Source organism: Staurois parvus, unplaced genomic scaffold, assembly GCF_062004578.1.
Source record: "Staurois parvus isolate SC_StPar_1 unplaced genomic scaffold, SC_StPar_1.0 ptg000059l, whole genome shotgun sequence".
Taxonomy (NCBI): Eukaryota; Metazoa; Chordata; class Amphibia; order Anura; family Ranidae; genus Staurois; species Staurois parvus.
The window spans coordinates 3,459,433-3,520,380 of NW_028317855.1; the positions used below are offsets into that span (position 1 = coordinate 3,459,433).

A 60,948-nucleotide genomic window follows, 5' to 3' on the forward strand; every position below is an offset into this window, starting at 1 on the left:
GGCTCGCAATAACCCTTCTCTTGCCTTTCCTCCTGCACTCCCGTGCTATTCAGGTGATTCCATACTTATCGCATGTTTTGCTGATTTACTACAGTGGGAATTGGATAAAGCTACTACTAAGTTGGCCTCTGACCTGAAACAGGACTTTCGGGAATTGGGAGATCGCCTCCAGAAGATTGAATCTAAAGTTGATGATACAGTTCACAGAGTGACTCAAAATTCTAGCATGATTGCCGACTTACAAGACCGCTTGGATGAGGCTTACAATAAAATAGATGATCTTGAGAATCATACTAGGCCGTGCAATTTTCGAATTAGAGGGCTGCCTGAAACGGTAAAAGATATTGCTTCTATTGCCCATTCTCTTATACATGCTGCAGTGCCGATGATTGATGAAATTCATCTGGAAATAGATCGTATCCACAGGGCTTTGGTCCCTTTGAAGCCAGATGGCCCTCCTCGGGTCATTATAGTGAAGCTTCGCTGTCAGGAATGGACTTGCCAATAATGGTGGGACTCATCTGCCTTGTGGGCTGCAGTACCAGGGCTGGCCAGCGGGTGCTCTCAGCAATCAGAGACTCACCCCTGCAATCAGCCAAACACCTGAAGCTGATTGCAGGGGTTGTATTTAAGGAATGGCCAGACTCACAGTCAGGGCCTTGGTGTGTGTTTTTCCATGGGCCCCTGTACCTTGTATTCTGTATTCCTGTTCCTGTCTGACTTGTTGCCGACCCTGCCTAATCCTGACCTCTGCTGACTTCTCCTGCTTGATCCCTGGCTTGTGACCCTGACCATTCTCTGCCCGACCCTCTGTACCGCGCTTCCCCTTGAGTTACTGAACCCAGCTTGTGACCCAGACCACTCTCCCGTCTGTTCCTGGTACTCCGTTTGCCCGTTTGCTACTGACCCGGCCTGCCTGACGACTCTTGCATTGTATGTATTGTTATCTGTAGGTGGTTTGGTTTGGTTTGTTTGCACTGTGTTTATGTTTAGTTTTGCACTGCGTTTTGTATTGTTAGTCTTAATAAATCATATTGTTTATACCATATCTGAAGCCTGCGTTTCCCTGTGTCAGTCCACACACCTCTGGTCATACCCGGAGCCCTGACATTACACCAAGGCCCATCCTGACCAGAAGTGGCTGCACAGGGAAGCCATCTTGGCTTATTGTTGCTGGGAAGGATGGATCTTGATGAGGTGGTGTATTTATCTCTACTAGTGTTTGATGACAAAGACTATGCTTATCACACTCTGAAGGAGTATCCCAGGGATCAACTACTAGAGTGTATAAGGATCGCTCATTGCCTAGTAGATCAGGGCACAGAGTTTTCTGAGGTGCAGCCATTGATCCAGGTTTGTGCTGAGTTGGCTCGGTCCTGTACCCCTGAAAGCAGGAATGACTTTTTTCCCCCATTTAGTGTGGATCAAGTGGAATCACTAGTATGGTTGTTGGAGGATGATCCATTTGCCCGTTTGCTACTGACCCGGCCTGCCTGACTACTCTTTGTATTGTATGTATTGTTATCAGTGGGTGGTTTGGTTTGTTTGCAGTGTGTTTATGTTTAGTTTTGCACTGCGTTTTGTATTGTTAGTCTTAATAAATTATATTGTTTATACCATATCTGAAGCCTGCGTTTCCCTGTGTCAGTCCACACACCTCTGGTCATACCAGGAGCCCTGACATTCACTTTGTAGGGTCAAGGAGGTGGTGATGCGTTACTCTAGGGAACATCCAGATTTGGAGGTTGACAGATACCAGATTCAAGTCTTTGCAGGCTTCTCTCAAGCCACCATCCAAAAGAGGAGGACCTTCAAACCGCTACTCTCGCCCTTAATCCAGAGTGATGGAATTATTTGTTTCGCCTACAATTTCTTTATAATGGATAATCCTCCTCCTTTTCCACATTTCTCGAGGGGGAAAGAATCTTGCTGAACTTGGGATTTATCTCCCTTAGCCCCTCCTCCCGGAACCAGCCTATAGTTAATAGACCCCCCACCTCTATGGTCTGCCGCCTCTAGGAAGAAATCCGCAACTGCAACATCACATCGGGTGTCTTGAGGAGTCTGTTTGCTGCTGCTTGAAGATTCCTAACGGAAGCCTTTCAGTGGTCCCATTATGTGGCATTAGCCTCTGTGTGCGTATTGGTTTTTGGAAAAAGGGGAAAGGGAGGAGAGAATTTTTTTTCCCTTCCCTTTCCCTTATAAAACCTTGCATCTTAGTGGTGATAGCCTCTTCTCTTTACTGGTTTCAATTGTTAATCTTTGGTATAATAATTTGGTAGCTTTAAGAGTCTTTTATATATGTTTCATGTGGACCCTGAGATGCCGGTAAGAGTCTATACACTTGCCCTATTCAATAGACTCTCCCCATTGTTTGACTTTGTGGAGACTCCTCTGATCCTTGACCTAGTGTCTAGGATATTGGTATTCTACTGTCTTACGTTGCATATTACTGTTTAGCCTGTAGTTAGATGCGGGCCATTCTTCGGCCTTGGCATCTTTGGTTTCTCTCTATATGCTTCTTTCACTTTTCTAACACTTTTCAGTTTTCTTGTTTGAGGGTCAACCCAGGAATCTCAAACAGCTTCTGGATACTCGATACCCCACAGGGATAGGTGAGTTTGTCCGATAATAGCCATGCCACTTGATTTCCATGTCTACCTTAAAACAACGCACTGCCATGATCCACTTGCTTTCTCATAATGTTCAAGGGTTAGGCTCCTGTCAGGGATGCGGGTGTGACCAGAGATGTGTGTACTGACACAGGGAAACGCAGGCTCCAGATATGGTATAAACAAGACAATTTATTAAGATTAACAATACAAACATAAACGCAGTGCACCAAACCCCAAGCTAACACAAATACATACAACAAGGTGAAACAAACCCAAACCTAAACTGGTATAGATACACAGGTACATACACATACAGTATAGAGCACACCGTAGTCAGGCAGGCCGGGTCGATAACTATCGGGCAGGTAGGTACAGGAGGAGCAGGTGGAGAGAATGGTCAGGGTCACAAGCCAGGGATCAAACAGGAGAAGTCAGCAGAGGTCAGGATCAGGCAGGGTCGGCAACAAGTCAGACAGAAACAGGAACAGGAATGCAGGTTACAAGGTACAGGGGCCCATGGAAAAACACACACCAAGGCACCGACTGCAGGTCTGGCCATCCCTTAAATACACCACCTGCAATCAGCCCCAGGTGATGGCTAATTGCCAAAGTGAACCTCTGGTTGTTGAGAGCACCCGCTGGCCAGCCCTGGTACTGCAGCCCACAAGGCATCGTGAGTCCCACCACTAATGGCAAGTCCATTCCTGACAGCTCCCCTTCTAAGCAATTCAAAATATTTTCTCATTTAAAGTCTTTGGGAGCAGATATTTTTGCTTAGAAGAAACACATTTTGCCCCTTCTTTTACTCCCAGATATATTCACAGGGATTTTCCAATTTGTTTTTTCGCCAATGCCTCTGGAAAAAAGAGAGGGGTGGTGCTCTGTTTTTCCAAACGGCTATCATTCACTGAAACTAAAGTATTAAGGAATAGGGAGGGACGATACCTTCTAGTCAAGAGTCATTTGGAAGGTAATATGGTGTTTTTCATATTTATTATGCCCCTAATACAAACCAGGTGGACTTCTTTCGTTCCCTTTTTAAATCTCTGTTTAAAAATTTGGAAGGAGATGTTATTTTGGCGGGGGACTCAAATCTAGCTTTAGACCATGTGCTCGATAAATCCCATGTAATCATACTTAAATTGTCTCCTAGACAAAGCTGTGATTTTGTGCAACTTTTGCATCTCCATGATCTAATTGATGTGTGGAGAGAGGCTAATCCCATCTCTAGAGAATACTCTTACTTCTCTAGGGCTCATAATCATTATTCTTGTATAGATAATGTCTTTCTCCCCTTGGAAATGATAACTAAGCTACATCCAGCCAAAATTATATCGACACCTTGGTCGGACCACAAACCTGTGATACTGCCGCTTTCTAATTTGACGGTTACAATGGTTAAGCCACACTGGTGACTAAACAAGTCCTTACTATGAGACAAGTCCTGTTGCCTAGAAGTGGGCAAACATTTAAAATCCTGCTTTGCAATTAATAAAGCAGAGGATACGAATCCCTCTATTAATTGGGCAGCCCATAAAGCTTCATTTAGAGACTTTTTATCCAACTGTCCTGCAGAATTAAAAAATCCTGCGAGGAGTTGATTTGTGCAAAATCTAGAGACTATGAATCGTTAGTTGCCCAACGTAAAAGTGCCCCAACCTCTGATCTCTTATCTAAAGTAGAGCAAGCCCGGTTGGAACTTAACCTCTGCTTCACCACAAAAGCAGAAAAGCAATTGCGCTGGATGAATCATAGATTTTTCATGTGGCGGGACAGACCAGGTTCCCTTCTAGCGCATAAGCTTACCCCCAAGTACATTCACTCAGCTCTTCCCAAACTCTGGCTAGCAGGGGGGGTACTATCACACAAGATCCTCAGAAGATCCTTCAGCAATTTCATGATTTTTATGCTTCCCTATATGGTTCACCTCGACCAGTGGAGCCTTCCAACATTCAATCCTTTTTGGAGTCGTTACCTATTCCTTCCCTCACTGAAGCCCATAAAGAGCTTATGGAACAGCCTATTACTTCTGAGGAGCTCCACAAAGTTATTAAATTACTACTGTCACATAAATCCCTGGGCCCCAGTGGTCTTCCCAACAAATACTACAAAACTTTTTCTGATCATCTTCTTCCCCATATGACACTATATTTTAATTAATTGAGAGAGGAGGGAGTAGTTCCCTTAGATGAGAACAAGGCATATATTAGTGTCATTCTGCTGATGTCCACAATTATCGCTCTATTTCATTAATCAATTGTGATCTGAAAATTCTAACGAAACGTCTGGCCGTACACCTTAACTCCTTTTTGTCACAATATATTCATAAAGACCAGTCGGGATTCATATCGGGTCGTCAAACGGACCAGATTCACAGATCGGACCAGATTCACGGACCAGATTCACTCTGATCTCAGCTGCCCATTCTAGTTGGGATGCCCCTCTTTCTAAGGCACTTTTGCTCCTTTCTCTGGACCTTCATAAGGCCTTCGACAGTCTGATGTGAGAATATTTATTTACTACCCTGCAGGCTTTTGGATTTGGCTCCACGTTTCTGTCAAGGTCCTACCTTTCTTCAGAGCTTGTGCATCTCCATGAGCTGGCATCCATCTTGGTTTTCTGCAAAGCATGGTGGGAACCTTTATGCCTTCAGGCTTCTGCGGCTCCTCCTCAGAAGGGTGTGGTTAAGCACATTTAAACCTGCTGTCTGCAAGTGTGCTCTGCACTTGTGTCCTGTATGTTGCCCTGTTGCAAGCTCTTGTGTTGTTCCCATTGCTCTCCTGGTAACCGACTCGGCTTGGACAAGACTACTCTCTGCGTTAACCCTTTACCTGACCTCCCGTTGCTGAACCCGGCCCGTGACCTGAGTATTCTTTGCCTTCCGTCTAGTACTGTCTGCTCCGTTGTTATTGACCCGGCTTGTCTGACTACTCTACTCGTGTTCCCATCTAGCTCCCACCAGCTGTACGCCATTGGCGGCAGTCGTTATCGCAGCTGGGGTCACTCGGGGGCCGCGACCTGGTCTCAGGCTGCGTCAAGTCCATCCCCACCATCAGGGGCCCTGGTGAAGGGTAGCCTTGGGCTTAGACTCCGCGCCCTGAGGGACTCTGGTCTGTGGGTAGTGGCTGTCGTCAGTCGCAGCGTGACCGTACCATAGGCCTGCCTGCCCATTCCAGCGTTCCTGCCCTGACATTACACAAGTGCCATGAATCCTGAGAGGGCAAAGATGGGCTTCCTAATCTCGCTACTCTCTGATAGGGCCTTGGCCTGGGCTAATCCCTTATGGGAAAGGAATGACCCGGTGATTCACGTGTTTACCCGTTTCGTTGCCTCCTTCCGTACGGTATTCGATGTACCCGCTCGCTCCGCTTCTGCTGCCAAATTGCTCATGTCCATGCATCAGGGATCACGAACCGTTGCCGAGTACGCCATCGAATTTCGTACTTTGGCGGCAGAGGTGGGTTGGAACAATGAGGCTTTAGTGGCTGCTTTCTCTCATGGTCTCTCTGATGCGTTGAAGGACGAGATCGCAGCCAAAGAACTGCCTGTGGAGTTAGAGGCACTCATCTCCTTCCTAATCTTGATTGACACCAGGCTCAGAGAGAGGCCTTCATTTAAGGAGCGTCTGCGGAGGCCTCCTAACCGTTTGGCGCCTACGTTTTCTGTCCCACCCGTGCCTCCCTCTCCTCCCACGCTTCCAGGAGATGGTTTGTCTGGTAGTGAGCCCATGCAGCTGGGGTTTGCTCGCCTTTCCGAGGGGGAGCGGGCCTCTCAGCGTCGGGAGGGTCGCTGCCTGTACTGTGGACTCGGGGGGCATTTTCGGCAGTCCTGTCCAGTCTGTCCGGGAAACACTCGCACCTGAGATCCTGTCGGGGGCAGATCTTGGGTGGAGTTTCCTTGTCCCCAGTTTCCCGTAAAGATAAGCCGCTTATCACCGTTGTCCTCTCTTGGGCAGGAGGCTCGGTGACGGCCCAGGCGTTGGTAGACTCTGGGGCTGGCGGTTTGTTTATGGACAGTTCGTTTGCTGCCCAGTACTCCATTCCTCTGCAGGCTCGAGAGACTCCATTGGTTCTCGAGGCAATAGATGGCAGGCCCTTGCAGCCATCGCAGGTTACCCACGAGACCCTGCCGGTGGAGGTAGCTATTGGGGCTGTTCACAGGGAATTGGCCTGTTTCCAGGTAATTTCTTCCCCGCACTACTCCGTGGTTTTGAGCTATCCCTGGCTTCAGAGGCACAATCCGACCTTTGATTGGCGATCGGCCGAGATTCTCTCATGGTCACCACGGTGTGGGGCTGGTTGCATCCGTGGTCCGGTTAAGGTGCTGTGCACCTCCTCGGACTCTGTGCTGCCCACTGAATATGGGGAGTACCTGGACGTGTTTGACAAGGTGCGCGCCGGTGCCCTGCCTCCTCATCGTCCATACGATTGTGCCATAACCTTACATACTGGTGCTACTCCTCCGCGTGGCAGGGTGTATCCTCTTTCGGTGGCAGAGAATCAGGCCATGGAGGAATACGTTGCGGATGCGCTTTCCCGGGGGCACATTCGCAAGTCTACGTCTCCAGCAGGAGCTGGGTTTTTTTTCGTGAAAAAGAAGGGAGGTGAGCTGAGACCCTGCATTGATTTTAGGGGTCTCAATCGGATCACGATTAAAAATGCTTATCCTATTCCGTTGATCACCGAGTTGTTTGACCGCCTCAAGGGAGCAACGGTCTTTACTAAACTCGACCTTAGGGCTGCCTACAACCTCGTACGGATCAAGGAGGGCGACGAGTGGAAGACCGCGTTCAACACCAGAACCGGCCACTATGAATACCTGGTTATGCCCTTTGGGTTGTGTAACGCACCCACGGTCTTTCAGGAGTTTATTAACGATGTCTTACGTGACTTGTTGCAGCAGTGCGTGGTGGTTTACTTGGACGACATCCTGGTTTACTCTGCATCTATGGAGACTCATATCCAGGATGTTAAGCGGGTGCTGCAACGGTTGTGTGAAAACGAGCTTTTCTGTAAGCTCAAGAAGTGTGAATTTCACCAATCCCAGGTTGCCTTTTTGGGCTACATCATTTCCCCGGTGGGTTTTTCTATGGACCCTGAGAAGGTTTCAGCGGTTCTGCAGTGGCCTCGTCCCAGTGGTCTTCGGTCCATTCAGCGCTTTTTGGGATTTGCCAACTATTATCGGAAGTTTATCAGGAACTTTTCCACACTGTCCAAGCCTCTCTCAGATCTGACCAAGAAGGGCAGTAACCCTCACGAGTGGTCACCCGAGGCCATCTCGGCTTTCAAGGCTCTGAAAGCCGCCTTCACTTCGGCCCCAATTCTGTCTCATCCCAATCCTGGGTTGCCTTTTGTTCTCGAGGTTGATGCATCTGAGACAGGAGTAGGCGCCTTCTTGTCCCAGCGTCAGTCACCCGAGGGACCCCTACTTCCTTGCGGGTTCTACTCCAAGAAGCTTTCCTCTGCAGAGTGCAACTACCAGATTGGAGACAGGGAGTTGTTGGCCATTATTCTGTCTCTCAAGGAATGGAGGCACCTGCTTGAGGGTTCTGTGGTCCCGGTCCTAGTTCTCACTGACCACAAGAACCTCACATATCTCTCGGAGGCTAAGAGGTTGACACCCCGTCAGGCCAGGTGGGCTCTGTTTTTGTCACGTTTTAACTATGTGGTCTCTTACTTGCCTGGTTCCAAGAATGTCAGGGCTGATGCCTTGTCACGGCAATACTCTGAGCTGTCCAGGGAGGACACTGAGCCGACCTTGGTCATTCCTCCAAACCAGATCCTGGCTGCCATTCGTACCAACCTGACTTCTCCCCTTGGGGAGCAGATTTTGGCAGCTCAAACTAACGCTCCCCCTGAGAGACCGGCTGGAAGATGTTTTGTACCTGAGGGATTGCGTACCCGCTTGCTACGTACCTACCATAATTCCAAGACTGCCGGTCATCCTGGTAGGAACCAATTGTCCTGGGTCGTTTCTCGGTTATTCTGGTGGCCATCTCTCCGTTCTGACATCGCCTCATATGTAGCAGCTTGTTCGGTCTGTGCCCAGAATAAATCTCCTCGGCACCTTCCATTGGGCCTTCTGCAACCCATTCCCAATGGGGAGCGTCCCTGGTCACACCTGGGTATGGATTTTATTGTGGATCTTCCTGCGTCTCAAGGTCATAGGTCATTCTTATGGTGATCGATCGTTTTTCTAAGATGTGCCATTGCGTTCCGCTCAAGAAATTGCCGACTGCACAAGAACTGGCTACGGTTTTCGCTAAGGAGATCTTTCGCTTGCACGGGTTGCCCAAGGTGATTGTCTCGGACCGTGGGAGCCAGTTTATGTCCAGGTTCTGGCGCGCCTTCTGCTCCCAGTTGGGTATCGAGCTTTCCTTCTCTTCGGCCTACCACCCTCAGTCCAATGGGGCTGCGGAGCGTTCCAACCAGGCCCTGGAACAATTCCTTCGTTGCTATATATCGGATCATCAGGACAACTGGGTCGATCTCCTGCCATGGGCAGAGTTTGCGAGGAACTCGGCTGTCAACTCCTCCTGTGGGATGTCCCCCTTCATGGCCAACTATGGGTTCCAACCCGCTGTATTGCCTGAGTTGTTCTCTCCACAGGACATTCCGGCTGTGGATAACCACCTGGCTGCTCTGCGCTCCTCATGGGGGCAGATTCAGAGGTCCTTGAAGGACTCAGCACACCGCCAGAAGCTCCAGGCTGATCGTAGACGGTTGCCCGCTCCCTCATACCAGGTCGGAGATCGGGTGTGGTTGTCCACTCGCAACCTCAAGCTTCGGGTGCCCGCACCAAAGCTGGCCCCCCGTTTTGTTGGTCCTTTCCGCATTCTTTGCAGGGTGAACCCGGTTGCCTATGCCCTTGCTCTTCCTCCTGGGATGCACATCTCCAACGTCTTCCACGTATCCCTGTTGAAACCTCTGATCTGTAATCGCTTTACTGCCTCTCCGCCTCGGCCTCGTCCTATCAGGGTCGACGGCCATGCGGAGTATGAGGTGAGCCGCATCTTGGATTCTCGGTTGGTCCGCGGTCGGGTACAGTTTCTGGTCCATTGGCGTGGTTATGGTCCCGAGGAACGTTCCTGGGTTCCTTCCGTGGATGTTCATGCTCCTGCCCTCCTCCGCGCTTTTCACGCCCGGTTTCCTCAGAAACCTTTTGTTGAGCCGCGGAGGGGGAGGGGCCCTTGAGGAGGAGGTACTGTCAAGGTCCTACCTTTCTTCAGAGCTTGTGCATCTCCATGAGCTGGCATCCATCTTGGTTTTCTGCAAAGCATGGTGGGAACCTTTATGCCTTCAGGCTTCTGCGGCTCCTCCTCAGAAGGGTGTGGTTGAGCACATTTAAACCTGCTGTCTGCAAGTGTGCTCTGCACTTGTGTCCTGTATGTTGCCCTGTTGCAAGCTCTTGTGTTGTTCCCATTGCTCTCCTGGTAACCGACTCGGCTTGGACAAGACTACTCTCTGCGTTAACCCTTTACCTGACCTCCCGTTGCTGAACCCGGCCCGTGACCTGAGTATTCTTTGCCTTCCGTCTAGTACTGTCTGCTCCGTTGTTATTGACCCGGCTTGTCTGACTACTCTACTCGTGTTCCCATCTAGCTCCCACCAGCTGTACGCCATTGGTGGCAGTCGTTATTGCAGCTGGGGTCACTCGGGGGCCGTGACCTGGTCTCAGGCTGCGTCAAGTCCATCCCCACCATCAGGGGCCCTGGTGAAGGGTAGCCTGGGGCTTAGACTCCGCGCCCTGAGGGACTCTGGTCTGTGGGTAGTGGCTGTCGTCAGACGCAGCGTGACCGTACCATAGGCCTGCCTGCCCATTCCAGCGTTCCTGCCCTGACAGTTTCTTGCTTTGTTGCACTCGTTATATGATACTCCCACTGCTCAGGTTTCCTTTAAAGGCTACAGATCCTCTGTGTTTCCAATCCAAAGAGGCACTTGACAGGGCTGTCCACTTTCCCCACTGCTTTTTGCGCTGGCAATTGAACCCTTAGCTATGGCAATCCACTCCCATCCCCAAATCCGTGGTATCTGTTGCAGACAACAGGAACATAAATGTGCCCTATTTGCCGATGATGTTCTTATGTATATTACTTCCCCTTTGATAACTATCCCTAATTTATTGTCTCTAATATGCCAATTTTCCACTCTTTCCGGGCTTTCCCCAAATTCCCAAAAAACAATAGCCCTTAATGTTTCCTTACCCATTTCTGAAGAACAGCAGGTTAGAATTTCCTATGATTCTCAGTGGGCAAGTAAGTCGTTGCCCTATTTAGGGATACACTTAACTGCCTCAATCGAGACGCTATATCAAGCTAATTACCCTCCCCTCTTTAAAATACTTAAAGACGATCTTCGCCGTTGGGCTGACTATTTCTTATCATGGTTTAGCAGAGTCAACTCGATCAAAATGAAGTTTTTGCCTCTATTGCTATACTATTTCCGGACATTACCGGTTTCAATTCCGAGACGAGAATTGCAGCATCTACAAGCTGAGGTTCTCCACTTTGTTTGGAACAATAGATGACCTTGGATGAACCAAAAGACATGGCATACTTCCAGACTGTGAGGTGGTATTGACCTTCCTAATCTCTATGCGTATTTCCAAGCTGCGCAAATCGCCCAGTTTTTCTTACACCACTGCTGAGGGAAATATTCCCCTCTGAGTTTCTATCGAAGCTCTCTCCTGTCACCCTCTGGCTCTTTGTGCGTTACTTTGGCTTCTTAATTGATTGCGCCCTTCTATATTGTGCCCCACTCTGTCATTTTCTTTGACAGTTTGGGACAGAGTACGCCATCGCAAGTCACTGGCATCTCCGCATACACCGGTTTTTTGCAACCCTGAATTTGTACCTGGACTAGCACCCGCCCCTTTTCAATGGTGGATCAATAAAGGCTTGCTGCAGATAGGAGACTATCTTAACAGTGCTTTCATACATTCTCTACAATATTTTAAAGATAAATATATATACCTGCTACTGAAATCTTCAGATATAACTAGCTTGTCTCGTTTCTCTGCTCAAAGCTTGTTTTATTGGATAAGTCACCTTTGCCCACTGCCTTTGAACTTTCCTGCCAGAATATGGATTTTCCCAGAGGCCGTGTCTCCATAGTATATGCATTCCTCACTGATCCGAATTGTAAACTTCCCTATATGGATCATTGGAAATGGGATCTAGATGTCAATTACGAATTGTCGGATTGGCAGGATCTTGCTCTGGCACTATCCAAAACTTCTATCAATACTACCCTAATACTACTCGGATTGCAAGGATGCATCCGTCTGCTTCTGCAACATGTTTCGGGCATTGTGGCCAAGTGGGGTCTATGTATCACATCTGGTGGCAATGTCTGATTGCAACCAGATTTTGGATTCGCATGTTCAATTTTGTCAATTCAGTGATGGGAGTAAATATTTGCAGATCCTCAGAGACAACGCTCTTTCATAAATTTCCGGATAATAAGAAGTCCCAAAAGTTGATCACCTATATGTTTCTGGCAGCGAGAATTACTACAGTTAGACATTGGAAGCAATCAGTTATTCTGCTTGACTATGTTAAAAAGAAACTGAATTGGAGTATGGTTAATGACAAACTCACCTGTATCCTGCACGATAGTTTGAAAAAACTTTTATGTACTTATATTTATTCCATTAACCGCTTCCCCTCCACCCTATAACAGAAGTACTGCTACAGGGCGGCAAGACTACGCAAAATCACGTAAATATACAGTTAGGTCCATATATATTTGGACATAGGAACAATTTTCATACTTTTGGCTCTGTATGCCACTAGAATAAATTAAAATAAAACAATCCAAATGACTTTGAAGTACAGACTTTCAGCTTTAATTCAAGAAGTTGAACATAAATATCAAGTACAAATTTTAGCAACTGCAACCATTTTTATACACAGTCCCTCCATTTCAGGGGCTCAAATGTAATTGGACAAATGAATATAATCATAAATAAAATGCTAATTTTTTATATTTTGTGGAGAACTCTTTACTGGCAATGACTGGGTTTCCTCCTTTCTGATGCTTTGCCAGGCTCTAACTGCAGCTGTCTTAAGTTGTTCTTTGTTTGTGGGTCTTTCTGCCTTTAGTTTTGCCTTCAGCAAGTTAAATGCATGCTCAATTGGTTTGAGATCAGGTTATTGACTCGCCATTGCAGAATATTCCACTTCTTTTCCTTCAAAAGATCCTGGGTTGCTTTTGCAGTGTGTTTTGGATCTTTGTCTATCTGAACTGTGAAGCGCCGTCCAATCAACTTTGCTGCATTTGGCTGAATCTGGGCTGACAGTATATCTCTAAACACTGTGGAATTCATCCGGTTGCTTCTGTCTTCTGTCACATCATCAATAAACACCAATGACCCACTGCCACTGGAAGCCATACATGCTCATGCCATCACTTTTTTCTTCCCGTCAAAATTCAGACTTTGCCAGACCATTTGCATGGAAACTCATTATGGTTTCCGAATTTATTTATTTTTTTGGCCTTACCCTCAACATGGGCATTACTAAAAAAAATGAATTGCGGTTGTATTGGTCCACAGACCTGATTCATCATATGCCCGTGTTCTCTGCTGCCATGGCCAGGCATAGATATGAGAGTGTAGTGATGTGATAATTTCTTTGCCCATTTTCCAGTGTATACTTCTATTATGCAGTGTTTTTTCCAATATGGCTGCTATGCTCTCTGGGCACTGAGGATGAGGTCATCAGAGTGAGCACTTGTCTCAAGTTTGGGAGAGAAGCCCGTCTGCATATTGACATTCTGTTGCATGTGTCTACTGATGGAGTGGAACATTGAAATCACTACCAGTATGTGGCAAGACTCAAACATAGTTTACAAGAGGCCTATCGAATGGCTGAAGAAATTGCTGCAAAAATAAATGCTGCCAATAAAAGACGCTTTAATGCCAAAGTTCATTACAGAGACTTACAACCTGGTGATAAAGTGCTTCTTCGCAATTTGGGACCCTCAGCCAAACATAAGTTAGCTGATCGCTGGAGAAATGAGTTGTTTGAAGTTATAGAAAAACTGCCTAGAATTCCAGTCTACCGGATTCGAGGACCTGAGGGTGGCATAGGAATCACTTGCTTCCAGTACCACAAGTTGCTACTGCGGATGAGGAGCCACAACCTGATATTGCTACAGATTCTAATGATGTGCCTCGTGCAGACAGTAGAAAACAGTGTGATGACAATGACTGGTTTACACCTCTACCAGAGTCTCCTGTACAGGCTCCTTCACCTATTACTAATGGAAGCCTTCCTCAGAGGGCTGAACCCAACTACTCCTGCTTTTGAACCAACAGCCCAAAACTTTGTGCCTACAGTTCCAGGCATGATTGGAGCACCAGGTTTTCCCATTAGTGCAGTCCCAGATTTATCTGGACTAATATAAAACACCAAAAGTCCATGTGTAGTAAAGATCAAAAATTCCAGAAATTCTTCAAATATAAAGAAAAAAACTTCCACCTTCCACCCGTGCAGAAACCAACATCAAATGCAGTCATCAGAACTTGGAGAGTGAGAAGCCTTTAAGGAATTTTAAAGGGATCCTAAACCCTCTTTAGCATCCACTCCATAGAATTCTTCACCATCCGAATAAGCTCCACCATTCAAGTCCAGGACAGCTCTCTGTGTTCACCAGTCTTTGGCCTCTGCAACACACAGAAGAAACCCGAAAAGACAACAACTACATCAAACAACATAAAACCGGCAACTTCTGCATCCAAAGTTGCCGGTTTTACGTTGTTTGATGTAGTTGTTGTCTTTTCGGGTTTCTCCTGTGTGTTGCAGAGGCCAAAGACCAGTGAACACAGAAAGCTGTCCTGGACTTGAATGGTGGAGCCTATTCGGATGGTGAAGAATTCTATGGAGTGGATGCTAAAGAGGGTTTAGGATCCCTTTAAAATTCCTTAAAGGCTTCTCACTCACCAAGTTCTGGTGAGTGCATTTGATGTTGGTTTCTGCACGGGTGGAAGGTGGAAGATTTTTTTCTTTATATTTGAAGAATTTCTGGAATTTTTGATCTTTACTACACATGGACTTTTGGTGTTTTATAATAATATAATTGAGGATATTCACTATTAATTTATGCACTTTATATAATATTTTTTTATGAGTGGCTTTAGAAATCTATTTTTGCGCTGTTTATTTATATCTCTTATTGTTTGTGTTTTTTTCACAATTTGCACAGCAGCAGTTTAGATTTTGTAGTTTGTGGTGCAGGAATAAGTTTTATTGACTTTATCTGGACTAATGCCTGACGGCTTGAGGAGAGGAGATTGTGTTTGAGGACCTCCACCAATGTTTGCTTATGACACCTTGGGAAGACCCTGCTATGCTCTACAGAACTATGCTGTACAAACTCATGTTCTGTTGGACATGATTACAGCCCATTCTAGACTAGTTAACATAATGCCTATTTGTTACTAACCATGTTTTCTTTGCAGCTAATCTCTGTAATAGATTGCTTCTGGAGAAGTGGTCTGCAGAAGGCGACAACGATGTTAACTTGCTATGTTTTGTTGTTGCTTTATGTGTATATCCTTGCTGGGTCGGAAGGATTTTCAGCTGGGGGAGAATGTAGTGATGAGATAATTTCTTTGCCCATTTTCCAGTGTATACTTCTATTATGCAGTGTTTGTTTTGTCTTTTTCCAATATGGCTGCTGGGCACTGAGGATGAGCTCAACAGAGTGAGCACTTGTGAAAAAAGAAGGAAGTGTAGATTTTTCCTGGGAGAGAGAGCTCAGACTGTAAGTGTTGCAGCCTCCCCTCACTGAGACATGCAAAAAAGACTGTTAATGCTTTATTGTTCCTGTTTGGAAGATACTTTATGTTGGATGATTCACTGAATGTTATTTCCTCAATACATGGACTTTCATATACAATGCTGTGTGGATTACTGTCTATGTGGAAGATGCATTTCTCAGTTGGGATTTCACTTGTTATCCACAAGCCCCAATTAGGTGGAGGCACTAGCACTTGTTAGAGATCTTGTCCTGATCACACAGATTATAAGGACTCTGCTCCGAATTACTATACAGTTGGCTCCATCACACCCCAGTAGCTGTAAAGAGTGTAAAAATAGCACTACAAGAGTATAATGTGTTTTATGCATTTCAACAATACACTCTGTCGTCCTCGTGGGTGACCCTGAATTTGACTGGCTACACAAAATTTGGCCCCTCGTAAATCACTTTAACCAAAAATTTGCAGATGTCTATACTCCGCAGCAAAACATCTGCGCAATGAGTCCCTCGTTAATTTTTCTGGCCGTCTTGCATTCAAACAATTTCTCCCCAGCAAGCGTGCCAGATATGGGGTCAAGATGTAGAAGACCTGTGAGAGGGCAACAGGCTATACATATAAGTTTCGGATTTACAAGGGAAAAGAGAGTCACATGGAGCCCCCCGGATGCCCAGACTACATGGGGAGTAGTGGCAAGATAGTTTAGGACTCGGTGTCATCCTTTTTTCATATGGGGTACCACTTATACGTGGACAATTTTTATTCAAGTGTGCCACTATTTAGACATTTGTACAATCTTGGAATTGGTGCATATTGCACCGTGTGACCTAATGTGTGCCCATCATTAGAAGTGGTTGGATGCAGGGCGGTATATTTTAATGGTGGGCATACCATACATTTTTTTTTGGCAGAGATTTCTTCTCTTTTTTCATTCAGTCCACAGGCTGCATACAAAAAAAAAAAAGAACATAGCATATATACCCAACAAGGACCAGCGACGTACTGGTACATCACTGGACTTTGAATGGTTATACCAGCTGCAGACATCATCCTGGTATTATTTTTTTTCAGCTGGCGATCGGCTTTCATGTAAAAGCAATCCTAGTGGCTAATTAGCTGCAGGATTGCTTTTACAAGCAGCGGGAGACAATGCCCCCCTCCCCCACTGCCTTCCACGGCCTTCTCGGGCAGTCCCGTGCCATCGGGGGAACCTGAGAATGCAGCCAGTGTTTCTGTCAGCTGACCATAGAGCTGATTGGAGACCAGAATGGTGCCAATCATCTCTATAGCCTTAGAAATCAGAAGTTACAAGCATTTCATCACGTCAGTTTTGCAAGATATAGACAGCGTCATTTGTAAATTGGTAAAGCATCTGGTCACACCGATCTTGGTTTGATTAGATAATGTAAGGGCAGAGGAGATATCAAGAGTCTGATAGACCCCAGATTTCTCAAAAAAGAATACATGACAATGCCCATTGAAGTTATAGGGGATATTTGCATTCCCTGTGATAGCATTAAAAGTGATAAAAAAAAAAAAAAATTAAATGGACAGTGTAAAAATAATTTAAAAAAATCAAAATAACTTAAAAAAGAAGAAAAAAAAAAGTACCCCCACACACGTGCGCACCTGCGTTGTGAGCATTGACCCTGTGCCATTATGGAAACAGCAGTTGCACCATGCATGTGAGGTATCACCATGAACGTCAGAACAAGGGCAGTAATTCTAACACTAGACCTCTAAACAATATGGTAGTGTGACAAGAGCACCCCTACCTGAAAATAGAAGGTTACTAAATGATCCACGTGGAGTAATATGAATTCAAAAAATTCAGACAATACTTTATTTTGATCACATAGATCATACGGAGGTTAAACATGAGCACGGTGAACATGTCAAACAAATAAAATCATGTTTAAAATGCACTAGGCGTCTTCATTGTAGGGTCATTTTAGCAAGTAGGGCACCATGTATGGCAATGTAGGGTAGTGGTGAGGTGATTCTCCTAGATTTCCATGGATTTCCAGCTTATATTGGAGTAAGCCATGTATACAACAGATATATTCCCAATATACGTCAGGAACCTCCTGGTATATGAGAGCTGGAACACAAATAATAGACAATGTATGTATGAGAATATAGGAGTTAAATCACATCCAAGCCTCACCACACCTCCCTCTCCAGCAAAAAATGGACACTTCAATTACCTTCTCAGTAGTAAGACTGTCATACCAGCTTCTCAAATATAGGGACCTCCTGGGTAACCACCCCAAGTGAAACAAAGTCCACAGTACCAAATGATTCTGGGGATATATATAAAAATAAATATAAATATATAAATCACAGGCATCAAGAAAACCCTGAAAACAAGGGACACAATATGGGTATATTACCATCAATGAAGATCAAGAAGACACCCGTCGACTTGAAATAAGATCAGGTCCTTGATGCTAGTTCAGAGGTGCATATGGGGGTGGGAAGCCAGGTAGTCACAGTACGTAAATTCCAGACACATATACTATGTATGTAGCAGGCCGTGAGAACCTGAGTCTATATACCCAATGAAGGGTTTCCAAAAATTACTCAATCAGAGAGAATTGAAGCGGTTTGATTAGGATATGGCTATGTCACAGCATACAATGCCTAAATAGGATAGCGTGTATATATGTATATATATGTTATCCTCTAAAGAGGATTTCAAAACATTCCCCGTGTGTTCAGGGTAAGTTAGGCCCACATGAGATGCCTTCTAAACTCCATATATGCTCTATAAATCTAGACAGCTAAAAGCTTAAATAACTTGCCACCGGTGGAAGATATATTCCCCTAGGGGATTGCCGTTTGCAAACCGCTGTAATAGTAGCCTTATGGTAGTTTTTCAGAGGGCCTCGTGCCTTCCTAGCAAGGAGCTATAAATGAATTTATATCGGACTTGTTGGAATTTATGCTTACCCATAACTGTTTTCAGTTTCTGGGTTCCTTCTACCAGCAAATATGTGGCACTTCCATGGGAGCACCCTGGGCCCCGGCATTTGCATGTTTACATCTAGGGCTGTGGGAAGAGGAGTTGGTATATCCCTCCACTCCCTATAAGCAACATGCAATAAAATGGTTGCGATACATTGATGATGTCCTGATGGTTTGGGATGGAGGTATAGATGACCTTGAAAAATTTATGGAATTCTTAAATGAGAATGATAGGAATATCAAACTTACTTACACAGCTGATAGAGAGGTAATAACATTCTTAGATCTATCAATCTCTGTCTACGGAAATAAATTAGTCATTAAAACGTTTAGAAAGGAAACAGCGGCCAATACACTTTTACATGCTAATAGCTATCATCCAAGGAGTTTAAAACAGGGAATACCCATTGGTCAGTTTCAGAGAATAAAAAGGAACTGTACAGAAGAAGCTGAATATAGAAATGAATCTATTCAGCTCTACAAGAGGTTTAGAGAAAGAGGTTACTCACATAGAACCCTAAGAAGAGCAAAAAGAAGAGCCCTCGGTAAAACAAGAGATGAGCTTATAAATAAATCAAAAACTAAGGTAGGGGCGAATTCGGTAAATCAACCGGTAAGATTCATAACTAAATTTGGACAACAATGGGGTGAGGTCAAGAAGGCCCTGGACTCTCATTGGTACTTACTAACTCAAAATCCACAGATAGCAAGAGTGGTAGGGGAGAGTCCCCAAATGGTAGCAAAAAGAGCTCGGAACTTAAATGATATACTAGTACAATCAGAGTTTCAGAGGGCACCACAAAGAAATTGGTTAACTAGGAGGACTGGCCTATGTGGTATGTTCCCATGTGGCCACTGCCAAATTTGTCCATTTGTACATAAGTCTAATCAGTTCTTTAACAATGATAAATCCAAGGCATTCCAGATACGAAGTTTTATTAATTGTTCTAGCAGCAGAATAATATACATGATAGAGTGTCCATGTAAGAAGATGTATATAGGAAAAACGAAAAGGAATCTTAGGACTAGGATTGGTGAACATCTGAGAGATATCAGAAACGAAAATAGGAATATAAGAAAGGGAGAGAAAGAGAATCCACTGGCACAGCACTTTAAAGAAGTACATGGGGGTAAAACAGAAGGTCTGAAAGTGAAAGGGATTTTCCTGCTGAATATTTCAGCTTGTCGGGGGGACTTTGATAAAGTCCTCCTACGAAAAGAAAAGTTCTGGATCTATACCCTGGGTGCACTTGTCCCATATGGACTAAATACAGAACTCAATTTTGGGGTTTTTTTTAATTGAATTTTTTGGAACCTTTAATATACCTTGAGTTATAATCTGTATTGGGGAACTATATATGGGAATGAAATTTGGATCTATTTGGATAAAGTATGAATCTAACTATGTGATTCTTTCCATTCCCATTATATATTTAAACGCCTATAATAACTAGATTGATATTATAATTGGGAAGTTGAACCTTATCTTGATGTCTCCCTTTTTGAATGATAATTACTATAATAATAGTTTCTCTCCATTATCCTCTTTAAAGATGATCTGATTTACAGCAATATGGTCCCTCCTTTTTATTTTTATTCTTATTTCCAGCAGTCAATTTAAATTTAGTATGTGTGTTTTAGTTCACTTTGGATATTTCAAATGTAGCGATACTCTTTCAACACAAGATGGCGAGGTGGAGACTCTTTGGTATGCAATTAGTGCACCATATAAGGCAAAGGATTGAAGTCCCCTCCCAGTTCTGACGAAGTCTGCGGTGATTGGCGGACAAAACGCGTCAACGTATTGACGTCACTACGCTCGGCGTCTTCATAGGGTGCGGCGTCCACGAGGTGGGAAGGAACGGCGGTGTCACAGCTCCTTGCTAGGAAGGCACGAGGCCCTCTGAAAAACTACCATAAGGCTACTATTACAGCGGTTTGCAAACGGCAATCCCCTAGGGGAATATATCTTCCACCGGTGGCAAGTTATTTAAGCTTTTAGCTGTCTAGATTTATAGAGCATATATGGAGTTTAGAAGGCATCTCATGTGGGCCTAACTTACCCTGAACACACGGGGAATGTTTTGAAATCCTCTTTAGAGGATAACATATATATACATATATACACGCTATCCTATTTAGGCATTGTATGCTGTGACATAGCCATATCCTAATCAAACCGCTTCAATTCTCTCTGATTGAGTAATTTTTGGAAACCCTTCATTGGGTATATAGACTCAGGTTCTCACGGCCTGCTACATACATAGTATATGTGTCTGGAATTTACGTACTGTGACTACATGGCTTCCCACCCCCATATGCACCTCTGAACTAGCATCAAGGACCTGATCTTATTTCAAGTCGACGGGTGTCTTCTTGATCTTCATTGATGGTAATATACCCATATTGTGTCCCTTGTTTTCAGGGTTTACTTGATGCCTGTGATTTATATATTTATATTTATTTTTATATATATCCCCAGAATCATTTGGTACTGTGGACTTTGTTTCACTTGGGGTGGTTACCCAGGAGGTCCCTATATTTGAGAAGCTGGTATGACAGTCTTACTACTGAGAAGGTAATTGAAGTGTCCATTTTTTGCTGGAGAGGGAGGTGTGGTGAGGCTTGGATGTGATTTAACTCCTATATTCTCATACATACATTGTCTATTATTTGTGTTCCAGCTCTCATATACCAGGAGGTTCCTGACGTATATTGGGAATATATCTGTTGTATACATGGCTTACTCCAATATAAGCTGGAAATCCATGGAAATCTAGGAGAATCACCTCACCACTACCCTACATTGCCATACATGGTGCCCTACTTGCTAAAATGACCCTACAATGAAGACGCCTAGTGCATTTTAAACATGCATTTTAAACATGATTTTATTTGTTTGACATGTTCACCGTGCTCATGTTTAACCTCCGTATGATCTATGTGATCAAAATAAAGTATTGTCTGAATTTTTTGAATTCATATTACTCCACGTGGATCATTTAGTAACCTTCTATTTTCAGGTAGGGGTGCTCTTGTCACACTACCATATTGTTTAGTATGCATTTTTTGGGTTTATGGATCCACACTTATACAAGTGAGTCGGAGATATGATAATGACACTAGCTATTCGTGTCATTCTAGGTGGCTTGTTTCTGCTCTATTTTTGTAACACTAGACCTCCTCTGTAAAGCTAAAATGGTAGCTTGTAAAGGCTTTTAAAATGTTGCCTATGGATATTAAAAACGTATGCAGTTTGTCGCCATTGCACGGGGCATGCAAAGTTTTAAAGCATGTCATGCTTGGTATCTACTGTATTTACTGCACACCATCATCTTTTATATTAGCAAATAATTGGGCAATATATTGTGTTTTTGTGCATTAAAAATAAAAAAGTGTATTTAAAAAAAAAAAATTGCGTTTGAAAAATCGCTACACGAGTACTTTGTGACATAAAAAACGTATTCACTAAGGTGTTTGCTTTAAAAAATATATATAACGTTTGGGGTTTAAATTAATTTCCTAGCAAAAAATACAGATTTTTTTCACGTGAACAAAAAGTGGCAGAAAAGGCTTGGTCTTCAGTTGGTTAGAAGAGTGAATGATGTGTGGCATAAACTTCTAATGCTGGGCATAAAATGCCCCCACCCCCCAAAACAACCCCTTTTTGGAAAGTAGACACCCCAAACTATTTGCTGAGAGGCATGTTGAATCAATAGAAGAATTTATTTTTTTACCACAAGTTTTTGGAAAATGACAAACAAAAAAATTTTTTTTTGTTTTACACAAAATTGTCACTTAAATGATTTATTGCTCACACATGCCATGGGTATATGTGGAATTACTCCCCAAAATACATTCTGCTACTTCTCCCGAGTATGGGGGTACCACATGTGAGAGACGTTTTGGCAGTCTAGCCAAGTACAGGACCCCAAAATCCAATAAGTACCTTCAGGCTTTTAAAGAGCTTTCTTTCCTCATTACACTTCTGACTACCTATCACAGTTTCGGAGGCCCTGAAATGCCAGGATAGCACCAAACCCCCCCTCCCAAATGACCCCTTTTTGGATACAGACACCCCAAGGAATTTGATAAAAAGCATGGTGAGTATTTTGCAGATCTCATTTGTTGCCACAAGTTTTTGGAAAATTGAAGAAAAAAAACAAAAACATTTTTTGTTTTCTTTTTTTATATTTCAAAACCTTGTGAGAAAAAATTAGATCTGCAAAATACTCATCATGCCTCTTTTTAAATTCCTTGGGGTGTCTACATTCCAAAAATGGGTCATTGGGGGGTTTGGTGCTATCCTGGCATTTCAGGGCCTTCGAAACTGTGATAGGTAGTGAGGAAGTGAAATGAGGAAGTTACGCACCTTCAGGCTTTCAAAGTGGTCATTGGATTTCAGTCCCCTGTATGTGGCTAAGATCCCAAAAAGTCTCACCTATGTGGTATCCCCATACTCGGTAGAAGTAGCAGAATGTATTTTGGGATGTAATTCCACATTTACCCTTGGCTTGTGTGAGAAATATATAATTAAAAATAACAACTTTGTGTAAAAAAAATAAAAGTTTTTGCCATTTTCCAGAAACTTATGGAGAAAAATAATAATAATAATCTTCCATGGACTCAATATGCTTCTCAGCAGATAGTGTTGGGTGTCTACTATCTGAAAAGGGGTCATTTGGGGGTGTTTGTACTGTCCGGGTATTTTAGTACCTCAAGAAATGTGATGGGCAGTCAGAAAGTAAAAGCTGTGTAAATTCCATTATCTATACCATAGTTTGTAGAGGCTATAACTTTCACACAAAGCAATCAATATACACTTATTGGGATTTTTTTAACCAAAAACATGTAGCAGAATACATTTTGCCCTAAATGTATGACAAAATTTTTGTTTTTTTTGGATATTATTTATGAGAAAATATAGTTTTTTTTCCAAAATTTTTTTTTTTTCTCAAAACTTTTTTTGTTTATAGCACCAAAAATAAAAAGTACACAGGTGATCAAATACCACCCTTAAAAAAAGCTCTATGTGCCTGTGTCCAAATATATATGGACCTAATTGTTCGTGATTTGCATTTTCAGGTAGGGGGCGCGCGCCGTCATTGACTGCTACAGATTTTAATCACCAGGTCCCAGCTGGAGATTCTCCGCCAGCACCCAGCGATTGCTGAGAAACACTGAAAGGGAAGAGACCTGTATGTAAACAACACAGGTTTCTCTCCTGTCAGCAATAGCCTGCTGCTGTGTATTTCTCTGCACAGAAGAGAAATGCACAGCACATACAGTAAAATGAACAGCACATACAGGTGAACTTGATGAGTTTATCAAGACTATCACTAATAACAAATATGGTTTGAAGTTCACTGTAATTAGTGACAAGGAACAGGTTAACTTTTTGGATCTTATTTTTTTTACGAACAATGGTTATGTGCTGACCAAAACCTTTTTTAAGGGTATAGATAGGAATAGCTATATACCAACCTCGAGTTGTCATTACTCGAGGTGGCTATATAGTACCCCCAGGAGCCAGTTCACTAGAATAAAAAGAAATTGTGATGTTGAGAGAGATTTTTTGGTTCAGACTGATTTATTGATTAAAGCGGAGTTCCACTTACCCAGTCAAAAAATAAGTCAGCAGCTACAAAAACTGTAGCTGCTGACTTTTAAAAAACAGCCACTTACCTGTTCCTCGGTCCCGTGGTGTGTTCCCCACAGCCCGTTTTACCGGCCGTCCTATATTCCAGAAGGCCGGCATCTTCAGTGTGGGCACCCGGCTGTGATAGCTTTCGGCTTCACAGCCGGGTACCCACTGCCATGTGCGAGTAGCGCTGTGCTTCATGAATGGTCCTGTAGTCTTCTCAGACCTGTCACATGTCCCAAAAGACTACAGGGAGGGAGGGAGGACACCTTCCGCTTCCAATCGCCTAGGCGATTGGGCTGGAAGTGGGAGCGGGTACCTGTCAAATTCGGGTACCCGCTTCCCCCCGCCCCCCAAAGCTGCCAATCCTTAATGGGGAGAAGTCTTTAAAGCGGAAATTCCCCTTTTGGGTGGAGCTCCGCTTTAACAGATTCGTAGAGAAGGGGTACAACAAAGTTTTTTTGGAAAAAAAAGATAGTATATTAGACCAAAAGATAAAGAAGCACTCTTGACAAATAATGGGAATAGAAATAATAACCATGAAGAAGTGAAGTTCATTACCGACTTTAACCTCCCTAGCGGGCTGATTATGTCCATATTTCTGTGCTCAAAGCGGTAAATTTTTTTGCATGGAAATATGTATTTTTTTCATTGTAGGCCTGTAATTTTTAGGAATAACTCACTAAAATCTGTCCGAACAAGAGTCTAGTAAACATCCCGGGTATGATAAAATTTGAAACACGAAATCATAAATTATAATTTAATAAATAATCATAAAAATAATAATATAATAATAAATTTAATTCAATAATGTAATCAAACCAAAAACACTGAAATTTGAAATATAGCGCCAAGTTCGCACATCACTGAGCAAAGTCGCAAAATGGTTTCAGTGTCTGATGACGAATTTCCCCACGAGTCATTATCACTCAATTCTGCAAGTAGTTCTAATTTACTATCGCTGTTCTCTAGCTGGTCTAAAACCGATTTTGACCTAAATGGACGCTTTTTGGACGCCATGGACGTTTCTCAGTTTCCAGGCAGAAAGAACAGTAAAAATGCAGGCAGGGCACAGGACAAAGCACTAGGGACAAAATGTATGTGAAATGGTTTGATACAGCAATGTTTTACTATGTAATTTTAGTGTATTTAGTGAATGTCACTTTTTGTCATTTTCAAATTTCCCGCCAGTTCCATCCCCGTACGTCCTGACATCGCAGCGGACGGAACCCAGAAGACAGATGCCGGTATCCGCAGGAGGACATTACAGGGGACACTGCAGGAGGGACATCGCAGGAGCGCAGCACAAGGTAAGAGAAGAACAGATCCCGGAGCAGCGCCGCATGGTAAGCCCCAGTGTAGCTCGGGGTTACTGCTTTTGGTACTGAAACTTTACCCTGAGCTACACTCGGGAATACTGCCAGGGAGTAATATATATAATATATAAGGATATAAAAAAATCTTCAAAAAGCATTTGTCTATTGAGAGATGAAGTTTTAGAAAAAATTATTCCGAGATATCCTATATTTATACATAGGAAAAATAAATCAATTAGAACTACAATTATACATAATGTAAATGATCCACCGAAGGCGGTTAAATTATTTCCAGAGGTGGGTGGTTTTTATCGTTGCAATAGATGTAACATGTAAAACTGTGATAAAAGGTAAGAGAAAAAGAAATAACTTCACATCCATGTCCAAGTCTTTGATCTCATGTGATTCCTTCAGTGGTGTATTTATGTTTTGTGCTGCCCTAGGCAACACAAAAATTGCGGCCCTCCCCCAGTACACCCCCACTGTCTCCAGTGCACCAGCATTTGCTGGGCGGAACTTACTGGTCGGCCATATCTTTCTGTGAAGGTGTCAATTAGTGGTATGAGAAGTGAGAAGGTGTCAGTTAGTGGTATGAGCAGCGAGAAGGTGTCAGTTAGTAGTATGAGCGGTGTGAAGGTGTCAGCAGTATGAGCGGCAAGGTGTCAGTTAGCGGCATGAGCGACGAGAAGGTGTCAGTTAGCGGTATGAGAGGCGAGAAGGTGTCAGTTAGTGGTATGAGCGGGGTGAAGGTGTCAGTTAGAGGTATGAGCGGCGAGAAGGTGTCAGTTAGTGGTATGAGTGGCGTGAAGGTTTCAGTTAGTGGTATGAGGGGTGAGAAGGTGTCAGTTAGCGGTATGAGCGGCGTGAAGGTGTCAGTTAGCGGTATGAGCAGCGTGAAGGTGTCAGTTAGCGGTATGGGCGGCGATAAGGTGTCAGTTAGTGGTATGAGTGGCAAGAGGGTGTCAGTTAGAGGTATGAGCGGAGAGAAGGTGTCAGTTAGTGGTATGAGCAGTGTGAAGGTGTCAGTTAGTGGTACGAGCGGCGTGAAGGTGTCAGTTAGTGGTATGAGCGGCGATAAGGTGTCAGTTAGTGGTATGATTGGCGAGAGGGTGTCAGTTAGAGGTATGAGCGGCGATAAGGTGTCAGTTAGTGGTATGAGTGGCGAGAGGGTGTCAGTTAGAGGTATGAGCGGAGAGAAGGTGTCAGTTAGTGGTATGAGCAGTGTGAAGGTGTCAGTTAGTGGTATGAGCGGCGAGGTGTCAGTTAGTGGTATGAGCGGCGTGAAGGTATCAGTTAGTGGTATGAGTCAGTCACCTGTCAGTCTCTGTGAGCTCTCCCCCCCCATTAGTATACATGGTATACCCAGCAGTAGGATGGAGATTACTCACCAGGCTTGGCGGAGGGGAGGAGACCGAGGGGGGGAGAGCCATGTACTTCCGGTACGTATCCTCCTCACAGCCGCATTTCCCTTCCCTCTTCCACCTCTGTGACAGAGATCCCTGCCTCCCCTGGACACTGCCGTCCTCCGGGATCATCTCTCAGCCCTGGCTCCTCACCACCATCCACTGCGGAGAGCTCCGACCCTCAGAGCAGCCTACAGCCTGGCCAGGCGCACTGTATGCTGGGAGTTGTAGTCCTTCCGTGCACAGCCTGCCGGGATTGTAGTTTTCTCCTGTGGAGGCAGCAGGTTGGAGGCGTGGTGGATGGTGGTGGGCAGCCAGGGCTGAGAGATGATCCCGGAGGACGGCAGTGTCCAGGGGAGGCCTGATACTCCCACTCCTCACTGTATTCTTCTGCTGTAGTGACAACACTGATGTCCCTTCTTCTGAGGTGCGGCGCTGCCCCCCTGAAAAGTGCCGCCCTAGGCAAGTGCCTTGTTTGCCTTGCGGCAAATACGTCCATGGATTCCTCCCATGTAGTATACGTACTGGAGTGTCCTTGTCACTTACAATATGTAGCTAGGACAGTTCGACAGTTAAAAACCAGAATATGAGAGCATATTAACCACTTCCCGTCCGGCCCATGTGCATAAACGGCCGGATGGGAGAAGTGAAGGGGCGGGTTGCCATTCATAAACGGCGCCTGCCATTTTAGCCTGTGCACGCTCCCTGGGAGCGCACGGCTCCACGAACCGGTGCCCGCTGTGTCCGGAGGGCACAGCAGAACACCGATCACTGTACAGGACCTCTGTGTGACTGGCCAATCAGTGATCACATGAATAGTAGTAAACAAGATCTCACTTCTGATATCATTGCTTACTACGTATGAAATCTGTGAATGATCACAGAGGTCACATGGTACAAGGCTATTCACAGCAGCCTTGTACCATGTGGTAAGCTGTGACCAATCACAGCTCTCACAATATTTCTCAATGGCTGCAAGAATGCAGTCAGAGAGGAGATATTATTGCTTTTAAAGCCTTTATGGGTGTAAAATCAATGTGTAAAAAAACAAATAAAAAATCTTCATCACCCCCCACAAGTAGTACAGTGTCACTATGGTGACACGGTACTGCTAGGGTGACAGTATGTTAAAAAAAATTAATAATAACATAAAAAAATTAAATAAAAATGTAAAAACAATTTTTGGTTATAAACTAATCTGGGTTATTTTTTTTTACTAAGAAGATAACTGAATACATTTTGGCCAAGATTTATGAAGAAAGATTATTTATTTGCCAAATTTTATAAGAAAAACTAATTTTTTCTAAATTTTTAGACTTTTTCATTTATGTAGCAAAAAAAAAAATCCCAGTGGTGAATAAATACCACCAAAATAAAGTTTTATCTGTCTCAAAAAAATGCTAAAAAATTCATATGGGTACAGTGTTGCATGACTGCGCAATTGTCATTCAAAGTGTGACATTGCTGAAAGCTGAAAATTGTCCTGGACAGGAAGGGGGTAAAAGTGTCCGGATTTGAATTGGTTAAGAACATCCATAAGGGTTTTGATAAGCACTGTGTCTCTAGACACTTTAAACTTAAACATAATAGTGATTCCAGTTTATCAACCGTTTATGGTATTGAAAAAATTAACCATCACTGGAGAGGAACAGATATGTTAAATGAGGTCTCTAAAAGAGACCCATTGGATATATCTGTTAGATACGTTACAACCTAAAGGGCTAAATATTGATATTTATCTGAATTTTTTTTGACTCATTTTTAATTTGTGTACAGAGTTGTCCTTTAAATAGATACTGGCCCTTTAAGATTGGCTCGTTTTACACATTATATATTTTGTGAACATCCTCTTTGAGGACAGTTACCTTTTCATGGATACCTCCAAGATTGGCCAGGTTTAATGTATGGATATCCGCGAGATATGTTATAATCCTAGTTTTTTGATTAACCCCTTGGCACCGGCGCCTTCCAGCCCTTTAAGGAGGCAGGGGCGGGGTTTAGGGCCATGTGACCGCTGTGTGACACGCAGCCACTGCGGTCACATGATCGGAAAAGGTCCCCAATCAAAAGAGGAGATCGGGACCTTTCCGCAAGTACTGGACATGTGTGCTGGGAGCGAGCAGGGCGCGCGCTCTCAGCACATATGTTTTTCTTAATTGCATGCAAATGTGCGGTCGCTCAGTGTTAAGGCCCAGACACCAGAAGGCCCTTTTTTAGTTGCCCTTTAGAGGAATACTGTCTTTTTAGATCGGTTAGGATTATATGCAGAATTACGTGTTATCTGGTAAAATGTTTTTGGAGTATAGTTATTTTATGGATACTGGTCTTCTATAATTGGCCAGTATTGTTGTATAGTTATTACGCTCCCTGTTTTTAGAGATGCAGAATATAGCATTTCTGCCCGATCATTTATAGCCTAATATATGTTCCATACTTTTATAATGGGACCGAATTGTTAATATGCTTCACTAGGTAAGGTATTGTACCATATTTTCAGTTTTATGTTAGTTCCCCATTTTTATTATCTATGTCACTGGGATTAGAGTTGCCCTTTAACCTGTACTGGCCCTTTAAAAATACGATTTTTTCTTTTATAGTTAATAACTGATATGGGCAGTATTTTTAGCTTGTTAGTATGTAGTACATCGAGATATTATAGTTTGGTAAGGTTGTGGATAGCTGTTATTGCTATTAGTGGTCCACAAGTTGTTTTTTAGGCGCTGCATGAGTAATTATGCAGGGTATAAAATGTTAGCCAGTGGTGTTGCACATCCTTCCGCTCCTTAGGACATCGGATGATGAAACGGTAGGGTGGGGCCTTGGAGGTGACATCACCACGTATGGGTGAGCTGCCATTGTCTGCATAGACTGGAGCAATACCTAATATATTGATGCCTTATGCTTGTAATGCGAGTGTCTCTGACACTGACTAATGTGAGTGGCTTTAACAAGTTTTTGAGTTGAATAAAGCCTGGATGGTTTTACACTATGTGGATTCCTCTTTTTTCTTCTGTCATGTCCCATTCCGACTAATGAGGAGCTAATTGTTATTTAAAGATATTTCCATCAATTGGGGTTGCTGCTGCAGATCATCGCTCCCAGAGCAAGATCGGTTATAGCTGGTTTATAATCTTACCAGTATGGAGTGGAGTGAGTGGATCCAATTCATGTGGTGGTGGATTTTTCACGTTTTTTTTATTCACATTAGAGGAGAAGTTTAAAGAAGTATTGCTTTATGGACACAAATGTTTGCACTTTTTGTTTATTTAAGTTATGGACACTTTTTCACATTTATATTTTTATTGAATTTTGATAGATTTATGTGACATATTTATCTACAATATCTGGCATATTATTTATTCACATAATTCACCTGTTTGTAGATATATTAATTTGAAGAGCGCTACTCTCTTCTTTTTGTCATTGTTTTTAAAACAGCACACTGTTAACCCTTTGATCGCCCCAGATGTTAACCCCTTCCTACCCAGTGTCATTAGTACAGTGTCAATGCTTTTTATTAGCATTGATCACTGTATTAGCTTCATTTGGATGTCAGTTGCAGTTAATCAGTTCCCACTCAGTGTCAGAATGGTGCTGGAGTTAGTGATGCCTTTTTCTTTTCTCCTACAGATAATACAGACACAAGAATCAGATCTGTGCTACAGCAATCTCAGTTGGGGAATTGGAAACTCCAGCTATGAGATCTCACTCATAGAAAAGAAAGAGACTTATGTCCATCTGCGCCCCAACTACCCATACTATACTGTCTCCCCAAAATCCACAAAGATCAACAACATCCACCAGCTGTTCCCTTGAGCCTAGGTTCACACTACAGCAGTGCGGTAAATCCCATGTGATCCGCACAGGAACCACACCGCATTTCTGTACAAATCACATGTGATTTGTATGCAGCATGATTAGAGCCATACATTTTGTATGGCTCTTTTCGCACTGCACCAGCACCAAAAACGTACAGGACCCTTTTTTTGTCCGCACTAGAATAGGATCGCATAGCTATTCACACCTATGGGATCCGATTCTGCACATCACACCGTGTTTTACGGACCGATGTCGGGGTGTTGTTAACTTAACATACACACCCGCATCGGTTCGTATGAACGGGGTACGATTGTGAGGAGGTGCGGAAAACGCTGTGAAATCCGCACCGCATCACTGTGAACCAGGGCTCAAGGTGGGGCAAGTTTTATTGCTGAGAATTGAGCAATCTGTTGGAATCTCCTCTCTATGGTGCATGAGAGCTGTGCATTTCCTTTGCTTATATCTGACGGTGGATAAGGCTGACCTGCTGGAGTTATAATACCTATTTATATATTGTCACCATAGCGCTGCACTTTATTTATAATACCTATTGATATATTGTCACCATAGCGCTGTAATATAGCGCTGCACTTTATTTATAATACCTATTTATATATTGTCACCATAGCGCTGTAATATAGCGCTGCACTTTATTAATTTATAATACCTATTTATATAATGTCACCATAGCGCTGCACTTTATTCATTTATAATACCTATTTATATATTGTCACCATAGCGCTGCACTTTATTTATAATACCTATTTATATATTGTCACCATAGCGCTGCACTTTATTTATAATACCTATTGATATATTGTCACCATAGCGCTGTAATATAGCGCTGCACTTTATTTATAATACCTATTTATATATTGTCACCATAGCGCTGCAATATAGCGCTGCACTTTATTCATTTATAATACCTATTTATATAATGTCACCATAGCGCTGCACTTTATTCATTTATGATACCTATTTATATAATGTCACCATAGCGCTGCAATATAGCGCTGCACTTTATTCATTTATAATACCTATTTATATAATGTCACCATAGCGCTGCACTTGACTCATATATAATATATATTATTTGCTCACCTAAGTCACCATTTGTATGTTTATATTATAGTGCTGCAATTTCTTTTATATGTCATTCATTATAGCGCTGCATTTTCTTTTTATCACCAAAATGCCCGCCGCAGTCCCGCTCTAAATCGCTTATAAAAATAACAATTCCAACATATATACCTCCATTTTGTAGATGAGAGAACTTTCACATAAACCAATTAATGTACACGTATTTTTAGCAAAGACATGTAGCAGAATACATTTTGGCCTAAATTTATGATGAAATTTGTTTTTTTTTTTACCGGACATGTTTTATAGTAAAAAGTCAAAAATATATATTTTTTTTTTAAATTGTCAGTCTTTTTTCTTTATAGCACACAAAATAAAAAACACAGGTGATCAAGTACCAGCAAAAGAAAGCTCTCTTTGTGGGGAAAAAAGGACATACATTTAATTTGGGTGCAGTGTTGCATGACCGCGCAGTTCAGTTAAAATAACGCAGCACCGTTTCCCAAAAAATGGCCTAGTCAGGAAGGGGGGTAAATCCTCTGGAGGGCAGACCTTTCACACTATGGGAGTGATCTTTTCTATTCCTTTTTGAGCATGTATGTGGTTGATACCCCTCTCTATATTGACAAGAGTTTCCAGATTTTTTCCATTCCCCTTCAATATGATGATATGTGGATATTGAACAGGTTGGTTATGATGGGCATCTGGTAAGTTGAGTGTACGTGGTGAAGGATTAATAGATCACCTGTAATGCATGTGTTTTGTGGGCATATGGAAAAGCAGTTCTCTAGCAGAATATCACTGCGCTGATCATTTATTCAATGGACACTTCACTTATTTATGTTATGTAATTATATGAATCAGTTTTATTCACCGATTTATTTGGTCCAGTCACGAGAAGTTGATTATATATATAATGTGTATGCATGTGTTCTGTATTATTTGGAGATTACGGTATATATTTTACGTTTGCATATTTTTTTATTCATCTACATCGAGTTTGTGAGGGCACATTTATTGGAGATAGAGCTTTTTCTGTTTTTAACAGTGAAGACATACTTACCGAATCCGCCGATTCTCAGAGCGCAAGACCGCTCCCTGGCGCTTTTGCCCCCAGCACGCTAGCAGTCTTGTGAATGGACTGTTCCAGATGTCATCACACCCATAGACCGGCTCCTGTGTGAGGATGGCAGGAACAGTCCACCGCTGGACATGGGGGAGCGTGGTTTTCCAGAGGATCAGAGGACAGGGCAAGTATGACTCTTCCCTGAACCCCAGGACAAAAGGAGCAGTTTTCCCATGCAGTGTGGGCACAGATAAAAAAAATTAGCATGGAGTTCTGCTTTAAGCTTTGAAAAGAACAGCTGGAAGTGGAAGGGTTGTGGTGCACAGCTGCTCCAGTCACAGCTAATCCTCTCCATCCAGGTACTCGGAGACACACTATAACCGACATCAATGAGAACCCCCTCGGAGCCAACAACAGCCATTGTACCGGTAAACCCGTCATACATGTTGTGTACCATCCGCAGTCCCACTTTATACAGCTCTGCACTGCCAGGCAGACCTCTACATTCTGCAACCCGGTCACGTCCCTCCTCGACACCCCGATACTAAACACACCCTTTATTCCTCTGACATCTCCCCGGGGCTCTGACAGACGACATGACGGCGAGGAAGAGCAGATGACCGGGCTCGTCACACGAACTAATTGTAGTGACACTCCCCGCCCCTACCCCGTGAACTCTCGCGCGTGCGCAGTGGCCAGCCTACTGCTGCTGCCATCCTTCCCAGCTTTCCTCGGTGGTTACCTTCTCTGGCACCTGGCCCACCTAGAGCGCGCCAGACTGATGTGTGCTGCCAGTGGCGCCCCGGGGCTCAGCGCTGGGGACACCTACCTGACGGAGGACTGAGGCGGCCGGGCACGGAGCAAACAGCCGGAGCACGGCGGAGGAAAGGAGCGGTCACTGGACAAGCAGTGACCGGGATTCTTCAGAGTAAGAGCCGAGGGCAATGGAGGGGGCTGAGTGTGTGTGCCGGGCAGCTTCAAGGACAAGGTGGACGGAGTGTCCATAGGAGTCTAGAGAGGACGAGGTGGGGGTTGTATAGAGGAGTCCAGAGCGTGGCAGGTGAGCTGACACTTGGACGGCGCTGCTCCCCCTGTCTTCATTATTCATCTCGCTGATCTCCGGACAGCCTGCCTGTCTGCTCCCCTTGGCTGCAGTTCAGAGGAGGTTGGTGAAGTTTATCTCCGTCTCATCGTGTGTATTTCCAGAGATCAGAATCGGAGCAGCTGTGCGCAGTAACCAATCAGCGTCTACCTTCAGCTCCTTCAGTTAAGCCTTGAAAATGAAAGCTAGAAGCTGATTGGTTGCTGTGCAAAGCTGCTCTAGGCGTACCCAGAAATCGGATAGGATGTGCTGTGATCGTTCTCTACATGACAAGTTACTTTCTAAGGAAATGTGCCTTCTTTTCCCAGTCTGAAGAGGTACAATAGGAGTTATTAAGTGGGCTTTCCTGAATCCAACCCTAATAAGTGATCCGTGATATTGAGATGATGTAAATCAGGGTTCCTCCAGAGGTTGCAGGGCCCTGGTGCCCAACCTGCGACCTGAGGGCCACATGCACCCTTTGGTACTTGCTGTGTGGCCCCTTGCAGGACCCAGCAGCTAGTAGGGGAAGCAATCATTTGTAAAGAGGTGTTAATGACGGTGAACTCTTGCAGTCTCATGGAGCATATCCTCTCTATGTATATCCTGTAGTGTCTATTCACTCTCCAAGCACCTATGTTGCATGTCTGCAGTCTGATCCTCTCCTGTGGTATGTCTGCAGTCTCTGATCGTCTCCTGTGGTATGTCTGCAGTCTGATACTCTCCTGCCGTATGTCTGCATTCTCTGATCATCTCCTGCGGTATGTCTGCCGACTCTGATCATCTCCTGTACCGTGTCCGCAGTCTCTGATCGTGTCCTGTACTGTGTCCGCCGTCTCTGATCGTGTCCTGTACTGTGTCCGCCGTCTCTGATCGTCTCCTGTACTGTGTCCGCCGTCTCTGATCGTCTCCTGTACTGTGTCCGCCGTCTCTGATCGTCTCCTGTACTGTGTCCGCCGACTCTGATCGTCTCCTGTACTGTGTCCGCCGACTCTGATCGTCTCCTGTACTGTGTCCGCCGACTCTGATCGTCTCCTGTACTGTGTCCGCCGACTCTGATCGTCTCCTGTACTGTGTCCGCCGACTCTGATCGTCTCCTGTACTGTGTCCGCCGACTCTGATCGTCTCCTGTACTGTGTCCGCCGACTCTGATCGTCTCCTGTACTGTGTCCGCAGGCTCCGATCGTCTCCTGCTGTGTGTCCGCAGGCTCCGATCGTCTCCTGCTGTATGTCCGCAGGCTCCGATCGTCTCCTGCGGTATGTCCGCAGGCTCCGATCGTCTCTTATGGTGTGTCTGCGGCCGTCTTCTGCGGTGTGTCTGCAGCCTCCGGGTGTGTCTGCAGTCTCTAACAGTCTTCTGCTGTATACTGAACAACATTTGTAGCCCTTTGGAGCTGTCAGGGGCCACTCCTTCATTGAGCGATTGCTGCTTCTCCAGTGTAGCCACTGACTCCAACAAAATTTTTAGATATCTGTAAGCCTCTGAGTGTAACGTACATTAGATTTTTTTAGGCTTTTTCATGCATTTTAGGAGCTTCTTTAGGGGCATGATTGGGCATTTTTGGCTCCACAGGCTTTTATTAGGGGTGTACCTGGAAACCGCACGTAACGCGTATTTTCGCACGCTTTCACTGAAGTAAAAAATTAACCCTAATTTTTCTTCAGAAGTAACTCGCATACATTTCTGAGCTTCAGGTGTTGAGCTGCAGACACCATTTAAAAGCATGGGAATTTTGTAGCTTTGATCTACAAAACATTCTGGTGTGAAGGCGACTAAGGGGGGATTCATCCTACTCCCCACAGACATATGGAGCATTCTTCCCAACAACCATCACATTATTGTACTGTGAGCTGTAGATATGGTCATTATTAGCATGGGCTCAATGAGACAAGAAAGTTGTTTCAAGGGTTCCTCTGTGTTAAAAAGGTTGTGAAAGACTAATGTCGATCTTTTTCTATGCTTAACTGCCCACTCATTGTGTATAGTAGTGTTCTCCTGTGTTTGGTATATTTCTTTCCAAACGTTTATTTTCCTTTTTAGTAATCTTAAATTTTGTTTAGTGTTTTCTGTGTTAGCAATTGCAAAGTTTAAAGACGACAAGCTTTTTTTATAATTTCACACTAGTTAGAAAAGTGCAGTCCCTACAAGCTTTCAGTACTGTATTTTTTTTCATTTGATAATTTTGTTTTGTTTTGTTTTTTTCTATTTTTGCGTGTAAAGGTTTTTTTTTTTGTGTACAGTATAGACTATTAGTCATACTTGGAGAGATTCCTTTGGGATGAATGTGCCCAGCTGATTCAAGCATGCAGTTTTGGAAGTATTTGTTCAATCATTTAAAAAAAATGGATTTAAGTGATTTTACGGAATTAGAACGTAAATGGATTTATTTCAGGTACTTATATAGCACTGTCAATTTACTGCAGCTATTTACACACATACTGCACATTCACATCACTCCCTGCCTTACATTCACATCAAAGGTCCCTAATTTACATTTCATTCATACACATACTAGGGCCAGTTTTAGACAGGAGCCAATGAACCTACCAGCATGTCTTTGGAGTGTGGGAGGAAACCCACGCAGGCACAGGGAGAACATGCAAACTCCAGGAAGGTAGTGCTCTGGTTGAGATTCAAACTGATGATCTTAGTGCTGCTGCGGAAGTGCTAACCACTTAGCCACTGTCTGATCTGTATGACTAAGCGATGACCGGGATCCAGGCAATTGGCACAGTTTCTAGTGGGGCATCCGGAATGCATTCCAAGCATCTTTTCAAACACCTGTTTTGTGCAAGTTGTTCTGGTGAGCAGTGCACGTAGCATAAAAGAATAAATCCATCGCAAAAATGCTACAGCACCAATAGATCTACTGTAATTATTCATATATACCTCTTTTGATAGTGCTTGTTTTATGTGTATCACATGTTTATAGTAAGGAGCTGCCGAAAAAATTGTCTAATATTAGTAATCCTCTTTATAGCAGTTCAAACTATCCTGACTGCATCTTGCAGTGTCAAAATGAGCACCTCTTGTGTTTATCCTTAGATATTTGTTTCTGCCAGATGGGATTAAAAAGTAGGTTAGTGGTCAGAAAAAAAATTAAGAAAAATGAAAACCTTGCAGAGATGTTTTCAGTAAAAATATATACACACAAACATGATATTCCCTCCAAACTTCTGATTAAATATGAAAGTTAAGACTGTGTGAAATTAATGAGGAACTACACCCCCCTGTTCATTTTTAATTACCTTGTTAGTTGGTTTATCCACAATAAATTTAAATGTCCAGCAGATCCAGCATTGTTCTTCTCCGCTGCTGCTCACCAGGTCTTGCACCACCATCTGCTCTTCTGACGTCATTAGGAGACGGCTGTCTCTTTCTTGTTCTTGCAGCTGCTCCCCATTGATGTGCACACGCTGCACATCATCATGGGGCCAGCTGCAAGAACCAGGAAGAGACTGCTGTCTCCTGATGATGCTTTGCACCACACCACACCACATACACATTTTCACAGATTTGGCCCAAAGCCTCCTGGAATGTGTGAGTCAATTAGGCAAGAAATCCAGAAGTGGGAAGTAGATTCTTTAGAAAATGGAAAACAAAGTTACTTAAAAAAAATTTGGTGGAGGGGGCAATTGTGATAAAGGGATTCATATTGTGGAAAGTGGGTGAAGATCCACTTTAATAATGTTTTTTTTTTATATATATATTTTTCCTTTATTTAGCTACTATCATGAGGGGGCTGAGAGGATTGTAGAGAATACAACAGTGGGCATTTTGTGTAGGGGAGGAAAGCAGAGGATATGACAGCGGACACTGACAGAGGACTGTCCCATTTCAGAGGGAAGTGCTGGACTGTGTAAGTGTTTATAGGATATGCAAGAGAGGAGAGAAGAGGGTATGACAGCATGTAGTACATGCAGAAGAGTATATTAGCGGGTATATGTGCAGGAGAGGGCTGGGGAGGACACAATAGTGAGTATGAAGGATAAGACAATGGGCAGTATGTCAAACCAAGAACCAGACATTCAGCAGCTCAAGCTATGTTCAAAAACTGACTTTTTAAAAAAAGTAAATGATTGTTCCTCAAGCCATTGTCATTACCCTTTCTTTGTAAAGGGTAGCCTCAATGACCAACAGAAAGCATTGGGAAGGGAAGGCCAAGCTCCCCTATCACAGGTAAAGTCAACATATAACTATTTCTATCTTTTTATCCTTGGATCTGCTGATCACTTTAACATAAACATTTCACAGGTGGTAGCCTCTGTTCATGTGTTTTCAAGCTTAGCCAGGTTTGTGACAGAATTACTGTTAGAAAGGACTAGGTGAGTTAACTCTCAGAAATCAAAATACCTGTTTTTGGTGCACCAGCCAATTACAGCAATAACGTCTTCTGTGGTTAAAGTTCAAGCAGATTGCTAGATATACAGTTAAAATACATATATGTAAACTGTTTTGCCTGCCATAGGATGTGTAATGTTTTTCAGTCTTGTGATCTGGGATCCCCTTCCCAACACCACAGCCAGGAACACCTGGTAGATTCCATTGCAGGTAATGAATGCAACTTGGTCTACGTCTGAGTGTACCCAGTGATTGAAGGGTCCCTAAGCTTCATGCATTTTACTGAGAGCGCTGTGCAAGGTATTAGATCCCTCAAAACCCTGATATAGTGGTAGTCCTGAATTACAAAGTCTCCCTTCTTAGACATACTTCACAGATGTGCTACAGGGGTTGTTCTTATAGTAAGCAGAAACCAGTTTTCCCTATGCTTTGCATTATATAATCAAATGTTGACTATAAGTTACATGTATTAGGGTAAGTCAGGTCCTTCTTTTTGGAAGTGTCCCATTTTTGAACAGTAGGTCTGCGAGGAAGGCCTTTTAGCATTCACAATTTCCAATTTGCCTGCATATTGTAAGGCATAGTGGTAATCATTAAACACTATACAACTGAAAACCGCTGCACCACAGACCAGGATACCAGAGCCTACCAATACATATGGGTAGGATGTCTAGATTCCAGTGCCAGTAGCAACATTTTTTTCCTTGCACATCCATAGAGACCTCACACTCCCCAGATCTGCTCAGGCATTGCATACCTCTCAAACTTCTGGAATGTTAAAGAAGAAAACATAGCACAAAGGACACCCTTGCCATGCCACAGTTATGTACCCCATTAAGAATTAATAGATCAAAAATGGTTAAAACCACAAGTGCTTTTTTCACTACTTTTAGAATATACTGGCTTCAAAATAACTATTCCACTACTTTAGAGGTTGGATTAATGGTGTTAGTGTTGTATAACACATTTGGAAGTTAAGTATACAGACCTCTAACAAATATGTACTATCAAACCAAAAGGAAGGACAACTTAGAAGGAAATGGAGACAAGATTTGGTTTCAAACAGGGACAGTTGCAAGCTCTGTGTCGTATTGTGGGTTGGGATATGTGCATAGGTTTACACTAACAAAGTGCAAACGCTTGACGAAAAGCGCAATGCTGTGCTGGTGGGAAACATAGCACAGGTTCACTTTATGGTAGGATCTGCATGCTGGCAACTATCCAAGCAACTGCTATACATACAGTATATAAAACTGGTAGTCTGTGGTCTAAAGGGCTGACACACATAAGGAGCTATAAAAATGTTATTTTAACCTGGAGCTTCTCATTTCTGCATCAGTTTTGTACTTGTATATAGGGCAGCTCTGCTTTCTTATTACACATACATATTGTACCTCTGTTTAGTCATACAACCTAGTGGTTGTGCTTCACTGCACCTTTTATCTTACCAAGTGTATGGATTGGCCGCAAAGACTATGCACTGTATGTAGTGCGGAAAAGATTAATTGTTGCCCATAGCATCACCTTAGAACTCTCATTACTGCTGTTCAAATGAAACTAGTATTTTGATTGTTTGCTATGAACAGCAAGGAGTTTGCCAATAGCTCCCTAACATCTCCTGCTCTATTGCCTGGTCCTAAAGTGTAACTTCACTCTCTCAATCAACACTGACTATTTTTAATCTTTCTGCTGCTAGCGTTAGTAAATAGATAGGAACATATATCATATTTACTTGTTTTAAACCTTTTTTTTTTTTTTCTTTTACATTTCTTCAGTTACTTACAGGTTTCCATGCCTAGGCAGATTATGTCATACATCCCAGGAGGGGAGGATGGGTTTTCTCAGCTAAGCAAGCCCTTCTGCTTGTATGCCTGAACTAAGGGCAGATGGATTCCAGGAAGTCAATGCTACATGAATCATCTGCCCATACTCATGATGGCCATGGCAAGAAATGCTAGCGGGTGTTTTTTTTTAAGTGATTTCTCAGCAAAATAAACCATAGAAACATGAATGGGTGGGGAGTTTTCTTTGAATATTAATAATAGCATTTTTTCTATGTGGTGCTCAACTGCAGTGTAGTTTCGCTTTAAGCAGCACATTTATTTGGAATATGAAATTCACTGAGCTCAGTAAATAAGGTGAATCTGTGTTCATTTCAATACACAATTATGTACAAAGGAAACTAAATAAGAAAACACATTTTTTTTTGCTTGTGTATAATTGAAATGATTGCAGCTTCACCTTATTTATTTAAATGTCAGTGAACATCCACTTTGCTAAGTCTATATTGCTTTAAGCCAGCCATAGATGTTATGGATCTCATCTGGTTCAACAGGGATCGGCTGAGATACGAACCGTCTATGGGCAGACTGATTGCACTCAACTGGATTATTGATATATCACAGAGGACAAGACAGCACTCTTTACGTCTGGAGGAAAAGAAATTTAATCTCCAAACATGGAAAGGTTTCTTCACAGTAAGAGCTGTGAAAATGTGGAATAGACTTCCTCAAGAGTTGGGTTCTAGCCAGCTCAGTGATTTGCTTTAAAAAAGACCTGGATTCTTTCATGGATACACAGAATATAAATGGATACTAACATTTATAGGTAAAGTTGATCCAGGGAATATCCGATTGCCTCCTTGGGGGATCAGGAAGGAATTTTAACCCCTGCAGGAGCAAATTGGGTCATGCTTTGCTGGGTTTTTTAACCTTCCTCTGGATTAACTGTTGGTGTAGGATTATAACTTTTTTTTTTTTTATGGTTGAACTGGATGGACTTTTGTCTTTTTTTCAGCCAGACTAACTATGTGACTGTATGACTTGGGTACAGCCAGCCTGTTAGATTTTTCTTGTGATTATTACTAGCAGCTATAGCTACTAGCAATAATTGCTGTGTTCTCCTGGCAGGGAAGGCTATCCCCCGCACCCCCCTGCTGAGAGAACAGCTCCACAGGAGGGATTCCTCCATCAGCATTATGTTGATGGGGAAATCAAGCAATTTTCATTGCATCATCAAATCACATCATCTGTGGCCGGCTTTAGTAAGTCAAGACCAATGCCCCTATTTTGTACTTGTATTATTTGCATCACATTGAGCGCAACAATACATTGTTAGCCAAAAGTAAAAACATTTTGATGGTAAACTGGAGTAGGACATATCTTATTGAGTAATGTTCATTCTCCAGTTTTTAAACATTCACCTATCTTGTAGGGCTGAAAAGCAATGAAAGTGAATATGCCTGCCTCCTTAGGCAGTGGTGGGCCCTTGAAGGCAGTGTTCAGGGAACATGTCACAGCACTAATTTGAAGCACAAAGTATTTGTATTTTTGAGCCATTTGGCAGGCATCAGAAATGAGTGCCAAGTGCTCCATTTTTATTGTCTGTGCATACAGATCCTTTGGGTTTGTACATATCTTTGCATTGCTGTGTGTTATGGTGTCCGCATGCTAATTGCAAATTACTGTTTTGTGATAACATAACATTTTAAATGAAAATCGAATGAAGTGTACACATTCATGTAGTTTTGAATGCAGACATCCTTAGAGGTTCTACCTTAAAGGATAAGTTCACCTTTTAGACAAAAATAATAAATGCACATTTTTTTGCAGGTAAAAAAAATGTGCATTTATTATTTTTGTCTACAGAAGCCTGGAAAGCGTTGCACCAGCGATCAGTAGATCGCTGATGCCATGCAGGTCTCCTGCAGACCTGTCAGAATATCATCTGCTTGCCATACGGTGATGTACAAGCAAGCAGATATTCTAACAGGAAGTTTCAATGAACTATTGCGGGGCTCCACAGCGTCGTGGTTGTTCATTGAAAACTACAAGCCCACAGCCGCTAAGCCTGTCATGACTTGCAGTTTATTCATTCATGGAAGTTCATGAATGAATGATGTGACCACGTGGGTGGGGCCCCGAACGGCCGCACTGTTTTCAAATTTGACAGATAGTACAGGGAAGTCTCCCCGTGCTATCTGTCAGAGGGAGGGGGGCGTCGGGCTGTGGCTATGGGAACATGTAACGTTCCCAAAGGTGAATCCTTTGAAGCATTCTTTCTTCATTTTTTGTTTTTTTTTAGACGTTTGCGGACATTGACTCAGGACTTGTATGCAGCAAAAGAGTCAGGGAATGGTTATCCCCTTGAGAGTCTAATCACACAGGTGTTTTGCTGCTGGCCTTAAGATAAACTGATTAACAAGGAGGCCTCCCTTGGCAAACGCCAGCAATCTCCTTTAACTCTTAAAGGATATCAAGTCTTCCATAGTAACCAGACTGCCACAAGCCTGGTGCACAAACAAAGAATTGGTCCAGATTCTTGACACTACAGAAATGACCAGCAGAATCATCAGTGTACTTGACAAACCTTCTATGTCAGTTAGAATGCAGATTAAGTTCCCAAACCTTACTATTAACTTCTGTTAACAATGCCCCACAGGGCCACTTTCTGTTTTGTTTTTCACTATTAATACTTTTATGTCAGGGAAGGAATAGGTGTTAAACAGATCCATATAGAGGGCTATGACTGTCTGCTTTGACAAGTTAGTTGTACACACAAGGCAAACATACAGAAGACTGCACCAAGACTATTGCCATTATCACATAGAAAATTATGCTCTTTGCTGGGCTGTTTTGTAACTCCTCCCTTTCATTTACTTCTCAAGTACAAAAACTTTTGCTACTTTCAAAATCCCTCATATGACCCAAAGAATTAGCAGGTTATATTACATTGTGGCTATGAGCATTGTGGGTTTTTCCAAAGAGTCAGTTGTTTTCAATAAGACCATTCTCCCAGTGAGAAAAGAGTATCAGCAATGCCTTATCATTACGCAGCACTACTAAGCAAGAAATAGAGCCCTGCATATGTGATGAATATGGACACTCTAACATAGATATACAGTGACATAGTTAGGATGAAAAAAGACGCTTATCCATTTTAGTTAAAAAAAAAAAAAAAAGAATGTATTCTAAACCGTTGTTTGATCCAGAGGAAAGCAAAAACCATTGTAAAACTTGGTTCCGTTTGCTCCAAGGGAAAGAATTTCTTCCTGATCTCTAAAGGCAATAACTTCCTGTGTTAACCGTTAAAAATATTTTTGTTATAAATATTATAAAACATTCATATAGACAAGTTTGAATTAAAAAAAAAAAAGAAACGCTGCTTATACCTTTTTTTTTTAAAGTGGTTGTCCATTTACTTGTTTCAAATTGCTTTCTTTAGGATATATTTATGCCAGGTTCTGTGGAATTGCCTTGGGCAGCTATTCCAATGCAGTTGAACCACATGACAAGGCAAAATGCTTTGTCTTCCTATGTTCCCTGTTTGACACCACTGTTACCGTGGTGTGTGCTGAAAAAAAGGATTGCATGCATTACTTTTTATCAGTGCAGTGTGAGGCAATCCACTGCCTAGCACCACGTTGCGGCCAGTTGAACTTTATAAAATGTCTGTGTGACATTTAAATAAAGTTAATTTAAAAAAAGCACTACATTGCTGCGGCCGGACTGCACTGCATTCCAGCTGCTGCTGTGATGTGAATTAGCCCTATGTCTGTCCAACCACCTTAATTACAAGCTGCTTGGAACCTAGCTATTTAAAGATGTACACTCACCGGCCTCTTTATTTGGTACACTTGTTCAATTGCTTGGTAACACAAATTGCTAATCAGCTAATCACATGGCAGCAACTCAGTGCATTTAGGCATCTAGATGTGGTGAAGACAACTTGCTAAAGTTCAAACCCAGCATCAGAATGGGGAAGAAAGGGGATTTAAGTGACGTTGAGCATAGAATGGTTGTTGGTGCCAGACGGGCTGTTATGAGTATTTCAAAAACTGCTGATCTACTTGGATTTTCATGCACAACCATCTCTAGGGTTTACAGAGAATGGTCCTAAAAGAAATATCCAGTGAGTGACAGTTGTGTGGACGAAAATGCCTTGTTGATGGCAAAGGAGAATAGGCAGACTGGTTCAAGATGACAGGCAACAGTAACTCAAATAACCACTCGTTTACAACCACTCTGTACGGAGGCTTACCAAAATTGGACAATAGAAGACTGGAAAAACGTTGCCTGGTCTGATGAGTCTCGATTTCAGCTGCAACATTCAGATGGTAGAGTCAGAATTTGGTGTAAACAACATGAAAGCATGGATCCATCCTGCCTTGTATCAGTGGTTCAGGCTGCTGGTGGTGCAATGGTGTGGGGGATATTTTCTTGGCACACTTTGGGCCCCTTAGCACCAACTGAGCATTAGGGTGGAGCCTAGCCGGTGACGTCACGCCGTTCGGTACCTCGTGGAGGCCGGCGGCCATCTTTGACTCTGGGAAACCCTGTGAGTGACCTGTGTTTTTATACTCTACAATAAAGGATTTTGTTGGAACATACTACACTATCAGTATTTTTTGGGGTGGGCTTTTTGGTCAAGCCCCCCCTTTCTTAAGGTGGATACTTCATATGAGTGCCCTGGTTAAGGAACCTGGATCAGTCTTATAAGGGTCTTTGGATGTCGGGAATCCCTCTGCTGGCCAAGGAAAAGTTTATTCTCATCAGAGTGACAGCTTGCCAGATGATCCATACAGGTTCAACTTTCTGGGACCAGGAGTAGTCTGACAACTCAAATGCGCATATTATGCGCTTTCTGGTGAGTGCATAATATTAGACACTTTTCAGCACGGAGTCCACCACGTTTTGCACAGTTTATTGGGACTATTGCATTATGCTATGAGGACACTTATCAATCACTACTAAGCACTAGTAGTCCATCACATATTACTTTATATGTTATTTTATATTAACCATCTATAGCGCTGCATGTGTTGTTATCTTAGTGTGAAGGTTTGAGGTTTGTGCCTTTCATGCCAGCTGCTTGTTATACATCTCCAAGCGCTCGTTAATTATTCTTTTTTCTGTTTTTTGACTACTACCAACTGAGCATTGTTTAAATGTCACAGCCTACCTGAGTATTGTTGCTGACTTTGTCCATCCCTTTATGACTACAGTGTACCTATCTTCCAATGGCTACTTCCAGCAGGATAATGCCCCATGTCACAGAGCTCAAATCACCTCAAACTGGTTTCTTGAACATGACAATGAGTTCACTGTCCACAGTCACCAGATCTCAATCCAATAGAGCACATTTGGGATGTGGTAGAACGGGAAATTTGCATCATGGATGTGCAGCCGACAAATCTGCAGCAGCTGCATGATGACATCATGTATGGATGCACCGAAATATTGGCGGCTGAAAATAGTGTTATCCGCATTTTACCAATAGGAGAAAAGGTGCCAATAGTGGCTGCCGAAAATGCACAAATTTGCAGCGATCTTACCACGGTTAGGGTGCGTTTTCCATAGGTCATGTGACTAAAAAAAAAAAAGCATCAAAATGCAGCATGTGTTGATGGGTTTTCAATGCATTTCAAGCCTGGTTCACACCAATTCAGTTTGTGTTTTGTCTGTTTGCATTTTTTTGCACGCACATTTTTGCCGTGTTTTTTTATGCGTTTTGAGTTTTTTTATTTATTTTTATGGCCAGCTTGTTGCTGGGAAGATTAAAAATGCAAAATGCAGAAAAACATGGCAAAAACCCACTTCATGCATTTTCTGCAGCTTCTCCATTGAAGTCTATTGAACCAAAAACGCAATGTTTTGCATTTAAAAAAAAAAGTCCCTGACCCTTTCCAAAAACGCAGCAGCTCAAAAAATCCTAGATGTGAAGTGTCCCATAGGAAACCATGCTAAATGGACTGTAGTGCATTTCTGCAAAAAGCCCTAAAAAAATGCATTGGTGTGAACCAAGTCTCAATGGGGAGGTGCGTTTTTTTTTTTTTCTTTTCTTTTATTAACCCGCCAAAAATGCAGCAAGCAGAATTATTGACATCGCAAGGGAAGCGCAAAGAACCAGTGTGAAGACATACATTGAATTTAAAGGGATGCATTTTTCTCGAGCTTTTCTTGTGCCTTTTTTTTTTTTTAAATGCAAAAGCGCTGCAAAAACTGCTTAATGTGAAAGCAGCCTGTTCACTGAAAGGTGCTAAAAATAAATGCATACTTATTTAAATTCATGATAATAATTAAAAAGTCGAATATAATACAATTAAATAAAAAAAATGTTTTTTTTAAAAAACTGTCCTTTTTTGGTTTCGGTCCAAGAATTTTCAATTCTGTGCACCACTATTGTCATGTCAATATGGACTAAAATCTGAGGAATAATTCCAACACTTTATTGAATCTACAGTTGCAAGAAAAAGTATGTGAACCCCTTGGGATTACGTGGAGTTTTGCATGAATTGGGCATAAAATGTGCTCTGAACGTCATCTAAGTCACAACAATAGAAGAACACAGTCTGCTGAACATAATACTACACAAACATTAGATGTTGCCATGGTTTAATTGCACATAACATGTAAACATTCACAGTGCAGGGAGGAAAAAGTATGTGAACCTTTGGACTTAATGAGGTTGACCCTCCTTTGGCAGCAATAACCTCAACCAAACGTTTCCTGTAGTTGCAGATCAGACCTGCACAACGATCTGGAGTCATTTTGGACCACTCCTCTTCACAAAACTGTTTCAGTGTAGCAATATTCTTGGGATGTCTGGCGTGAATCACTCTCTTAAGGTCATGCCACAGCATTTCAATCGGGTTGAGGTCAGGACTCTGACTGGGCCACTCCAGAAGGCGTATTCTGTGCTGTTGCAGCCATTGTTTTGTTGAATGACTTGTGTGCTTTGGGTCATTGTCCTGTTGCATCACCCATCCTCTGCGGAGCTTCAGTTGGCGGACAGATGGTCGTATGTTTTCCTGCAAAATGTCTTGATAAACTCTGGAATTCATTTTCCCATCAATGACAACAATCCGTCTAGGCCCTGAGGCAGCAAAGCAGCCCCAAACCATGATGCTCCCTCCGCCATGTTTTACAGTGGGGATGAGGTTTTGATGTTGGTGTGCTGTGCCTTTTTTTCTCCACACATAGTGTTGTGTGTTCTTCCCAAACAACTCAATCTTGGTTTCATCTGTCCACAGTATATTTTGCCAGTAGTGCTGTGGAACATCCAGGTGCTCTTCTGCAAACTTCAAACGTGCTGCAATATTCTTTTTGGACAGCAATGGCTTCCTCCGTGGTGTCCTCCCATGTACTCCATTCTTTTTTCATGTTTTCCTTATTGTAGATGTGTCAACAAAAATGTTAGCATGTGCCAGAGATTTCTGTAGGTCTTTAGCTGACACTCTGGGATTCTTCTTTACCTCATGCAGCATTCTGCACTGTGCTCTTGCAGTCATTTTTACAGAACGACCATGCCTAGGGAGAGTAGCAACAGTGCTAAACTTTCTCCATTTGTAGACAGTTTGTCTTACCGTGGACACATGAACATCAAGGCTTTTGGAGATACTTTTGTAACCCTTTCCAGCTTCATGCAAGTCAACAATTCTTGATCGTAGGTCTTCTGAGAGCTCTTTTCTGCGAGGCATGGTTCACATCAGACAGTGCTTCTTGAAACCAGTAAACCCAAAATAGGTGTGTGTTTTTTAAGGGCAGGACAGCTGTCAGCAACACATCCAATATCATTACACTGATTGGAGTCAAGGTTGGCTCACTCCTGGCTCCAATTAGTTCTGGGAGAAGTCATTAAGCAAGGGCCTCACATACTTTTTCCTCCCTGCACTGTGAATGTTTACATGTTATGTGCAATTAAACCATGGCGACATCTAATGTTTGTGTAGTATTATGTTCAGCAGACTGTGTTCTTCTATTGTTGTGACTTAGATGATGTTCAGAGCACATTTTATGCCCAATTCATGCAAATCTCAACGTAATCCCAAGGGGTTCACATACTTTTTCTTGCAACTGTATGCTATAAAGAATTAAGGCAGTTCTAAAGGCAAAAGGGGGTCCAACCAAGTGGCTAGTGAGTGTATATATTTCATAACATTATGGCATTGATTATCTTGTTACAGTATTTTTATTTTTATATATATTTTATATATATATATATATATATATATATATATATATATATATTTTTTTTTTATATATATATATATATATATATATATTTATATATAATTAATAAATTAATTATATATAATTTTTATTAACGATTATGCATTATATAATGCATGTGCTGGTAAATACTGCAAAAAAACCACACAGTAAGCTGTTAAGTCCAATTTCCAAACTGAACCGAACGTAAAAAAAGATACGATATTAACCACCAGGGTTTTGCTGGCGGTATCAGATGCGGTATATTTTTCTAAGCTAGTTAAGGAAGCCGGCTGCTGAGCCCTTAACAACAGATGACTCATCAGCTGTCAGCTGGTTTCTTGGTGACAGCTGAATGTAAAAAACTAGAAGTGCCGGCAATTATAAGTGAAGTAAAAAAAATATTTTTTGTTTTGTGAATGAGTAGTGTACCCAATACTCACTCTCATGGGGGGGGCTTGTTAAAAGGGGCTTCCAAACTGATAAGTCCCCCACCTGCAGACCCTCACAACCACCAGCAAGGTTGTGGGAAAGAGACCCTTGTCCCCATCAACATGGGGGCAAGGTGCTTTGGAGGGGAGCCACCCCCATGCTTAGGGCATGTGGCCCAGCTGACCTGTTCGGCTGCATGCACGGATAAGGGTCTGGTAAGGATTTTGGAGGGGAGCCGCACCATTTTTTTATTACTTATTTTTTTTAATTTTGGTGTGGGGGTTCCTCTCAAAATCCATACCAGACCCAAAGGGCTTGGTATGGGGGGGGGGGGGGGAATACTGGCAATTCTTGTTTTTTACATTCAGCTGTCATCGCTGATAACTGATGAGTCCTCTATTGTTAAGGGCTCGGCAGCTTGGTTCCTTAACAACCAGCTACTGTGCGATAAATTACCGCATGAAAATATGCTGTAGTTACCGCAATAACTATATTTTACCACGAGTTATTTACTACAAAATTCTTAGTGCATTGCACATTTGTAAAAGATGTACACATGCATTATGTTTCCGCATTTATTCAGTCGTTCTTTAACTAGTTGCCGACCGCAGATAGCCGAATGACGGCTGCACTGCGGCCGGCCAGTTCTGAGTGGACGTCATATGACGGCCTCCCAGAACGCGCTCTCCTGCGCTCCCCAGGGGGCGCGCACCCGGCGATCTCCGTGATCGCTGTGTCCTACGGACACAGCTGATCACGTGATGTGGTAAAAGGCCAATCACAGCGGCCTTTTACCACATGATCAGCGGTGTCCAATGACACGCTGATCAGAGGGAAATGCAAGTGCCGGTTCTCGGCTGCACTTTCCTCACGCTGTCAGATCGTGAGGAAAGTACTGCCGAGAACCGGCAGTTGTCAGAGCGGGGATCGGCACCGATCATCAGGGCACTGATGATCAGTGCCCTGATGATCAGTGCCCAGCAGTACCACCCGCAAGTTCCACCCACCTGTGCCCAGCAGTGCGCCCACTAGCTCTGCCCACCTGTGCCCAGCAGATCACCCACCTGTGCCCAGCAGATCACCCACCTGTGCCCAGCAGTGCACCCACCTGTGCCACTCTGCAGTGTCACCCACCTGTGCCCAGAAATGCCACCCACCTGTGCCCACCAGTGCCACCCACCAGTGCTGCCAGTCAGTGCCCAGGGGTTGTGCCAGTCAGTGCCACCAGTCAGTGCCCAGCAGTGATGCCAGTCAGTGCCGTCTATCAGTACCCATCATCAGTGTCACCTATCAGTGCCGCCTATCAGTGCTGCATATTAGTGCCGCCTATCCGTGACACCTCATTAGTGCTGTCTATCAGTGCCACCTATCCGTGCCACCTCATTAGTGCTGCCTATCAGTGCCGCCTATCAGTGCCCATCAGTGCTGCCTCATCAACGTACATCAGTGAAGGAGAAAAAATACCTGTTTGAAAAATTTTATAATAGAAACAAAGAAACTTTTTTTTTTTTTTCAAATTTTTTGCAATTTTTTTATTTATAGCGCAAAAAGTAAAGCACCCAGCGGCGATTAAATACCACCAAAAGAAAGCTCTATTTGTGAGAAAAAAATGATCAAAATTTCATATGGGTACAATGTTGCATGACCGCGCAATTGTCAATCAAAGTGCGGCAGCGCTGAAAGCTGAAAATTGGCCTGGTAAATAAGGGGGTATAAGTGCCTGGTAGGCAAGTGGTTAACTCTTAGTGAATTGACTCCCAGGTGAGTTAAACAGTTTTTAGTTTTTGTTTTGTTTTTGCCTTTTAATTATGAATGGGAGCAAGGTGGATGGGGGGAGGGATGGGATCATTCCCAATCTTGCGAAGAGATGGGCTTTAAAGTAGTAGTAACTAATTTCATTCAGAGATTTGCTATGTTATAGGTAATATTTAGAAATGCCAATTAGCATTTCTTCATTTATTCACGCAGTACCCTAAAAATATAGCTTTTGTCTTAAAATCCCCCTGAAAAATAGCAGTGTACTTCTTGGTATGTGAGGATGTCTAGGCACTCCTGTGCCCACAACCTCATAACTGTAGAAGGAATCTAAGACACTGCTGTCTCTGATTGCTAATCTCAGAGCTTTGGTGACTAATACTGTGCACAACTGTTCTGCTCACTGCTTTGCCGCCCGCAGAACAAGGCAAAATAAGTCAGTAATGGGTAAAGGATGAGCTGCTAAGAGGCCATGGGCAATGTTGGTGGCTAGTCCTTTGCACTCTGCCTGCCTCTGCTTCCAGAGTTCAGTTACTATTTTAATTAAACCTATTTAACTCCCCACTCTTTGAAAACTGTTTTGATGTGTTATGGGCTTTCAATAAGATGCTCAGTAGTATTTCTAGGGCAGATTTGAAAATTAGAATAGCCATCTGTTGATGTTCATTGTCAACAGCAATTATTTATGCTTCTTTTCTATGGTTTTTTTAGGTCTTTAAACCCGGCCATAAGCATTTAATTTTCTCTCGTTCAGCCCACTGCCGCCTATTGTATTCTGACAGTTTACACCCTGATTGGCTGCAGTCACTGTTTCACCAAATATTTCTGCCTAACTCAAAGCTTATGGAGCAGGGTGGTGTTGGCTGGGCCAACCATGGCTCAGATATCCATTAGCTTAAGAAGGCCTAATATTGGCAGTGTTGGTAATTCATTTATAATGCCACTTCTTTGCTGTTTAGAGACTGTACTGTAAACTACAATTAGCTTCTCTCTGTAAACTGCCTATAGAAATAGAGCTCAAAATTAATACAGGTACATTTTGACTTAGATACTCTTGGGCTGATTAAAGGAGTGTGAATATTCACTTTAATTTTTTCATCATGTGCAAATTAAATAAACCAGAATTTGCTTTTTACATGATGGATGATAAAAGTGAGTATTCATCCAATTTATTGTGTGGAGTTTGTGAGCTCTTTTAGTGAATCAGCCCATGTGTATTAACAGATATAGTGATATAAACCTAAAGTGCAGTTACATTTGTATGGAAGCTTCCCCTGCCCCTAGTTTCCCCTACCATTCCTTACTTTCAATCTGTTTTATTATGAAATTTGAGGTGCAAAACAACAAACAATACAGTAGCCAGAGCACTGGCGAGTCACAGTTAAGGAGCACAACAGGTATTCCCCCTACCATTCTTATACTTGCCTGTCCCCAATTCCGTAAGATATTCCTACTTGGACAGAGCACAGAGTAAACATTTTCTAGGGGATTCAATGGTGAGCACACAGCATGGGGGCCTGATTCAGTAAAGGTTTCTTCTGATTCATCTTGCCATTTTTTTAAATTTGGAAAATGAAAAGGGTTGGGGCCCATCCACACCAGAGGGTGCACTTTGTTACATGTAATGCAAGCTTTCTGGTGTGCATTGAATTGTTACAATGCATCTCACTTTTTTTTTTTTTTTAATAACTATGGAATTGTCACAAAATTTCATTCAACTCTATGGACAGTGTGTTTTGATATGCTGCAGCATGTCGCAACACTCTGCACTGCATAGAAATGTAACCTTCCTTTTTTTCCAGCGCACATCCAGTGTGTTGGTGTGAACTGAAACATTAAGACATAAGGTAGATTGTCTTGTCTGTATATTGGGATTATGTTAGTGAAGGCTGCCCGATGCAACCCAATGGGGCTGGTGTGAACAAGTGCTTACTTTAAGCATTCAGTTAACCTAATGATCATCATATTGTGGTTCTTAGGGGGTTTTCAGCACAAACCAAGGTACTCTTATGAAAACATCACTGGCACATCAATGTGAACACTTAGGGGGTTATTTACTAAAACCGGAGAGCGCAAAATCCGGTGCAGCTCTGCATAGAAACCAGTCAGCTTCCAGGTTTTATTGTCAAAGCTTAACTGAACAAGCTGAACTTAGAAGCTGATTGACTACCATGCACAACTGCACCAGATTCTGAGTGCTCCAGTATTTGTAAATTTCCCCATTAGAGTCATTGATTTGAATTGCTGTGCATTAAACTGCACATTCAAAATGAATGTACTAAAACTCCCCACAATGCATACAAAAATAGGGCAATCTGAATTTTCCTGCAGTGCAACACACAGGACACTGTGTGCATTTTAGTGCAAATGCACTTTTAAGGTGCTTTAGGGTGCCATTCACGATGAAATGTGCTTTACTATGCATTGCAGCAATACACGCCCTAACATGCAGGTTACAACAGCAAAATGTTGCAAATGGGCCCCTGGACTGGAGTGAAATCTGTGAATTGTGGCAATGCACACTAAAATACATATTTTTTCTTGCATTAATGCAGTGCATAGTAATGCACAATGTGCGTTGCAGTGCCATTCACCTTCTAAACGCACCACAATGAACGTGCTTTGCAGCACACCACAGTCCGCAGATGGGAACCATCTGTGCATTGTGCATTACCAAAAAGTGAATGCTTTGGTTTGTGGTGCATTGGAAGCCTATTCAAAATAAAATGGCTGCCTTAATGCAACATGCGGCAAATGTGTGAATGAGGCCTTAAACATATGTTTATTGCATAAAATTCACTCTTAAATGTTTGTGACTGGTTTCACAATTCTGGCATAGTTTTACACTAGGTTGCTCTAGAAATATGGCATGCAGCATGTTACAGGCTACGTATAGACATCTTTGTGAAGAAAACTGCAGGTCAGATTGCAGTTCTCCAGCACATAAATATGGACAAGCTATATGTGCTCATTCACTGCAGTGCGAGGGAAAACTGCAGGTCACCACCGGCTTGTGTTTGAGTGCCTTTAGTGCAGCGATGAAAGCCACCTTGCTAAACATGAACACACTGTTTACTCTAAAGCTATAGAATGCTTTTCTATGAAATTTAATTTTCATACCACCCTTATTTTAGTTTAATGATAAAGGTATATTATACACCGTTCAACTAAATATGTGCAGACTATATTTTGGCTTTGATCTTTTAATTTATCGCATAGCAGGACATATATTTATTTAGTAGCATTCTTTCGTATAATTCTTCCTTACTCGATATGATCATGTATCTGCATTGGCATTTATCCCTTTGCTCAGTGTTCAACACTCATCACATCTTCCAGCAGCATTTGGTTAATGCTATTGAATGAGGGATTTACTATATTGCTATGAGGTTTTTTTTTTAATATATATATATATATATATATATATATATATATATATATATATATATCATTTTTTTTATTTAATATGTACTGATTGTTAATCACTTATCTGTTTGTTTGATTTCAGTCTAATACACAAAACTCTTATTTCGGCATTTTCTTAATATAGTAAAAAAAAATACCAGAGTCCTGTCATGTTGGAGTATTTTTCCAATACACAAATTTCAACTATGTGCTTTACCCATGAGAGAATGTGTAAAGATTAATTATTATAAGAGAATAAAATTTTTTTCAGATTAACTATTTCAAGGTGATACTGTATTCTGTAAAATTACCACAAGAAAATGTGCAAAGATGAATTAATATAAGAAAGGTGTTACTGTCTTCTATAAATTAAGCACAGGCAAGTCACATAGCAAGTTTTCCCTTTTTTTTATAGTGCAAACAGATACACCGTCTTAATGTCTAAACAGTATTTTTTTTAAAGTCTGTTGTTTAGATAATTTTAGCACCAGCTATTTTGACACCAATTAAAAAGCCGAGTCACAATTCACTTAACTAATATTTAGTGTTTGTTTATGTGGCTTTCCCAGATGTGAGGCTTATGAACACAATAGAGATATGTGCACCTACTGTAAAAGGTTGCAGTGCTATTTCATCAGCCACATGCAGTAAGAACTTGATTTTTTTTTTTCACGCACTCATCACCAGTGCGCCCTTTATTGTTATCAGAGGAACACTACTTCTACATGTGAAGGAAACTATATATATATTTGTAGTCATATTTTAAAAATATTAGTGTGCTGTAACTACCTTTTTATACATATACTAGTATAATTGTGAAATATAAATTAACGTATCTAATTTTTACAGGCAGGAACTGCAAGGAAAAATAGGAATGTGAAAAAACTGGTATAGTCACATGTCTATACATTTTTTAAAATATATTTTTAAGCAGCATGTTGTGGGAGTGCATACCTTCCATGCATAAAACCATCAAGAATGGTGTGAAGTTGTTAGAAAATTCCATAATTATAATAGTCCATATGTTAAGTTGGTATGTGAAGAAAGTTTAGAGAAGAGGAAACTTTGAAGTTTTTGTTTATACAAACTGAAGAAAAAAAGTTCTCCAAAGAAAAAGCTGGTGGCAGGAGTGTAGAGGAGCAGCATATGGCATTAAAAGGAGCACAGCTGGAGGTAGCATTTCCATCTGAACATGATGTCAGAGCAGCTGACAGCTTGCCATCCCTCAGCCTTTTATTCTAACACACAGCCAGGGAGTTAGTGTGTGCAGAGCTGTGTGGGGAAAAGGTATCTTATTCCTCTCTAACATCCTCTCCACTTTGCATCTGTTTGTCAGGTTTTTTTTTTTTTTTTTTTTTCGTTTTTAATTTCTTTCTTGAGCCGATCTCTACAGCCATCATACAGCACTTCTAAGAGGCAGGATCATAATACAGGTCTATGTATAAAAAAGGTAGGACTTATGGTAAAAAAAAAAGAACATTTATTTTTATACCTTTTTTTTAATGCTGTATTTTTAGTTTAAAATAAATAATAGTTTCTTTGAATTATCATTGTAAGTTTGAACATAATAGTTTTATTTGGTGGGGGGAAATGCTGATTTAACAATATTAATATTATTATTATTTAGAACATAGATCTAAGTATATTTTAAGTAATATTTTTGCTAGATCAGTCTTATGTAAAATGTAACATGTTGGCATTTATATTATTTATGCTTGATATATTGAATATCAGTCATGACAGTGAAACAAAATGTGTTTGTCATTTAAACAAAAAAGTTAAATTTTTATTTAAGCCATTCACTTTTTACTGTATTCCGTGTAGCTCATTATTTGAATGTGGCTGTTGAATCTGTAAAAGTGTATCATTATTATGAGTCAGTAATTACTTTTGCTTGCTTACCAGTTTATTTACAAAATGCTAAATATTTTTGCATGTATATGTGTGTAAAGCTGAAACAAATAACAGCCTGCAAAGAACGTATAAACGTGCAGCAACATTTAATGTAGCTTGTTAGGAATACCATTGTTTGTTTTTTCCCACATGTATCTCACTTTCATTTTGCTTGGTAGTAAGAATCAACACTTTCCTGGATGTACCTAACATTAATATTTCTCTTTTTTTATTGTGTTTTTTTTTTTTTTTATTAATGCTTTGGACTGGTTTATCTACTAGCAAACTAATTTAGAACTTGTAGATTTGAGCAGCTTGAATTGGCCAGACAGCTGTAATCGCACTCCTCTATTCTTAATCTCTTTATCTGGGCAGCAGCTGCCATATGGCCACCGTCAGCTGGATCAGATGTTTATAAGCTTCCTTCTTCGTCCCTCTGTCCTTTCAGCCTGCTAATTTGATCACAGCTACCTTGTGAGCTGCCCTCCAATCTTTATTTTTAGCCCTCTTAAGGATTAGGATTGATGTGGGTTACGGGGCACTTAAAGTGATTGTAATTGTTAATCTTTATATTCTTTAGCATGTTCTATAACCAGAATATAATAGTTTTACATTAGGGAATTATTTTAATATAAACTTTTATAACTTGGTATTAGAAATTACATTCATAAATGATTTTGTGTTGTCCTTGCTGTATTTTTTATTTTTTTTGCCAGGGGCCCATTCATTTCAGAAGTAATGTCATCACTTATGATGTTTGTAAATTAAATTCTGTGTATGGTAGACAAGAGAAAGCATTGTGTTATAGTATTTTCATAGCTATTTCTATATTTCCTAATCTATAGATTTTTACGGTCTATGTAGCAGTTGTGTCAGAAGGGGTTATTGTGTCATTTTGCATTGGTAAATATTACTACCTTTCTCTAATACAATGTTTTGTTTTTTCTTGTTTTTCTTTTGTGTTTAGGTTATGAAGACAGTATGGATTTTCCAGAGCATAGCAGACATTTGCTACAGTGCTTGAGCGAGCAAAGAGATCAGGGATTTCTGTGCGATTGCACTGTCCTTGTAGGAGATGCCCATTTTCGAGCACACAGGGCTGTATTGGCTTCATGCAGCATGTATTTCCACCTCTTTTACAAGGATCAGCTAGACAAAAGAGACATTGTTAATCTGAACAGTGACATTGTTACAGCTCCAGCCTTTGCTCTGCTGCTTGAATTCATGTATGAAGGAAAACTCCAGTTTAAAGATCTCCCAGTTGAAGATGTACTAGCAGCTGCTAGCTATCTCCACATGTATGACATAGTAAAAGTCTGCAAAAAGAAACTGAAAGAAAAAGCTTCAACAGAGGCAGATAGCACAAAAAAGGAAGAAGATTATTCAAGTTGTTCAGATAAAGTAGAGAGCCTTTCAGATGGTAGTAGCCATATGGCAGGTGATCTAGTGAGTGATGATGAAGACGGTGAAGCTGAAAAATTGAATATGCTGTCTGGTAAAAATGACTTGACTGTGGAATCTGAGAGTATGTGGATACGAATGCCCTCTGATTCAACAAGCGTCACACAGAATAGTGCAGACACTGAAACACACACAACAGCTGGAAAAACAGTACCTAGTCCTTGCAGCTCAGCTAGCTCATTATCTATGAGATCTAACACTTCCTTAAGGAACATAGCAGATTCAGACTGTGTCTTGGACCTTTCTGTGAAATCCAGTGTTTCAGGAACTGATCCTTTAAGCAGCTCCTACCTTTCTTCACCAGATACAATGAGAAGCAGTCTAGTTCAAATAAAAGTAGAAAAAGAAGTTTCTTGTGATGAAAATGATATAGATACCAACGAGTATGATGTAGAGCACAGCACTGTGAAAGAAGGCGTAAACACTGATGTAAGGACACAGTACGAGTCAGTTCACTTGGGTCCAGTAAGGGAAGATGCTGTCTTAAGAGAGTTGGATCACGATGAAAAAGCAAGTGATGATGAGATGATGACTCCAGAGAATGAGAGAGTTCCAATGGAAGGTAACATGGACAACAGCCTGCTTCCATTTGTTTCAAACATACTTAATCCTGGAGGACAAATTTTCATGTGTCCACTCTGCAATAAGGTTTTCCCAAGTCCACATATTCTTCAAATCCATTTAAGCACACACTTCAGAGAACAAGATGGCATTCGTAATAAGCCCACTAATGATGTCCACGTTCCCACTTGTTCACTGTGTGGTAAAACTTTTTCATGTATGTACACACTTAAACGTCATGAAAGAACTCATTCTGGAGAAAAGCCTTTCACTTGCACTCAGTGTGGAAAAAGTTTCCAGTACTCCCACAATTTGAGCCGGCATGCTGTAGTTCATACAAGGGAAAAGCCACATGCGTGTAAATGGTGTGAGCGAAGGTTCACACAGTCTGGAGACCTATATAGACACATCAGAAAATTTCACTGTGAACTGGTGAACTCTCTATCTGTTAAAAGTGAAGCACTAAGCTTGCCAGCGGTGAGAGACTGGACCTTAGAAGACAGTTCGCAAGATCTTTGGAAGTAAAATAGGATGTGCATGCTTATGTGCGTACACATTTTATAAACCTATGTATATGCTTATACATGTATTCACTTATGCACTGTCAAATATTACATGACTGCCTCTCCCTCTGCTAAAATTAATTTACTTGGGATGTTACTGGTCTTCAATATAAAATGAGCCATTTTTCTAAATATATTTAAAATGATTGTCTTGTTAATGTAAGTATTCAAAATGCTTATACAAACTGGAAAACCTCTTTTTTCCCTAAAACTGCAGTTACTAAATATCCAGATTGCACGTTTCAAGATTTTCATATATAAACATTAAAACTGGCTAATGTGTTATGGAATTTCCTTTATTTCAGTATTTATTATTTGGCAGGAAGACATTGGGCTTTAATTAATTTACTGGTTAGGCATGTAACACACTGTCAAGAAATCATGACCGTGTGATACAAGTGATAGGTCCATCCACAAAAGGTACTTTACTAAATTAAATTAAACTTACCTCTTAAACATTTAAAAAAAAATAATAATAAAATCTTCACATATTTGTATCCAGTTTGGGAGGAGTTTTAAACTGTTGCATAAGAGCAATTTGTATTACCAGTAAATGGTAAAGGATTAACAGCACATTTTTATGAGAGAGCCTAGTTTGATATATACATATATATATATATATATAAAGATTGTGAATCTGAGGTGTTGAACTTCAAATTTAAATGTTTACCTTGTATAACTTGATGAGGTGATGTCATACAAATGCTGCTTTTATTTTAATATAACAAATGCATGGTTATTTTTTCCTTTGATTATTGACATTGCATATATGCAAGATAATTGAATATGTTTTCTTTGAAACAAACTGTTACAATTGCAACTTGGTGTTTTTAAAAAAACACCGTGCACTGTGTTGTGTGGGGTGTTTTTTATTTTATTTAAAGGGTAGTCCCTTCACACTGTAAGTAATAAGTTGTTAGATTATTTTATCTGACACACCTTGCTTCCAGGAAAATATACCTGTTTACACAAATTTGAATGTGCAGTACTACTTTTTCAATAGAGAAGATCTGTGCATCAAAATGTAGCAGAACACTGATTATGGCACTTTGTAAAACAAACCAATCCATTAATTATGGTTGATTTATCTAAAAAAAAAAAAAAAAAAAACACCCGAGTGAAGCTCTAGCTGACATGTTGTAGAGGCATAGATTGGTTTATGTCCAAGCAGCTTGGTGCCTGGCCACTCAATACGTTTATTAGCCAGCACTTAAGATAACAACATTCTCCTGCTACACAAATTTAGTTATAAAAAAATGTGTATTGGGAAAATTTACTTATAAAGAGTATTTATTTATTCTTAGACTGATTTGTCTATTTATTTATTTAAAAGAACTCTCCAGTATTGTATTGCAGTTAATATAAGGGGCATTTTCCAAAATGGGAGGTGTATGCTGTATTTCGTTGTATTTCTTAAAAATCAAAAACATTCTGAAATAAAAATGGAAGATGTGAATTTAATTAATGTATCATCGCTTAGATACTTTTGTAGTAACAATTTAATAAAATTACATTTGTTTAGAAAAGACAATCAATGGATAGGCAGATTTGTTTTGATCTAGCATAATTTTAAAGCTTGCTATGTGTTGAATACTAAATTTTAAGAATGACTGCTGTCTAGCTTTGACAATCATTGTGTGATTTATTTTCCAGGAAATGGGAGGGTAATTTATTATGCTGTTTTAAATTTTGTACTTTGTGTATGTTCAGTAAATTTTTTTAATTTGTGTGCAAACTTCAATAAATTATATAAACTGACAAAATGGTTATATTATGTTTGCAATAATTTTAGCAAAACGGTAAACCTGATATTGTATGCTCGCTAATCCTATTGCTATTGTGTTTCTGTAACTTTTAATGCAACATTATGGAAGTTACAGTATAAATATTATTTTTACTATTATAGATCCAGTTTATAAAAAAGCCCCACTATATTCCTATATATTAAGAAATGGTTCGAAAACAAACATGGTAGTTTTTATTTTCCTTGTGATAGCACCATACTATTTGGTATTAAAAACTTTGATTTATCTTTCACAAAGTGTAGTTTTATATTTCCTTAGAAATATTTACAGATTTTTGTATGGAAGAAAAATGTCTGGATAGACAAGTTTTAAATGTAAAACAATAGCATTCAGCCAAAATATTTTACATGAAACAATAATAAAAAAAAAAAGTATAAATGTTTCAGGGCTGAAATAAAACTGTCACTGTGAGTAATAAGTATATTATAAAACACTAGCCTGACATAGTCAATCGTACATATTTGGAAGTAAAGAATACACGTTTCCCTGTGAGTTCACACCTAAAATTGGAACTGCGTCATTTAAATAAACAAATTACATTACTATATTAATACTACAATTAAAATTACCACGAAGTATGTTTTATATACATTAATAGTATATGTTTTGTCCCTGTACATATTAATTTTCCTGAAAGTAATTTTGCTTAAATACTGTATTAATTACAGCAAAAAATACTGCATACTTTCTGCCCCATCAAAGTTTCACTTTGTGAAGACAAGTACAATAATTCATTAAGCAGTGTTTTACTCAATAGTGTGTGTGTGTGTGTGTGTGTGTGTGTATTTATCACACACACACTCTGAGTAATTCTTGTTTTCTTCAAATGAATGTGACCTAGCACTGAATTGTGCGCACTGCTGATAGCAAAGTTACTTTGTACACACAATACAGACTGCAAATAAATACCTGGGAACCTATTAAAAACATACACACACATACAAACTTACTACTGCTAACAAATATTTTTATGTTTTCCTCTACATACAGTA

The 60,948-nt window shown here is 41.6% G+C and overlaps 1 protein-coding gene and 2 long non-coding RNA genes across 6 annotated transcripts; 2 read left to right on the top strand and 1 right to left on the bottom strand.

Moving 5' to 3' along the window:
• Positions 1–17,249: 17,249 nt before the first annotated feature.
• Positions 17,250–33,302, bottom strand: LOC149469776 (uncharacterized). Its single transcript, XR_016311499.1, has 3 exons — positions 33,224–33,302; positions 17,585–17,680; positions 17,250–17,478 (listed from the first exon to the last, which is right to left on the bottom strand). It is a non-coding gene; the product is annotated as an uncharacterized LOC149469776 (long non-coding RNA).
• On the top strand, positions 20,825–21,322 carry LOC149469777 (uncharacterized). The gene is made up of 2 exons (XR_016311508.1): positions 20,825–20,922; positions 21,029–21,322. It is a non-coding gene; the product is annotated as an uncharacterized LOC149469777 (long non-coding RNA).
• A 52-nt stretch (positions 33,303–33,354) lies between the features above and the next one.
• On the top strand, positions 33,355–59,914 carry ZBTB18 (zinc finger and BTB domain containing 18). 4 transcript variants are annotated; one of them, XM_089668550.1, is made up of 2 exons: positions 33,355–33,597; positions 56,534–59,914. In XM_089668550.1, exon 2 carries the CDS (start codon positions 56,548–56,550, stop codon positions 58,111–58,113), a length of 1,566 nt encoding a protein of 521 aa, XP_089524676.1. In that variant the 5' UTR covers positions 33,355–33,597; positions 56,534–56,547; the 3' UTR covers positions 58,114–59,914. The 4 variants fall into 4 exon arrangements, with proteins under 4 accessions (XP_089524676.1, XP_089524674.1, XP_089524675.1 ...); XM_089668548.1 differs by lacking the exon at positions 33,355–33,597 and adding an exon at positions 33,704–33,834; XM_089668549.1 differs by lacking the exon at positions 33,355–33,597 and adding an exon at positions 33,711–33,729.
• The last annotated feature ends 1,034 nt before the right edge of the window (positions 59,915–60,948 follow it).